Here is a 60948-nt window from a genome sequence, read left to right as displayed (position 1 = left end):
ATTCTCTACCATCTGTCTTCTGTGCTGGCCCGCTAGGAGAGCTGAAGAAAGATGTGGGAGCCACCACCCCTGCATCTTTCGAGTCTTTGATAGTGACACTGATTTTTGCAGTTCCTCCTGGGTGTGATTTTGGTTTTGGCTCACTATTTTCTGGCAGAGGCAACACCAGTGGCTTCCACTTGGCCTTTCCAACCCTACCAGCCTTCACTGCAGTGGTCAGGGACTAATGAGTAAATTTTGTCAGTTTCTAAGTACATCCCAAGCATACAGCTAGGAAATGACTACAGGATTCCAGGGAGCCACTGGACCTACTGTGAGACAGAATCCAGCCAAACTCCATTAATAATAACCTGACCCCCATAAGGCTTTGCTTTAACTGGGGAGTCACGATGTTGCTTGAGATCTCGCTGAACCAGTATCCAACAGACCCCAGTGTAGTTACCCTTAAAAAGGCCATAGGTCGAGTCGGGTGGTGGTGGCACACGCCTTTAATCCCAGCACTCGGGAAGCAGAGACGGGTGGATCTCTGTGAGTTCGAGGTCAGCCTGGTCTACAAGAGCTAGTTCCAGGACAGGAACTAAAAGCTACGGAGAAACCCTGTCTTGAAAAAAAAAAAAAAGGCCATAGGTCCTTCTGGGGAAGGACTGGAGAAAAGCTAACAGCAAAACTCTTAGGTATTTCAGCAAGAGGAACCTGGGCTTTCATTCAAGGGGTTCTCGGTCTGGGGTTTGAAAGTTGGCTTGTCTGGAAGTTGGCTCACAGGCCTGGATTCCCTCTTGCCACCATTCATCGATGTCATTTTAGTTTGTTTTGTTTGAGAATTTTCTGAGTGGCAACCCCAAGGTCTGGTACAAGGAAAAGGGAGACAACAAAGCTCTTCTAATGTGCCGGTGTCCCTCACCATTTTGTGCCTTATAAGATTTGTGAAGGGTGTGTCTTCTGGGCCTTGCCATTGTGGAGGATTAGGTTTTACAAGTACTCACTCTAGCATTGTGATACCTGAGCCTTGAAATCCCTTCATCAACACTAAGACAAGGAATAAAGGCATCTCCAGCTCCCTTTTTAGCGGGCCACCTTTGATAAATGTTTTAGCCAACCATTCATTCACGCAAGTTTTTACACTTTTTTTTTTTAAGGCAGTGTTTCTCTGTGTAGCTCTGGCTGGTCCTGGAACTCGCTCTGTAGATCCACCAGCCTTTGCCTCCCAAGAACTCCTCTAAGAGAGTGAGACAATGGCTAGGCCAGAGACCTAGTGTGTGTCTGCATTTCCATCTGTAAAGTGGAGTTCTAACTCTAACGTGTGCCCTGCATTGTGGGTGCAGACCAGAGAAAACTGCTTAAGACACATTCAGTCAGACCAGGAGTGTTAGAGCACTTCACATACAAGTCCCTGGTGCCTGCTGAGGGTCCTAAGAGGTATATATTTTTAGTTAGTTGTATCTAAGCATGTGTACCGTAAGTGTGCTTGTGGACATCAGAAGGATCAGACCCTCTAGAACTATAGTCACAGGGGTTGTAAGTTGGGTCCTGTGCAAGAGCAAGTGGTCTTTACCATGGAACCATTTCCCTGGTCCCTTAATTTTGAGCCAGGGTTTTACCACGTAGACCAGACTGAACTGCCTAATCAATCCTCCTGCCCCAGCTTCCCACATGCTGAAATTCTAGGCCTGCAAGACATTCAAGTATAGATTTCTGGGACTCATATACTATACCCCACTTTTTGTCCCCCAATTGAATGACACCACTCTTATCATTCCAAGAAATCTTAATTTCTTTATTGTTTGACTTTTTGACTCAACATTTTTTTAAACTTTTTGTTTTTTTCTGAAACGTTCTTATGAGCCTTTTGTTTTGTTCTCGTTAAATGCACTCGACCCAAAATTGGTTTGGCATATCGAAAAGGAGACCAAGGAAAGAAGGGACTAGGGTGTGGGAGCAGGGAGGCCCAAATGGACAGAGAAATTGAGAATGGGGGGGGGGGGACACACAGAGACAGCAAAAGGGACACAAAGAAAGAAGGTGGATAGTTAAGAAAAACCCAAAAGGAAAAAAAATGCAGAGAAAAAGAATGAGCAAGATTTAGGAACAAATGAATTCAGGAGCCCAAGGAAGGGAGGAGGAGGAGACCAAGACCCTTCTTTGTACCGTCCCCGCTGGGGTGGGGGCGTCAAGGCACCAGGTCTGGTTAGGGTAGGGGACACCTGGGCTCTCTGGGTGGCTTTGCGCTGGACTGCAGTGGAACCAGCCCCACTTGGGGGCCCGCCATGTAGCTGAGGCCTGGGGTTTACTCTGTGCTAGCGATGCCAGCTAGAGTAGGAACCAAAGGCCCTGCTGCACCACATCCTCTGCCGTCCATCGCCCACATCTGGAAAAGGACCGTGCAGGGAATGAGGGAGCAGGACTCCTGTGCCTCCAATCCCAGAGGACCTCTTCGCCCACCCTTTTCCCCAGATTTATTGATGTCTGATGGGCCTCAGGCCTGGGCTGAGTTAAGTCCTCTGCTTCCTGGGCCAGTCACTCCACAGAACCACAGCAAGCTCCAGGTCCAGCAGAAGTTAGGCGAGGGCCACAAGCCATCTCCTACTCTCCAGGCCTGCCTTGGCAAGACTACCCCCATCCTCTCTCCCCCATCTAGACTTCACCCTTGGTCTTCTGGCAAGATAGGCTAAAACACACTACCAGAAAAAACCAGAGATGGAATAAACCCTGCCTTTTCACATCTGTTCCCCTTCATGGGGCAAACCATTATCTTTGGTCTGGCCCCTTTCCCCCCACATTTATGGGGACAAGCCAGTCCCAGCTCCCCAAAAGGGAGAGGGCTTTCTAGCAGCAAAAAGGGTCCTCCTCGCCACGGATTCACCTCCTGCTCAGCGCCTTCCTAGAGCTCCTCCCTCATAACCCAAAGAAGTTCACAGCAGCAGCAAGCTGAGACCCGAGGATGCTTGAAAACTCATGGCACTTGTGAGGAAGGAGGCAGGGGAAAAAACAGAGTGAAGTCAGCAGAGGTGTGATTCCATCTCCGGAAGATGGCAGCAGAGTTAATGCTATCTCCCCAAAACTGGGGGAGGGCAGGCCAGGCTGAAGGGCCAGAGGTGCTAGGCAGACACCTTAAGCCTGGCAGAGGGCTTGGGATGAGGGGCAAGGGAAAGGGACCTCTCACCTTTGTTCCCCCTTTCCCTCAGAAAGACCTTACCACTGCCATCCCGCTCAGCCACAGGAACCATTCCCTGCCCTTCACTCCTTTCCCTTCTCAGGATTGGACGCCAGCCTCCCCCTGCCTGCCATGAGTCCTGAAGTGATATACAAGAAGCAGGAACTCAAAGGGGTAGTGCAGCCATCTCGGCAAAAGCATCTTTGGGTGTGAGGGTGTCTCCTGGCCAGCGGGGCAGGCAGTGAGGTACACGCCCCAGGAGGGCGGACTGATGCAGGACTGACAGAGCAGAGGTGACAGGACCCGGTGCCGGGAAGGACGGGTTCTTTGTTTCGCTGTTGCTCTCTGGAGTGTAAAAGCGGCTCTGGCGGCTGCCCGCCCTGGCTGGGATGTACAATACAGGAAGTCCTGGTTGCCAGGGCTGGCCGCTGCTCTGTTCCGGAGAAAGTCCGGGCTGGCCTGGGCTGCAGGTGCCCGGTGGCTTCAAGTGATGAGATTTTCTTTTCTTACTTTTTTTTTTGTCTTTTTTTTTCCTTTTCCGTTTTGTTGAAATATTTACAGCAATAGGGGAGGAAGAGAGAGGGGTAAGAGGACCCCCTAGGGAAAGATCCAAACCCAGGACCCACTCCTCAGGGAGCCCCAGACCCCAAATCTGCTCCCCAGATAGCCCAGCCCACAGGACTGGGAACTGCCCAGATATGGCCACCCCAGTGGGTTAGGGGCCCTGCGGGGAGTTGTGCTTCATCGGGAGTCACCCCAAGGGAGGGGGTCATTGGGTGCACTCTGAGGGTTGAAGGGCAGGCTTGCTTGGGAGACAAGGACCGATAGCAAGGGAGAAAGGAGCTTCAGAGAAAGTTCCTCGATAACCACCAGCCCCCACTGCCCATCTCCAGGCCTCGGCCTGCCTGTGGTGCAAGGCCCAGTCTCCAGGGCACAAGGAACCTGGCAGGGAGGATCCTGTCCATCTGTCCCGCTGCCCCACTGCTCCCCTCCGGTAGATGGGGAGGAGCAGCTGATAAACTGGATCCTGCAAGGCTTTGGCCACCTCAAAAGCGGCAACCCCCTAAAATCCTAGGGAAGCCTTATCCCTTGCTCTTCCTCCACAGGCAGGGAGAGTCAGAAGTTGGTCATACCTACCAGCTTCTCCCCTACTCCCAGGGCCCAAGTGCTTTTCCTCATTGCACTCCCCTAGAGAGGCTGGGGCCTGTGGCTGGTGGAAACCCTGTCTACTAACCCTGGCACCTGGGGCCCAGGTCAGAGCCCCCGAGGGGACTGTGGGGCCCACGGGCTGAGGGGCACCTGGAGAGAGTGGCCCACCAGCCACTGCCTCCGTCAGTCTCTGCTCCCACCAGAGCCCCTCCTGGGTTCCCTCCCTGGCCAGGCCCCCGGCCTCTGGTCCATGAGGCCCCTCAGAGACTGGTGACCAACTGCATCTGCCCATCCCCATCGGGCCCTGGCCCCTCGAGACTGGGGGCTGCCAGGTAGCCCTCATGGCTGGGCCGCCGCACCTGGTAGTAGCCCTGTAGGGGATTCCGAGCCACCAGGGCCGGCGGGCGGGAGGTGTAGTAGATTTCTGGGGGCCCAGGGGGGGCAGGAGGGGGTGGGGGCAGGGCCTCATTAGGCCCTTCGGGGCTGCTGTCCGGGTAGGAGGGCGAGTCCCGCAGGTTGGCCCCGCTGGCATAGAGGGAGTCCCGGCCGGGAGGTGAGGAAAGGGGCCGACTGGTGGCCCCATCCTCTGCCGTGCAGCTCTCCGACTCATCCAGATCACTCTGGTACAGCACCGACTGGGCCCGGGGCAGCAGCAGTGGCTCCTCCAGGGCCTTGTAGAGAAGTTCAATCTCTGCCCGGTCAGCACCCCCAGGCCCGCCGGCCTCGTCCTCACTGACCCCTGGCACGGGTGGCACAGGAGGCTCCGGCGGAGGCCCTTTGGCGCCCCCACTGGCCCCCCGCAGGTTGTTGTGCACCAGCTCTGAGATGATCATCTTCTCAAAGGCAGCGGCATCGGCCAGGTTCCGACCTCGGGGTGGCTCAGGACCCCCATCCCCTGGAGGGAAATCCCCGCTTCTCAAGGAGTAGCTGTTGTTGAAGTTGCCGTTAAGGGGCAGGGTGTCCATGCCACAGGCTTCCCGGCCTCCCAAGGGGTGCTCTGCAGGGCAGAGGGGGCAGTAAGGATGAGCCTGGTCACGTGGTAGACAAAGGGAGCACAGAGGTCTGTCCCAGAGCCTCAGGTCTCTCTTTCCTCTCTCTCTCCTGTTTGGGGGGGGGGTCTGCCGCCTAGCAGCCCATGAGGATGTATACGGGCCAGTTCACCCAGGGTTCCCTTGTAAGTGCCACAACTTCAGCAAGTGGAGGCCAGTGTAGCCAGGTACACCAACTAGGCTTGGACCCCCACTTTCATTCCCTACCTGAAAGTCCTCACCTGGCTGCCATGCCAGAGCCTGTAGAAAGGGACACCCTAAGTTTCCAGTCCCTATGAAGCTACAGAAGAAGGGTCTGCCTTTGTCCCCCTCCCCGCTATGGAAGTGCTTCCAGGAGACAGCGGTACTTACTGGGTTCCCTGTAGCTTCCTGTAGATGCCAGCCCGCAAGAGAAGACAAGACAAGAATGAGCTAAGCAGAGCCCCCTCAGGACCTGCCCTTGGGGCCTCCCGACCTGGGACTCTGCTCTTCCCTGGCATCCAGCCAGCCCAAGTGTCCTCACCTGGGGAGTTGAAGACTGGGGGCGAGGAAGGATTGAAGCCCACAGACTCTGCAATGAGTGTATTGTATGGGCTGGTGCCCCCACGGGGTTGTAGCACGGGGTTGGTCAGTAGATGATTCCCCATGGTACCTGCCCAAGGGAAGGATCAGAGGTTACAAGGCAGCCTAGAGACTTGGGACAAGGAGCTTCTGAGAGAGGACCCAGGGCTGGGGAGACCTCACCTCGGTTCAGGGTGGGGGTGCTGTTGACGTCACCTGCCATAAAGGAGGACTCTGTCTGTTTCCTCACGGTGTCGTTCCACATCCTCCGGATTCGGCTCTGAGGACACAGCCCAAACATGAGGGGATCTCTAACCACCCTGCCCTCCAGATCTTTCTGAGGCTCTGGCAGACACTCCTGCCTCTTGGCCACAGAGAAACATGCTGGATATGCCTTCCCTGCTTGGGTACCTGGGTCCCCGTGTAGTATCGGGTGTTACTTCGCATGGCTGAGGTCTTGAGGGAGCCGTGAGTACCCCCAGGTGGGGAGCGGATGCAGCAGTAGGAGTGACGCAGGCACTTGCTGTACTCCTTGTGCACCTGTGCAGGGAGGGACGGGGGGCAGCTGACGGTGGGGACCTGCACCTTCCCCATCAGTCATCCTCGGAGCTGGCAGGCCACAGAAACTCTGGTCATCTATGTCCCTGGTGGCCAGCTATTCAGGCTATCACTACGGCCCACTCTCTTTTCTTTACCACCATCGACTCCCTCAATCATTTATTTATTCCAGCGTTCTCAGACTCGACACATCTTTCAGGAACATGTACCGTGTGCCAGGCACAGGGAACATTATGACTGAGCTCCTGATACCCCTGCCCCTACCTCCCCGGTACTACAACTCTAGGCATGCATCCCCGTTCCCAATCCGTGATACTGGGGATGGGACAGACTTCATGTATGCTAGGCAAGCATTCTACCAACTCAGCCACATCCTCAGCCCTCGTGTGGTTTGCAAGAAAAAATTTTATGTGTATTGATGCTTTGCCTGCATGTATGTATGTGCTCTATGTGTGTGCAGTACACTCAAAGTCAGACAAGGGTTTCCCTGGAACCATTCCTTCTATCCTTACATGGTTATCCTTAGATGGTTATGGCAGAAGTCTTAATGCTGTGGCTACCAGCTGTCTGCCACTTAGGGCTGTACCTGCTCTGTGCTACGATGCCTTTGTGTCCTGCTTTATTTCTGGAATCTCTTTTACTCTTGGCTGAATCCCCCCAGCCCCACCAGACTCAGATGGTTCCACAGAAGGCAGGTGTCCAGGGGACACACTGAGGGCCAAGGTGCACCTGAGTCCTTTCATTCCGGGGTCCAGAATGTCCAAGGAGAGCTCTGCCACCCTCACCTTTTTCTGTAAGGCGCAGTGAAAGACAAAGATGAAGACCCCCTGGAAGGCGTTGAAGGTAGTGAAGAGATAGGCCATGACTACAGACTCCTTGTTGATGAAGAGGAGGCCGAAAGCCCAGGTGAGGCCCAGCAGGAAGAGCAGCGCAATGGCGCCCAGCGCCCAGGACCTGGTGACCAGGAGGACAGGCAATCACACTGCTCACCAGTGAAGACAGCCCAGCCCCAAGGCCTCCAGGTTGACACCGAGGGTTGGCTTCAGGTGACGGGTCATTCCCTGCCAACTTCATCACTTTGGCCAGACTTTCAGTCCACTCAGACTCCCTTTGTGACCCAGTTTTCAAGGTGCCCACACACAGACTCACACTAAACCTGCAGTGGCAGGCCTGAAAGCACAGGCTCCATGGACTGCTGCACTTTCTGACCCTGCTGAATAGGGCCCACACCATGCACAAACCCCACCGCATAGAACCAGCGGGGAACAAAGGGTTCTGGGAACCCTGAGGGCCCAGGGTGAGGGCTCACTTGATGTTGTCAAGGCGACTGGAGTCAGGCTTGAGCACTGATGAGCTCCGGATCATCTTGTGCAGGGTCACCATGAGGAACACCAGGTTCACCTGGGTAGAGTACAGGAAGGGCTCAGTCTCTGCTCCAACCCCTTCCTCAGGGCCTTCTCTGCCGATGGGGGCCCAAAGTGCCCACTACTCTCATCTGTTACTTGCTGTCATTGCTGTGAGGCCAAGGGTCATGGCTTGGCATGAAACCACAGCTGCTGGTGCACTGGCCTCAGTGTTGAAGACAATGGACTTTGTTGGCCTGGGCTTTTTAGCTACAGCTCAGGTGTGTGTGTGTTTATGTCTGTGTGGTTTTAGAATTAGAACCCAGGGCCTTTTGCATAGTGGGCAAGTGCTCACCACTGAGCCATGCCCTGGCCCATGTTTGGTTCTGACAGATTTTTACACCAATGCCGTTTTTGAAAAGCCAAGATTAGGGTCAAGACCAGCCTGGATGAAAGGAGCCCAGTACTTGGAGTGCCACTTACCACAATGACAAAGGAAACAGGCCCAATGAAGCTCCAGATGAAGTAGTTGTCAACTCTCAGCCAGCAGCTAAAATGAAAGACAACCAGAGTGGAGAGATGCCTGAAAGACTGGCCATCCCAGCCCCGGCCCAAGGAAAGCCAGCCACTCAAGAGCCAAACAGACGAAGACCACAGGGATAACAGAGACACTCACGCCTTCTCGGTGCCATAGCTTCGGTAGTCAATGGCAGCTGCGATGCCTACCACCAGGGCTGGGAAGCAGTAGCCGCCCAGGTAATAGTACTTGGTGCGTGAGTATTCGCTTTCAAACACTTCCACCAGCAGCAGGTAGAGGTGCACACCTTCCAGGCACAGCCAGGAAAACGCGGCCAGGAAAAAGTAGTGCAGCAGGCCTGCAAAGATGGGGCAGGCAACCTGGGAGAGCACACCAGTAAGAGGCCGCTCATCAGCTGCGGCCCCTCCCACCGCCCAGCCTCGGCCCCAGGTGCGGCTCACCTCATACTGAGTCTTGTCTATCCCAACCAGGAAGAGCAGCTCGGCAAGGAAGAGGTTGATGCACAGGTTCTTGTGGATGGTGTTGCGGTCGGTCTGCAGGCCTCGCAGGAAGCAGAAGGTGGAGATACAGATGGCCAGACAGACCAGGGAGATGACAATGCCCACCCAGGTGATGACCGACAGCAGCAGCTCATTGATCCGGCCCTGGTACTAGGGGACAGGAGTAGGGAGGCACTCAGGGCTTGGCCAGGTGACAGCTGCAGGTAAGGACCTCCAGCGCTACCCACCCAGCCACAGAGCGGCCCCCACCCCTGTGCAGGCGGTGCAGCTCTTTTCCTCATGCTCTGGAAGGCGCTTGGAGAGAAGACAATGTGACACCAACTGCCTTCCCCAGAGTGCCTCGGGGCCAGGGGAGCCAGATGCAAGGCCTCATGCCCTAGGCAAGTCTGGTGGTCCCCATGGCCATGAGCTGGCCTCGCAGGCATTGCCCATGCTGTGTGCTCTCTAGGGTGCCATGCAAAGCCAGGCCAGCAGCAAGCAGGCCCGCCCGGAGCAGCTGAGCGCCGGCCAGCTTACGATCTCTCGGTGAGCCATGAGCACTGCGAAGTTGGTGAGGTGGCTGCAGGCACATGTGGTATGGGTCTTATTGGACTCCACCAGGCGGCAGCCCTGGGTTGACCAGTAGCCCAGCATGGAGCGCTCTGAGTAGTTCCAGAAGGAGCAGTTTGCATTGAAGTGGTTCTTGGCCTGTTGTATGGTGGTGGACAGGGTGTCAAAACTGCAAGCCCTATTCCTGCCCTCAAAACCAGCTACGGGGACAGTGACAGGTGTGAAGGAAGTGCCTAGGACCCAAGGTGACCACCAGCTCTAGGGGACACATGGTCCAAGCTGAAGCAGGGGAGCTGAAACTTACTCTCAGGTGGGTCAACAATAGCGGGGGATACGTAGTCCAGGAACAGGGGATGCTGGGACCTCCAGCGAGGGAGGGGTACACCTGAGCTCACCTCCAAGTGAGCCACAGTAAAGATGACAGGGTCCATGAGGAAGACGCGGCTTGATTCCTTATTGATGGAAGCTGCGATGACCTGCGAGTTCACCACCAGGGAGGCACCGCCAGGGCCACCGGTCCCTGTCTCGCCTGCCAGCTTCACCGTGGCATTCTCCGTGGACAAGAACAGGCCCAAGTTGTTGTAGAGGATGAAGACAACCTTGACCACCCCTGAGGAAGATGGGCACAGGGCGATATAGTGGCCATCCTCAGCCATGCACTTCTATCTGGGCGGTGGCCCAGTTGAAGCAGCAGAAGTTCAGAAGCCATTTCCACAGGCCATTGTTCAGCAGTGGGAGATCAAACACAGAGGCCAGGACATACAGGCTGGCTCTCTGACCCTCCCTTACTTCGTGTGACCTTGGGCAGATCCCCTGGTCTCTCTGTGTCTCAGCCTCAAATGGCAAAACGTCTTCTAGAGCCTCTACAGGGCTTCGGGACATCCATACTCATGGCAGATAAACCGTGATTAAAACACATGACTGTTGTGTTCCAGAGAGTCAAGATCAAGGTACCAAGTGGGCAGTGTGCACGTGCTTGTGGACAAACCCCAAGGGACACTGACCATTGCGGCTATTCTGCTTGATGGTGTTGGCAGACAGCTGGATGGAGTTCTCGCTGGGATATTCCTGGGGAAACACCAACTCCTGCACTTGACCCTCTGTGTTCAGGACAGTCACCTCCAGGACTGTGAAAGCAAAGGCAGAAAGGATACGTTACCAGTGTCCATCCCCAAACAGGGTTCATGCTACCCCATGAACCTGCAGCGAAACCACAGGCCAGGAATTGGGAAACCAACACCCCTGCAGTTTGGGGTTGGCTCTGGGGTGGCTACAGTACTCACCCACATTCTGCTTGGCAGCTAAGAAGCGAGCGGGTTCCCTGACATTGTCGGCCAGCAGAAAGGCCCCCTCCTCCAGGACATCTAGGAGCATGGTGGCTGTATGCACCTGTTCCGTGGCATTCATGTCTTTCCAGGACTCAAGTGCCTCTGGCCGGAGCAGGTTGTCCACCGTCTCCACCACGGCCTGTGTGTAGCAGGGACAATACCATGAGTCCCCCACATTCTTAGCTCCTTGGGATAGTCTTAATATCCTCTTCTCTCTCTTCCCTTCATCCCCACAATCTGTACCACACGGAGCTCACCTTGATATAATCCTTGCAGGTTCTCTCTCGCTTGTGCATCTGGAGAAAGAGATGGAGGTAGTGATGGGTGGGGACTCCAGGCACTGCTCCTCAAGCTACAGTGCTCAGACTCTGGGGCCCTGAGACCTTCCTCAGGAACCCCACCTCTAGCACTGCTCAAGGCAGTGCGGCAGTGAATGCCAGCAGCCCCTGGGGTATTGTGTCCCTCACTGGTCACTGTGGGGTGGCAGAAGGTACAGATGCCTACCTTGTTGTAGTTCTTGCCAGCTGACTCACGCTCAATGGGCCGGAGGGCCTGGAGCTGGGCATCCAGGATGTCTAACAGTTGTTCCATCAGCTTCACCGATGAGGACACGTCCCCAGCGTAGATGGAGCCCCGCGTATGGCGGGCCAGCTCACTAGCAATGTTGGCTGCATTCTCTCCACTCTTAATCTGTGTGAGGAGGGGAGGAAGGGACCTCAGGTCTTCTGGGCACTGGCCTGCCCTGGTCCACATTCCCTCTTCACCTGCCCTCTTCTCCCTGCTAGCCTTTCCCACACACGGGTCAGGTAAAAGGATGCCCCTTGCCCTATATATCTCCCAAGCCATTTCCACTCCTGCTGACCCTGGGCTCTGGATTGCCTGCCTGCAAGGGGCAGCAGTTACTGGTACCTTCTGGGCTACTTGGTTGACCCAAGGGGAGGTGCAGTTACTGAGGTCAGGACCCCGAGGATTCCAGAGCCCCAGAGCAGGGAGACACTGGAACGAGGCAATTCCTGTAGAGATGGACAAGAAAGTCAAAGAGAAGGAAATGAAGAGAGGACAAGGAACAAGAGAGGAGACAGAGCAGAGGATGAGGAGAGGAACACTTGGGAAAAGGCACTAGGTAGCCCACCCTAGCCTCCTAGGCAAGATGGGCTGTGGAAAGTTTTCTCCACAAAGCCTCTCCCAAACTTTCTGAAACCTCAGAGCACCTGGGCTGCTTCTCTGTCCCACATTTGTCCTGAAACTGGCTTTGCTACTTTAGTCTGAGGCCGGTAGCCGGATTATTGGCAGCTCCCCAGGTGCTCAGCTGCAGGTGGCACCTGCATAGCTAAGCTGTGGGCCTCCCAGCCCTTCGCAGTCAGCTGTGGCCCCAGCACTCACCTCGCGTTCCCTTGGGGCAAGGCCTCTCCACCAGCATACCCTGTTGGGTGGCTGGCCACTGGACCCGCCGAACCTCTCGGGGTTCACAGAAGAGCTCAGGGGACACATGCAGATTGGGAGCTGGGGGCCGCCGGGTGCTGGGCGCTGGGGCTGTTGCTGGAGGCAGGTCAGGTCCCAGCTGGTTAATGGCACCCACTGGGTGTGTGGTGAGGGGTGCCCGACGGAGTGGAGTGGTGGCTGCAGGAGAGGCTGTGCTGGTGAGGGGTGTGGGCCGAGCTGTGGTGGTGGTACTGAGAGGTGGAGAAGTGGCTGGGCCTGGGAGGTAGAGAGGACAGGACTGGGTCACACCCATGCCCAAGGCCCACCAATGAGCCCAAGCACAAGGCCCCTTGGCATCGTGATGTCTTCTTACTCATTGGCGGGAAAAGCTGTCCTGGGTCCCCTGACCTCTCCTGTGCTCAGAGGTACCCTACACTCATGAGTCCATGAGAAGGTGAAAATGTTCTACTATGTACCACAAGGTGTCACTCCCAGAGCCGGGACTGGAGATGTGTGTCAAAAGTGCTGGCTACAACACCACTCATCTGTGACACAGCTGATTGGGGTCGGGAACCTGGCTACGTTTTCCTTCGGGGGTACCCAGTCCCCCTCTGCAAAGGTTGGCTAAGGCTCTCTAGAGCTCTGGAGTTGCTCTGGGTTAGTGATGGGAACACCAGCTGGAGGCAAAACAAGACTACAGCAAGCATCTGATCCTGCACCCCCTAAGCAACCCCACATGAATGTGCCTGGGCAGCACAGATCACTGGGTAGAGCCCAGAATCCTGGGGTTCAACCCTCAAGCTTCACAATCATCCCTCATCTGTAAAACAGTGCTTTGAAGACAGCAGGCACGTTGAAGCAGCAGCTGTGAGGGTGTGGACAGTGTTTGCCACAAACTGGATTTTTCTGTACCTCCTAATCCTCAAGAGCTTACAGTGGGCCCTACATTCCGGTACCGAGGACTAATGGATGCAAAGAGGCCTACACCCTCAGACCCCTCTCACCAGCACTAGGATCTGGGGGTCCGAACTCCAGGCTGTAGCGCACCACAAAGTAGTTATTCCACACATACAGCTGGTTGTCCCGGGGGTTGTAGTCAACAGAGGACACAAACTGGTAGGGGTTGGGGAAAGCGAGACTGACTGGCTCCTCTCGGTTGGCATTGGTGTTGAAGGCATAGTCCACACGGTTGCCCGCCGCCTCACTGTCGTCATCCACATACACGGAGCGCAGCACGTAGAGGACACCACATACCATGAAGGCATTGGAGGCCGAGCGCTTGTCGTAGCCCGTTTCCCAGGTGCCCTCAAAGCGCAGCGTGTAGGGGTTGAGCTGGCTCACCACCAGGCGCCCGTTGTTGCCCTCAGTGGCATAGATGACCCACAGCCCGTTCTCATCCACCGCCAGGTCAATGTCGGTCTTGCCTCCCCAACGGTAAGGCGAGGTGTCATGGTAGTTGGCTGTGTTGATGACTGTCTCTCCGCTCTTGATGCGAGTCCGCAGGTCATACTTGACGATGTTGCGCGTGCGCTCCTTGTTGTAGAAGACTGCGCCGTCGTAGACTACAAAGCCAGTGCCATCCACACGGTTGGGCAGTCGGTACGTGGTGGTGTGGCGTGCAGCCACATAGTCCTCCCACGAGGCATATTCAGTCAGTGTGTCCGTGCGGTAGGGGATCCAGGGCATGACGTAGATACGGTCACCTGCCTGCAGCGGGTCCTTGCACCAGGCACCAGACTGGTGCTCTGACTCATGTGTGGAGGTGGGCTCCAGTACCTTCTGCAGAGTCCCTGGGCACACGAAGACTGGGCCGGGTGGGTGGGTAGGCAGGGAGGAGGTGGGGAGGAGCAGAGGCAAGGAGAGAGGGGAGAGAGAGGCAAGTTGGTCACACGGTGGGGGGAGGAAACCATGCTGTCCCCTCCTGCTGCTGCAGTCATGGTTGCTTGGTCGGGCTGGTGATGGGAAGGGGGTTTGTGGGCCGGGAATCCCGCCCTGCCCAGCTGCCCCTCTCCCTGGAGCTGTGAACCCTGGAGACCATCAAGAGCAGGGTTAGTGTGGGGAGGTGGTGCCCTCTTCCCTTCCTTGGCTGCTAGAGACCCCACAGGCTGGGGACGAAGGATTTGGCCAGAGCTCCCCCAGACTGGGCACAAAGGGATGGGAGGCGGGGACTTCTGCTGCAGTGCCACCTAGCCTCAGGGTTCAGGTATCAGCACCCTGGCCTCCCTTCTCTGCCTCTGTGGAAGAACTAGGGGCTGGGATCTTGTCCTTCACCAACCATGCAGGGATGGACTTAAAAAAAATAAAAAAACAAAACAAAACAAAAAAACCACTTCACTTTCTTCCTCCAAAAGCTGAAAGGGAGAGTGATGTTTCCACACCCACTCTGGCAGGGAGGCTTAGGGCTGTCTATTCTCTCCTCGGGCCCCTGTTGCTGTCTGGGCTCCACTCAGCTGGTACCCGTAGCTGAGGAAAGGAGGGAGGGAAGCAGCTCCCAGGTTAGGCTAGGGAGAAGTCCAGTCCTGCCCCAGCCGGCAGGGTCTCTGGTGGGTCAGGCTCAGAAGCACACACTGACACTGGTGCACAAGGGTGGAGTGGGGACACTTGGGGTGAGGGAGCTGCGCAGAGGGAAGAGAGACAAGGTGTGTGTGTGTGTCCACAAATCCTGGCTCCAAGGGAGGCGTTCTGGAGACCACCTGGGAAGAGAAGGTTAGTGCTGGCGAGGAGAGAGGGGGTGAGCAGAGAATTCACTCCAACGCCCAGGCCCGAATGAGTGTCCCTTCCAGGGGCAGTCCCAGGTCCAGCTCGGAGGGGGCAAGGGAGGGAACCAGGTGCTAGGATAAAGCCCCAGCCCACCCCAGCCAGCCCCCCACCTCCCCTGCCCCGGACCCCGATTTACCTGTGACCATCCCCGGCTCAGGAGGAGGGACCAAGGCAGCGCTGATGTCAGAAAGGTGGGGGGCCCCGCCCCACCCCCCCATTCCCTGAAAAGAGGAAAACCTCGACTGCATCTCGTTGGCACCACTGGCCTGCCCACCCTCACCCCTCACAGCCCAGCACAACCTGTTCCTAGCCTACCCTAGTGGTCCAGCAGGTTACTGTGGCCAACCCCCTCTTCTTCCCTGAGTACCGGTGGGACAGATGCCCTTCCCTTCAGGAGGGCTGGCACCTCCCTCTCACTTCTCCATCACAGACCCCCACAGGCAGGCCAGGGCTGTAGGGTGTGTGCTTGTGGGTCTATGGTGAATTCTCTGCTCCTGCTTGGCCCATCACCAAAGCAGCTAGCCCCAGGGACACAGGGAGGGCTGGGATGACTTGGCACCAGCATGGTGGGCAGCTTCAGTAGTGAGGGACCCTTGGGTAGGAGCCAGGCCTAGTGCCTATTTCTAGCCTGGCTCATCAGCAGGCTGACTTGGTTGGGAGAGGGGAGCAATCCGTAGCCCCCATTACAGTACTAGGGCAGCTCGGCTCTAGGTTTCTAGGCCCAAGGCAGCCAGTAGCAAAGTCCCTTTAGCATAAGTTAACCCGGGGCGCTAAGCCCTGGCATTCCTACCAGCTATGTTTGTACCCTCTGACCAGACTATCTGGCACCTGCCCTTTTTTCCCTTCTCCAGGTATCCCATAAAACCCCCTGCCAGGGGTGTGTGTTCATGAAGAGGGCCTGAGCTGGTCAGAGGGTACCAGGGGAGGAAAAATACAGTTAGAGGTCATCCCAAGGAAGGGGAAGAGATGAAGAAGGGTCTGCCAGGGGTCTTGGGCAGCAAGAGCCCTACCTCAGCACCCAGCTCCCAACACTTCTTCCCTCCCCCAGCCCAACCCAGAGAGGAGATCCAGTGCCGTAGTTCCAAGCCTGCAAGAAGAGCGGCCAGTGCAGGGCTGACTCAGGAGAGCAAGGGAGGAACGGTGCCCAGGCCTCTGAGACGGTGCCCAGGCCTCTGAGACGGGCAAGGCGGGAAGGAGAGGGGAGGGGAGCAGCTCAGAGGGGCCCCGCCCACCTCCCTGGTAGGGGATCCTCCACAGACCACCTTAATTTCAAGGCAAAAGGGACCCTGCAGGGCCATCTCATTGTTTGTCCACTGCCTCCTGCCCTATTACTAGCAGGTCACCCTCTACTCCCTACATAGCCACACCTACCACCATGGGGCTCCCTGCAAGAAATTATGGGGCCTGTGGAAGTCCCCAGAGCAAGTCTGTGACCCCCACCACCCCTCCCTGGTCCTCTCCCACATCAGCCCGGAAGAAACCCTGACTGCAGCTTTGCAAGTGTGCCGAGACAGAACCCACTCCACCCTCTCCAGGAGGCCCGCCCCCGCCCCCCCGTCCCAGGGCTTTGGCAGGCTGCCCCCTCCCAGGGGCTTGGAATAGCTGACAACCCTCCCCAGGACTGGACCCGGCTGGTCAGAAGGGGTGGAAGGTGGAGGCTTGTTTCCCTGTGCTCCACAACAGCTCTGGGCCTTGAAAACGCCAAATCAGAAGAATTTAAGCCACCAGGAGCCAGAGAGAGATGAAAAATCTGGTCCCCCAAAGGAAAAAGTGTCCCCTCCATCCCACCACCCTCTACCAGAAACACTTTGCAAAGGGTACAAGGGAACAGGAGAGGAGAGAGAGGAGGGGAGAGAGAGTAAGAGGGAGGGAGGAAGGGAAGGAGAGACAGAGAGACCGAGGAAGGAAGAGAGACCTCTACCGGTGCCTGTGGAGGCTGGGGAGTCCCTCCCTCCCCACCCGCCTGGATGCTTACACATTTCTCCTAAGGGAGGCAAAAGAAATGAGAGATGAGGTCAGGTACCCTGCAGGGACCAGGGACCAGAAGAGGTACAGAGAGAGGTGAGAGGAGAGAGAGAGGTGAGAGAGAGAAGAGAGAGAGGGGGAGGGGAGGTGGGGAGAGGAGAGAGAGAGAGAGAGAGAGAGAGAGAGAGAGAGAGAGAGAGAGAGAGAGAGAGAGGTGTAGGAGTGGGGTGAGTATCTTGCCCAGGCTCAGAGAGGAGCTTCGGTGAGAATCTGGAAAGTGGAGAAGCCCACGACCTTGACCTTGGCCTTGGTGGTGCTGCAGCACCAGGGCCAGCCCAGCTGTGCTGGGAGGACACCCGGGGCAGGGAAATCACTGGACCAAGTGAGGGTGGGGGAGAAGAAGGGGTGGGAGGGAGGGTGGGCCACATGAGTATGGTACAGGTGGAACAAAGTGTGAGTTAGGGGTTAGCATTGGTAACAGTGCGTTTACCTTTCTGCTCCACTTCTACTTTAAGCATCGGAAGAGAGAGAGAAAACAAATTGAAAAAAAATGTGCAAGAAGAAAAAAGAGAAAAAAAGATTAAATTGCTTTCGTTTCTTTTCTGGCCACACGCCCCCTCTTCCTGTCTTTCCTCCTGCTTTCCCAACCCCTTCCGTTCTATCATTTCAGCCCCCACCCCCAAATTCCTCTTTCTGGGGTTGGATGGGTCGAGAGGGTGCTGAGGAGACAGTGAGAAGGGACAGGGGAGACACACAGAAGGGAAGAGACGAAAAGACTGGTATGGTACAGACAGGCAGGTGGAGGGCCCCGGCTGTAGAGAAGAGCCCCTGTTAGGAGCTAAACTCTAGCTAGGAGATACCAGGCAGTGGGGATATAGGAACCACAGGGCTCCTCCCCACCCTGTGTGCTAACCCCCTGCTAGACCCAGGGGCCGAGGGAAGGGGTTTAGTGTCTCTAGGGCCTGGGTACCCCTCCCAGCTGAAAGCACAAGCTGAGCCCCTTCCCCTTTGAGTAGGCCCCACCTGAGTCCAGCAGTATTCCCCTAAGCCCTCCAGACCCCCGAAACGCACAGAGAGGGCTGTAGAGCCAGACACAGAACAACAGAGGCAGGCAGGCAGGCGCCCCTGGCCTCGGACAGAGCCAGGGTGGGGGAGACGAGAGGCACAGAATTGGAGGGGACACAGACTGGGCTGAAGAGCATGTGGTAGACAGGCTCCTAAACTCCCGGGGGAGGGGGGCTCAAGGTTCAGCTGCTCTGCCCAGTCCACCAAGGGCCCAGGAGCCCTAGCTGCACCCTGCCCTGCCCACCGCCCTCGATGACGCACGGGTGGCACCTGGGAAGGAAGGGAGAGTTAGGCTGTGCTCAGCTGCAAAGCAAATCCAGTGTTAGTTCAATGTCTGGGGTTCCCACACTCTGGTGACCCCCAGCTGTGGGATCCCTGCCCCCAACCCTGCCCCACCTTGGCCAGCACTGGGGTCACCCCAGCCTCTGAAGCCCAGGGCCCTTTTGCTTGAGTTTTGCAGGGAGTCTGTTTGACTCCCCAGCGCCTTGCCCAGTACCTAGCCCTCAGGACATGCTCAGGGAAAGTCATGAAGTGTGTGTCTGGCTTCCTGAACCCCAACTCTAATTACCTGGGGGGCCGGGAGATAATTTAACTGGGCCTACTAGCTCTACCTGAACAAGAGCACCCATGGCTAGCCCTATCTATGACATCCATCTTCTAAGGCTCAGGTTTGTCTTCTCAGTCTAAAGCTGACATCTCCCGTCCTATGCCACCTTCAACCCCAAAGCCCATCTTCCTGGGTTATGTTCCTGGGCCACATGAAGGGACTTGGCTCTAAGTATCTAAGCTCCATCCCAGGACCTGTGGCCTCTTCTTTTTTTCTTGTATTTCGGTTTGATCTTTGGACCTGGACCAGGGGCTTTTTCCAGTCATGTGTCCTGTCTGCTCTAGAGAGTTGGGCTCATTCTATGTTGCTATTCTTGCTTTGATTACCATGGCAATAACAGTAAGGTTAGAAGGGAAGTGTGGCCACAGTGACAGCAACCAGTGCTCATGAGGGCGCGGGAACAGTGCAGGCCCTTGCAGCCAGGCCTTCCAGGACCCTGTCTACAGCTGGGGAAACTGAGGTTCAGAGAAGTGAAACCACACCGAAGAGGCCATGCAGCTGCTATTCTCTTAGAACCTATGGCCCGGGACACAAAGCAGCTTGGGTCCCATGCTGTCTCTATCCCTTGAAGCACTCAGGGCAGGCCTCTGACCCCCTCCCCCACTGCAGAGGCGTTAAGAGGCTCAGGTGGCGGGAAAGTGCATCCGTACCATCACTGAGCACATCTTGAACCAGGCTCGGGGCTGGGCGCTGGGGGGTGAAGTCGCAGCCTCTGCCTTCGGGGCTTTGCTCCTGGGAGCAGACTCTGGCCGCAGGGCCGAGCGCTTGTCACTCCCGATCTCCAGGACTCACGCCTCCGTCTGCAGCACCCAGAGAAATTTTTAAGTCATTTGCTGCAGGTTTCAGAGCCAGACAAGTCAGGAGCCACGGTTGAACCTCACGCCACCTGCCCAGCTCTCTGTCCTAGACACACGTCACTTCCCACCTCCCACCCTGCTGCCCCAGATGCGGATGGGCAGTGTCCCCAGTGCTGTGGGGAGGCTTCGGGGAGCAGATGGGCATCCCCCTCAGGCACTGAAAGGAAAGGGCGAAGACTAAAAGAAGAAAGTTACACAAGCGGTAAGTGATCCTGTTCACCCATCGTCCCGGCTTCACCTGCAAGGAGAAATCAGAGGTTGGAGGGGTAGGGATGGGGGAAGCTGGGTGGGAGGGGAGAGGAGGCAGAGTTATGAGGTCTCCTGCTCCCCTACCCCTCACTTTGACACCCCAATGGTCCTGCCTCCTCCCCTTGTGCCTAGAGGCCCTCCCTACCTCCAGGCTGGCCATGAGAAGCCAGGTGAGAGGACAGATGGGGCAATGGGAGGGAGGAGAGTGGGCAGGAAGACTGGTGATGCTGGGGTGTGGGGGCTGAGGATGAGCAACCCTGTCTGTATCTGCTCCCTCAGTCAGATGTATGATAGTCAGGCTCTTGGCTCCCCCAAACCATCTTCTTACAGGGTACTGTCATTCCAATATGGCAGTACTTCCTTTGCAGACAGGAAGTGTTCTCAGGGTAATAGATAAACCAACCAGTAGTCAGGAACCTTGGAAGATATCTTTGGCTTCCATGACGTGAAAGGGACAAGAGGGGGCGTGTAGAGGAGGATGAAAAAGATCAGGTGTGTCCACGGTCAGGAGGCGAAAGGCCAGGAAATAGGAGGGAGGCACAGCGTTCAGAAGGCCAGAGAGAGGCCAGCATGCTGTGGGAACGCAGCCTGGAAGGGCTTTAGCAACTAAGGACATGTGAAGAACCAGGGGTGGGCAGGGGACTAGAACTGAAGATGCCCCCACAGGAAGGATAGTCTGTGTGGCAAGTGTCTGAAAAGAACGTATCCAAGTGGGAGCAAGCCTGCTATCCTCTGGGCCCAGGCCCGTGGATGTGTGCACATGAGTGCTAGATCAAGGTGTTTCTTCCTTGCTCTGCAGGGGAAGGGCCCGAGACAGCATGAGGAACAAGATGACTCACTGTAAGGGACACAGTCGTACTGCACCTCCAGGTACTTGTAGGTTCCAGGACAGGGGTCAGGAAAGGCATCGGAGCCGGCCACCACCACACACTGGGTTCGGTTATTACACCTACAGAGAAAGGAAAAGGCGTTAAGGAAAATGATCAGGCCTGGAAGGCTCCGGGGTCAGGAGGCAAGTGTATGGCTCCAGTCGGGAAGGGGTGTGCGTGTGTGTGTGTGTGTGTGCGTGTGTGTGTGTGTGTGTGTGTGTTTGTGTATGGGGCCGCGAGGGCTTTATTGCTTCCCGTCTGTTTTCTTTACCACAGGCCTCCACAGCCATGAGGCAGGTTCTCTTAGCACTAGTACATCTTTGGCATTTTTCTTTCATTGAATTTAAAGCCCATGTGCCAGTCACTAAAACTCACACCACACCACATGTGGTGGGCACGTTTGCAGACACACTGTCCACAGGAGACTTAAGGGCCTGCTGCGCCTGCCTTGGCTCTTCCTATGTGACTGAGACCTGCAGTGGCACAGCAAAGAAGACTCTTGAATCTCCACAGGGGTCCCCGACCCCACTCCCTGCCAGCCACTCTGGTGTCTGGCTAGTATGGAAAAAGAGGACTACTTCACAGCTATTCTGGTCGCCTGCCTACCTGCTCCCGGTTTCTTCCCATTTGTTACTGCTGCCTGTGCCCAGTCAAGATGCCCGCAACGGTTCACCCTCACCGGGAGCTGGACTGGGTTCAGAACTGCCTCAGAGATTGGTTAGGTATGCTTCAAGGTGTGTCTGTGAGGGTCTTGCCAGAGGGGATTAACCCAGGCAAACAGATCCACCCCAAATGTGGCCACTCCATCCCATGGTCTGAGGGCCTAGACTAACGTAATAAAAATGAGGGGCAGGACGCAGCAGAATGTCCATGCTTGCTTCTCTGCTTCCTGCAGCCCCGATGTTATTAGCCACGGTGTGTGTGTGTGTGTGTGTGTCTGTCTGTCTGTCTGTCTGTCTCTCTCTCTCTCACACACACACACACCTCTGCTATGATGGACTGAACACTGAAACCAAGAGCCGAAAAGAACCCCTTCCTCCCTAAGTTGTTTCAGTTAGCTGTACAGTCAGGATCAGAGAGAAGACCCAGGTCCTTGGAGTAGGCAGGCAAGGCCTGTACAAGTGATAAGTGTACCTTGAATCTGCCTCCAGTTCTTCCTGGACGAGGAAGTACAGAGGGAAAGACAGCAGGAGGCTGAGGAGTAAATAGAGAAGGAGGCCTGGGAGGGTCTGGTTTTATCTACCCACCCCTTTTAAAACACAGCAGTGGCTGGGTGGGGTGGCACACATCTTTAGTCTCAGCACTTGGGAGTCAGAGACGTGTGGATCTCTGTGAGCTCAAGGCTGGACTGGTCTACAAAATGAGTTCCAGGACACCCAGGGCTATACAAAGAAACCCTATCTTAAAAACCAAAAAAAAAAAAAAAAAAAAAAAAAAAATCACCACTCCGCCCCCACAAACAGAGCAGTGGCTTCATACAACTAGCAATGTGCCCTATAGAATTTATAGCAAGTGTGAACAATTCCTGAACACACAATGTTCACGGCTGCATTGCCCACGTCCACCAACAGGGGGAAATAATCCAAAGGTCCAGCCATGAAGGACTGTTTGAGATGGTGGTTTCGCTGGTAAAATGTGGCCTGCCCACATATGGAATGCTATCAGGCTGGGAAAAGGCTGCGCAGGTCAGGCTGGTGAGCGTGGAGAGAGCCTAGGCAAACCTCTGGGCAGAGAGCACAGAGCAGGACGCTAGGAGATTGTGAAGCAACTCCATGGGCATGTATGAAGCTTTGCCACTAGGCTGAGCTGGTAAACGCACAAAATGTCACTAAAAGAATTCACTTTAGAGTGGTCAATCTCAGTGTGGTCCAGGGGCAGAATGCTCATCTAGAACGGGCGAGGCCTTGAGTGGCACCCCCAGAACCCCAGCTTTGCACCCCAGACTTCCCTGGAGCTGGCGAGAACTACAACTGGAGAGTGGGCGTGGCATCTTCTTTAAGGGGTGGGGCTTTAAGGAGGAGGAAACACTAAGGTCCAGGGAAGGTTTTGGCCAGCCATCCTGCGGTACCTGTCACAGCAGCTTAGCTGTGACCCTCACAGACACAAAGAGCTTCAAGAATGGCACCATTAGGAGAGGGAGCAAGGCCGAGGGCCCTCAAGCCCTTCACCACAAGGCTCTTGAGGTCTCGCCTCGTTCCCTGGACTAGTCACCACACACTCAGCCTTCTGTGTGGAGTGGGCGGACAGGACTGCTCTAGCTGTGCAGACTATAGAGAGGGACCTGTCTCAGCCAGGGAGCAGGCCTTGAACTCTGAGTCTCAGGCATCTGGGATTCAGTGACCGCCTGCTGCGGACCTAGCCACAGCCATAATGGTGAGGGACAAAGTTCTGTTGTCCCTGTAGGGCCAATGGGCTAGGGTTAGGGAGGTCACAGGATAAAATACTAAGCAAAGACAAAATACCTGATGGAAATGTGGATGGAAGGCAGGGTCCTGAAGGGGTCAGGAGCAGGGAAGGGGCCTGCAGTTTCAGAGGGTGTTTAAGTGTCTAGTTAGGTAGACAGCCTCAAGGAAGCACAGGAACAGCCACTTGGATCTCAGGGACAGCATTTACGGCAAAAGGACCATAGAAATATACTCATGCTTCTAGAAAAACCCAGAGGCTGGCTTTGCCACTTCCCACAGACCCTATCAGGATGTGGCAGAGCAGAGCAGAGCAGGAGGCTGGGAGTCTATGGGCTACAGGAATGCAGATTCCGATGCAGGGTCAAGTTTGTTTATATTGCGGAGCTGAGGACTGAACCTAAGCAGCACTCTACAGTGAGCTGCCTTGCACTGCTGGAACTCAGAGTATGTAGGAAAGGTGGGTCAGTGGTCAAGGAAGGTCACATAGGGCACGTTTAGCCTCAGGAAAGCTTTGGATTTTGCAGAGGAAGGTGGGAACTTGAGAATGTTCAGGCAGAGGGATAGGATCTGACTCAGGTGTCCACTGATGCCTGCCACGTAGGAAGAATGGACTATATCAGATAAGATAGTGGCAAGGAGAGCAGGCAGGAGCCTGGTCCCAGGGACGGTTGCTTGCAGAGAAACTAAAGGCTCAGGATGGACTGATTTATTCCAGCAGGTTGTACAGCCTGGGATACCTCCTTAGTCACACCATCCGCCCTCATTCACACTCACACCTGCTCAGAGACACAAACACAAACTTTATATTTGCACACACATATTCAAGACATAAAATCACTCTTTGTACAGTTATCGCCCCGCCACAAACACAAGGACAATTTGCACACCAAAGCACCCTGCCTCAGACACATATGCACACTTCTGTAAGTTAGGAGTAGCAATCTTTCTCTTTGGAGAGGAACACCTTTGCTTTTGATTCTGCGAGCTTCCACCTGCCACCAACAGGTCTTGGAATAAGCTTCTGGAGGTGGAAGGATGGATGAACACATCTATGGCCGTGGTTCTCAACCTGTGGGTCGTGACCCCACAAGGGGGCATGCATATCAGATATTTACATTACAATTTATAACAGCAAAAGTACAGCTATGAAGCAGCAACAAAATAATTTTATGGTTGGGGTCACCACATGCGGAGCTGTATTAAAGGGCAGCAGCATCAGGAAGGTTGAGAACCCCTGGTCTGCGGGGCTGAGTTGGGGAACACGGTGGAGAGCAGGCTCACCTCTGGGACATGATCTTGAAGGCGTCGGGCAGGTAGCACTGCACGTTCTCCATCTGGAAAGGGTCGGCGTCGCAGATCTTGTCATCTGTGCGCCCGTAGTTAGCGTTCTCCACCATGATGACGTCACTGCCTGGGCACCGCAGCTCGATGGGATAACCTTCGCATGCTAACTCCCGACGCATCAATCCAAACGGGAGCCCGGCCCGGCTCAGGCCTGCAGGACCGTTGGGGACGGTGTCACAGTCACCAGGGAAGAAAGAACCTGCTGCCTGAGCTGGGTTGGGAAGCTGGTTATAGGAATCTTAGGCTGGAAAGTGGCAGTGAGATTTAAACTTTTAGAGCAAGGGGTAACCTGGCCCAGAGAGCTGACCCTTCTTCACCCTGTCATAGATGCCTTGCCTGGTCAGTCAACACCATCCTGGACATTGTGGGCCAGTTACAACTGTGTGTCCCCAAATCCTTGCAAAACAACTTTTGACATTCGTGTATATATTTGAGGGTGGTGTGGAGGTCACGTTTACCTTTTACCAGTGGTACTGAGGACTGAACTCAGGCTTGGTGGCAAACACCTTAGCTCACCTGAGCTATCTATCGTACTAGTCCTGTCTCCCAAAATCTTATGCTGAATTGAAGAACTAAGCCCTCGGACCTGAGGAAGTAACTGTACTTGGAGATAGTGTTTTCTGAGCATTTTTCTCTCCTAACCCCCAACTAGGGCAGGGTCTCATGTGGCCTAGGTTAGCCTCGAACTTGCAACATAGCCTTGAACTATAGGCACATGCTACCACAATTAGCGTGTGCATGCGTGTGCACACACACAGATTTCTCCTTCTGAAGGTCTCAATGTAGCCTATACTGACGCTGAACACACTAGGTAGCTCAGGCTGGCCACAAGACTACAATGATCTTCCTCCCTGCCCTTGTCTCACAAACGCTGGGATGCCAGGTGTGCACCGCCACATCTGGCTTGGAGATGACTTTTTTTTTAAATAGTTGAGATCAATTTAAAATGGGGCTGTCAAAGAGGACCCCAATGCAGTCTCACGAGGGTTCTAACAAAAAGGAGGGTTTAGGTATATTTTATTGTTACTGTTGCAATACTAGTACTACAGCCACTCGCACCCCTCAGCAAGCATTCTGCCATGTCTTTTATTCTGGGATGGGACCTCACTGACCTCTTTAGACTGCCCTTGGAACTGTGGTCCTCCTACCTCCTGCACAGCTAGGACATGGGGCTGTGCTGTCACTCCGCACTGAGAGAGGCGATCTGACACACGCATCATCCAGGGAAGACTGTGTGCAGACACGGGGGAGGGGCACCACAGCAGGAGGAGACCTCAGCAGGAGCCGGTTGGGCTGAAGCCATGATGGTGGGTCTTTGTTCTCCTGACAAGTCCCTGATGACAGGACTTAGGGTGGGGCCTCTGGTGGGGCAGATGGCTGCCATGAAGGCATTGACCAAGTCTGTGGTAGGATTTCTACTGAGACTGGGACACCAGGACACACTGTCACAGCAGAACTGCTCGGAACTCTCCTCCTCCATGTCAAACCCCTTCACCAGACTGGGTTGAATCTGTCTTCGCAAAAAGCTGTCCCCCAGCACAGAAGCTCCTGTGGGTGCTGCTAGACCTCTGAGTAAATTTCCAAGTTAGCAGCAGTCACAAGAGAGAGTGACTGGGATCTTCTTATCTCCCCTCCCCACCACTCTCCTCCCACAGAGCTGTCTCTGCCTGCTTTGTTTGCTGATTTACTGGGAATAGGTTCAGCCTGGCTTGAAACTTCGGGTCCTTGTATATCAGCCTTCCCCAAATCCTGAAATTACAAGCATGCATCACCATGCCTAAGTTCAGATAGCCACTAGCAGTAGCTTCCTCAAGCAAGCTGTAAAATGGGCACCCACCCACAGGTAAGAACCAGACAGCAGGAATTTTAAACTAAAGAACTTTCCTTTGGTTTTTTAAACAGTCTCACACATAGCCAGGTGGCCTCAAAGTCTAAGTAGTCAAGGCTAGCCTTGAACTCCTGACCTCCTGCTCCATCCCCAGGGGTGGCAGCACACTCAGGGTTTTGGAGCGTGCTGGACCATGCCAGAGAGCTTCACATGAGGGGACAATCATAGCCACACAGTACAGCAGTAAGTCCAACTCTGCTGCCCCCTGGCCTGGCTGGCGGCTCTGAGGAACCTAACAGGTCCCTGGTCTGTCTGCTACCACAGAGGTTAATCTACAGTTAGTTAATGTGCTGAGAAGATGCTCATTCTTTTGTTATGGGTATTTCTCAGGATCCAGGGTTGACATGTGCCAGGCTGCCCTGGCAACCACCTTGGGATACTGGTTGCAGCCCAGACACACGGGGCGCAGGAAAGCAGAAACTGTAGATCGCTGGGGGAGGCACAGCTGGGGTGAACTAAGGGCTGTGAAAGGTGTTTGTACTATTGCGGCAGAGCCACGCTGGCCCCTCTTCAGAAACAGGGCCCACCTAACGTGGGCAGAGTCCCCAGGGGTGACAGCAGCCAGGCCCTTGGGTTTTGGGGGTGAGCAGAGCCCAGCTGAGAGAAGTTTCCCATGTGCTCCTCTCGTGCCATCTGCTTCCTCCTCTAATTTTAGCTTCTAGTCAGGGAGGGAGGCCGGGGGTGGAGGGCTGGCTCACATGGGGCTGGGGGTGGAGGCAGCCCCTCCTGGCCTAGCAGGGGTTGGGCCCAGAACTTGGGTACTAGGGAGACTGGGTCATTGGCCAGCAAGACACTGCCAAGGCTTCAGAACAAGGCTGACAATATCCCTCTGACTTTCCAGAGGACAGGGCTGGCAAGGTGGGGAAGGGGACCCTTTAGGAAGGGGTCAGGCCAACAGACCCCCTTCTTGGCTTCTGTTGCCCTGCACACAGCTTGTACCGAGCCCAGGGATGGTAACTAGGTAATGTCAACAGTGGGCAGCAGGCTTAGGGCACTAATTGTGGCATGTGCAGGATCCCAGGCCGAAGTCGGGTAATTAGTTGTTTTTAAATAAACGTCAGCAGGCATGCTTTAATTAAGCCATGGTCCCAGGGAGCCTTGAAGATGTGATGGCTGACGGGGGAGGGAGAGAGAGAGAAATAGCTGCCCCCTCCGGAAAGCCTGTCTTAGTCCTAGGGGTCTCCAAGCAGGACAGCACCTAGCGCCTGCTGGGGGTTCAACACCCTCAGTGGTGCCTGCCGAGGGTGGCATCACCCTGCTCCCTCTGGCCTGGTTCAGCTTCATCTGGGGTGGAGGCTGTGGTCCAGAGAATTTATGTTTCCCGCCATCCCACTTGGGTTTGGAGATCCGGCCCTTCCCCAGCCCCGACAGCACCTACCTTGGGTAGCAGAGGTGACGAGGACAGTGGTGACACAGAGACTCCAGAGTGCTGCAGCCAAGCGGGCCATGGCGAAGGCCAGGGGCGGGCGCAGGACTCTCAGCGGACTGTGGGGTGGGTCTTGCCCCGCATCACCAGGGTACCACAGCCTGGCCCACCAGCCTGAGGGAGGACAGTAGAGTGATACTGGGCAGGAGCTGCCCTCAGCAAGCCCAGTGGGAGTCTGTCTTATGCTAATGGTGAGGCCCTTCCTGGACTGGGGTGCACATGCCCTGTTCTGGGGTCACTCTCACCAGCCCTGGTCCCTCTTCTCCAACAGAACCTCCCTGGGGGCAGCTTGATAGGTCAAGCAGGGTTGCCAAGCAACCACCCACACCAAAGCTGCTTCAGCCTCATCCCTAACCCTGCCCTGCCCACTCCTCTCCACCACCAAGCATCCTCATCCCTCAAGGAGGGCAACCTCAGCTTTGGGCAGGAATCCAGCCCCGCCCCTAGCCTCTGCTTCCTGTCTCTCCGCTCGGGCAGCTAATTAGAATCAGCTGGCTGGCGCCACAGATAGGGGACCAGGGACACCCAAGTCCCCTCTTTCCTTTCTAGGGGACTCTCGGGGTGAGATGGAGACAGGCAGGCGGAGTGGGAGGAGTGCTGAGGAGAGGAAGCAGGGATCAGGGGTGTCATGAGCTCCTCCCCTACCCTCTGCTCCTGTGGTGTCCACACCCCAATTCTCAGGGCTGCTGCAGCCCAGAACATCAACCTCACCTGACAACAGAGGAAGCACCATGCTGTACCCCAAAAGCCCCTCCCCCCCATCACTTAGCCTGCCCAACCACTCCATTTCAGTATGTTCTAAATCTCTTCTTTCCTGTCTGGGATCCCTCAACACCGCCTCCCTATTCCTTCCTCCATCCATCCATTTTAAAGTCTTTGAGACTTCTTTTCCCAGTCTGTTCCACCTAGACCTGCCTGAGCACCTTTCCTGTGCCTTTCCCTTTGCATGCAGCGTCAGCTAACAGGTTAACCCACAGGGCTGCTGTCACTGGGCTTATATATAACTGTTAACTATAACTATATCTGGTTAGGAGACTGCCCATCTGGGGATCTAGACTGCTTTGTTTATGACCACCACACCCAACTTTTAGAGCAGGCCCTACATAATGAGAAATCGTATTTGTTGACTGAATCTCAGACCTATTGCCCCCTCCTAAGTCCCATGACAGGTCACCTCTGTGCGTAGGTCTCACTTTACGTGTCACCAACCAGACCTAAGGACCTGATGAGGCTCATTTCAAAGTTCAACTTCCCTCTACTCCTCAGGTGCCACCCTGCAGGCCTGTAACCCCTCATCTCCTCTTCTGCTCCCAGAAGCTCCCAGCCCCCAAGCACTGTCTGGGATGGTCTCCTGTGATTTTCAGGTACAGGCTCAAGCTGAGGATAACCCTCCCGGATCCTGTGCCATAAATTCACCAATAACATCTACTTCATTCTTAACTCCTGTTCCCAGCCACCCCTGATGTGACCGTCCCATGGTGACAGTCTGTCACTAAGCCCCAGAGGTCTGTCCTGTCTCTTCTGTGACCGCCATGGCTGTCTCTCTTCTTACCACCAAGCCCCTGACTATCTAGACACCTTCTTCCCTCATCTGCCAGACAAGGGCGGCCTGGGACATATGTGGACCACTTCCATACTGGAAACGAAACCTCCTGGGCACTCACCCACCTCTACTTCCCAGGCAGTCATGGCAGATGTCACCCGCCTCTTCCAGAGCTCTCTTTCCAGCATGCTAGCTTTGGAGGCAGGAGGATATGCAACTGCAAAAGGTTGCAAAGCCATAGGAGGCTCTAGAAGCCCCTGCCCCATATGGGTCTGAATCACCCTGAGAAAATCCAGGGCCAGGCCTCCACACCATCAGCTCCTCAGCCCTGCTCCCTCAGGGAGGCAAACTGTTATACTGTTGTAAGAGCAACCGTCTCACACGTACCCAGTGGGCTCAGACCCTTATCAGACAGGAAGTAATCATGAGGGGCTCTCCTCCCAAGGCTGCTTGATGCAGAGACCCCGGAGGAGTCCCCATACAGTTCATGACCTAAGGAGGCTACATGTGTCCTCTCCAGCAGAACCAGACCAATAGAAAGTCTGCCTATCCACCAGTGATAGTCGCCTTCCAGGTCCAAATCTCAGAAGGCCAGACCCTCGCTTGCTCTTCCTCGCCTGTCCCAGCTGGAGAGAGTCAGGGGTCTGTCTCCACTGTACTCTTTTGTCTAAACACTCTAGGCTTCCTGCAGGCAGAGGGATCGGTGTGTTTTTAAAAATTGCAACACAGGGACTGGAGAGATGGCTCAGCAGCCAAGAGCACCTTCCAAGTGGCACAGGGCCACTCAGTCCCCAACACTCACATGGTGGCTCACAGCCACCTGTAACTCCAATTCAGGAGACCCAATGCCCTCTTCCGACCCCCAAGGACACCAGGCGCACATGCACAAGTAAAAATCCATATATACATTAGAAATAAAATATGGCCTAATTTAAACTATTTAAAATATGGGGTTTCTTCTGGTGTGAAGATGGAATCTAAGGTTTCCTAAATGCTAAGTATTCATTCTACTGGTGACCCGCACCCCTAGCCCCCAAAACACCCAGGTGTTCAACAAGTGGAATTAATTACAGAGTCATTTTGAGTGTTTGGCTTGGTCTTTCAGTAGCCCAAACTGGCCTTCCATTCACAGCAGTCCCCCTGTTTCAGTCTCCTGAAAGCTGGGATTACAAGTGTGTGGTACTACACCTGGTTTCTATTACCTAGTGACAGAACTCTCTATTCTGAAGCCCAGGCTCAAGTGACACTCCTGCCTCTGCCTCCCCTCTATCTGGGACTCCAGACACTTGCTGGTGCATCAAGACTCCCCCAGTAGCTGCTGGCTCTGCAGTCCCAGGGTTGAGCTGGGTCTTGTGCACGTTAGGCAAGCATTCTTCCAAGGAACTACACCCAGCCTTTCTAGTTTTCTTTTTGTTTGTTTTTCAAGACAGGGTTTCCCTGTGTAGCTTTGGCTGTCCTGGAACTCACTTTGTAGACCAGGTTGGCCTCGAACTCAGAGATCTGCCTGCCTCTGTCTCCTGAGTGCTGGGATTAAAGGCGTGCACCACCAACACCTGGCTATTCTAGCTTTCTGAAGGCTGGCATTGTGTGCATGGGCCAGCTGGCATGATTCTTTTTCCTTTGAATGCTATAGATGGACCCAGGCTCGTAGTAAGCTAGAGCTGGGAAAGCCAGCTTCTTAAACCATAGGTTGTAGCCTCATGAATTGGCAACTTTTCATCAACTGTCTGAATGTGCAAAGACCAAAAACCAATTCAAATCAAACAGGAACCTGCGGCATGTCTGACAGTGCTAGCCTGGGCTACATTCTCTGACTTCACAGGACCCTTGGTGCTGAGTGCACAGCATTTGCAGCGTGTACCTTGTCTATCAGACAGATGCCATAGATGTGTGCTCTGCAGTGTTGCCTGGTCTTACAAAGTTTTCTGCATTTATGCAAACATAGTATTTAATTAAGGGAAAATAAGAACTTTGATTATTTCCCTACTATCTATTCCTAAGTATGTCTTTGGATTGTATCTCATGGTTTGATTTTTAGACTTGTTTGAGGAGCTGGGATGATGGCTTAGTGATTATAAGTGTGGACTGCTTCTGGGCATAGAGGTGCACACCTTTAATCCCAGCACTCAGGAGGCAGAGACAGGTGGGTCTCTGTGAGTTTGAGGCCAGCCTGGTCTATAAATCAAGTTCCAGGACAACAATGATACAGAGAAACTATCTTGACACCCACCCCCCCAAGGCTGTATTTTGCCATTGTGAGGGACTTAGTTGGGTTCCCAGCTCCCATGTCAGGCGGCTCACGATTACCTGCAATTCTATTCCGGGGACCTGAGGTCCCTTGGCCTCTGAGTACCTGGGTGGACATGTGCATACCCACACATACACACAATTTAAAAATAATAACAACCCTTTTTTAAATTGCTGCTTTCAGTTTCATGAAGCAAAAATTGAATCAATACTAGTTTAGGATTAGGACAGAATATCCAGCAAGTTCTGAACACTCCCAGACATGCTTCTGCCATTTTGAACCCTATTCGTGTGAAACTGGTTCTCAGGACAGATGTTGCTAAAGTAACTCTGAACAACACAAAGGATACTTTGTATCCTGCATTAGCAACAACTCAGCCAAGATTTCACTCCCGCTATATAAACTATCAAGCGCGCACGTCTCATTAGCATGCACACTTGATTTCATCTTTGGAAAATGGTGAAATTATGTGTACACCAAAGACATGTTTTGAAATTCCCTTACGGTTTATGGTTGGTCAGTGTTTATACTAGATTCGTGTGTCAGTTTCTCAGGTAAAAAGGGATTGTGAGTAAATTAGGAAGTCTTATGCTAGACAAACACTGAGTCACACTTCAAGATTTTTCCAGATATGCTGGCACACACCTTTAATCCCAGCACTCAGGAGGCAGAGGCAGGAGGATCTCTCTATGACTTTCAAGGCCAGCCTGTTCTACATAGTAAATTCTAGGACAGTCAGAGCTGCATAGTGAGACTTCGCTCTCTAAAAACAAAAGAAAACAAATGAAGAAACAGTTCTAGGATGGGCTGGACAGGGCCTTGTAATGCAGGGCTCCCTCACACACTGCCTCCAGCACTCAACTAAGGTAGCTGGGGCTCTGGGCATCTGCGAACTTACTTTCTCATTGCTGAGAGCCGGGCTTCCATCAAGAGACTACCGTCTCCCTGTCCTCACCCAGCCTTCCTGGTGTGTAGGAGAGAGGTCCCTGTGTACTTCATGTTCTTATAAGGACATCACTAGCCCCCCCCAAGGCCTGTGACAGGAGCTCATTTACCCTTAGCTGTCCCCTTAGAAGCTCCCCAAATCTCTCCAGCAAGGTGGTGGGTGCAGGAGGAGACAAGGGGATCTTGAACTGAAGGCCAATCTGAGCTACAGAGTTCAAGGTCAGCCTGGATAACTTAGAAATTATTTAAAAATAAAGCTTAAAAAAATAAAATAAAACTTATACTGGGTGCAGTGGCCTACACCCTTATAATCTCAGTACTTTGGAGGCAGAGATGGGCAAATCTCCGTGAGTTTGAGGCCAGTCAGGTCTACATAGCAAGTCCCAGGCCAGGGCTACATAGTGAGATGTTTTTAAAACATAACTTTAAGTTTTGTTTTAATTATGTGTGTATGTGTGTGGGGTATGGGTACATGAGTGCTGATGCCAAGGGAGCTCAGAGGCACTGATGGAAGTGCTGGGAACCAAACTTGCATCCCCTGGAAAAGCAGAACCCACGCCCCTAACAGGTGAACCATCCATCTCTCTTGCCTTTAAATGACGATTTTTTAAAAGGCCAGGCCATGACAGAATATAGTGTCTTCACACACTCTCCATCTTACGCTTTGAGGCGGGGTCTCTCACTGAACCTGGAACTCAACAGCTGTGTGGAGTGCCTGGCTAGCTCCCTGCCAGCTCTGTCACCCCAATCCTCCTGTCTTCACTGGGGTTATGGAGACACACTGCCACACCTGGGGTTCTACATAAGTTCTGGGGATTCAAACTCAGGCTGGCCTTGAGTTTGTGGCAATCCTTCTGCCTCGTCTCCAAAGTGCTGGGTGACGGGTGTGTGCTATCACAGCTGGCTGCCATGGATCTCATTTAGCCACAACAATGGAGTCAGGGGCTGCAGGACCCATTTTATGGAATCGGTACCTTCGTCGACTCTCCTGGACACCAGCTCTGCCCAACACAGTTCCCTCCTCCCTGAAGCTCGCCTGCCCTCACTCTCCACAGCCTGCCTCCCCCACACCCCACGGGTCAGAGGGTACTCATCAGCACCTGAACCATTCTGTCCCTCTTTTGCTCAGAATACCCCAGGGCTCCTACCTTAAAGCCTCACTGGGCTCCCACACGTGGTTCAGAGTAGAAAGTATCCTATCTATATGGCGACAAAGAAACCCCTCCCAGGCTCCAGCCGTGCTCCAGTGCTGAGCCAATGGGACACTATAGTGGCAGCTCCAGGAATCAGGTGTGCACACAGCTGCGCCCATCGCTTTCTCATACCATGTGACCCTGGGGAAGCAGGGCTGTCGACTCACCCTCAGTGGGAACCCGACCCTGGTGTGTCCCCCAGGGGGCCATATGCCTGCCTCCACATTTGTCTGAGTTCTGCCTTAAGCCTAGAGAGGCGCGTGCAGCAGGGTCTGTCCTCGAGTGCCCTAGGGTGGGGACAGGGAGTGTAACAGGAGGAGAAGCGGCTGCTGGAGGAGAGGGGGCGCCTGGAGCCTGCCCTAGCCTGCAGTTGCCACAGCAACCCTGTATGCTGGGTGAGTGGGAGTCTGAGTGTCTGAGGAGGGGTGGTGGGCTCCTCCTGGCCCCGCTTGCCCGTCTCTGGAGCAGACACCCCTTAGGCACCCTGTCCCCAGCTGTTGGCTGTGAGTTCACTTCCGCCTGCACTTCCACTGGTGGGCACGGTGGCCGGTAGCAGAGCCCGTCTGGAGTGGAGCTCTGGGCCTGGATCAGTAGATCAGACTCTTGGCCTTTGGGGCCCATCTCCTGGGCCCTGAAAGGGAACTAGCAAGGGTATCCTGTAGAGACGGCACAGGTGCCTGAGAGTGCCGGGCACAAGTCCTTCTCCAATAGGGTTTGGGGCGAGGACAGGGTACCTCAGACTCACCAGGCAGCAGCCTAGTCCTCCCAAATGCCCTGCCCCCCACACAGCTGAACTGGACCCCTGGCTCCCCACAGAGAGGCCAGAGCTAGCCAGCTTGCACCTGCATCATTTCTGTCTCTTTTCTGCCCAGAATACTTACTCCATGGCTGCCACCTTCCTCAGACCAAAAGCCCGCAGTGGGAACCCCAAACCATGCAACGCATCCGCATGGCCCTACCCCAGGACCTCTGCATAGATTGCCCCGCCCCCCCGCAGCGACCTTGTCCACTCCAGCATCACAGTGCCCTGCCCTGTGTCTTCCTTACACCAGGGAACCTCACATCTTCATTGCACGCTGCTCCTCTCTCCCACCAGACACTGCTCTGCAGGGCTGTGTATGAGTCTGTGTCCTGGAACCCAGCAGAGAAGGAAGCAGACACAGGAGTGTCACAAGTTCAATGCCAGCCTGGTCTACAAAGTGAAACCAAGCTGGCCAGGATTAGATAGGTGGTGATATTCTGTTTCAAAGTAAATAAATGACTTTTTAAAAATGTAAAGGCTGGGGTGTGGTTCAGTGACAGTGCCCCCCTTCTTGGTAAGGCATCCCCTTGCCAACACACACAAGGCCTAGGGATGGACCTAGCTGGCCATTGGGCACCCCTGTATTACAGAGAGGCTAGGGCTATCCCCGGATGCCTTTTCTCTTGTCTCCCTTCAGTCTACCCCCTCACCTATACCCAGTCTCTACCCTCAATCCAAAACGAAAACCCAGTTCTATCACTCCCTGCCTACAGGTCTTAGTGGGTCCCCACTGCCCCTGTGACCTAATACAGCATGCCAGGCTGTTCCTAGGGGCCCTACACAGAGCGTCCCCCCAACACCCCCTCATACATGCAGCTCCAGTACCCGACACCAGACCCTGTCTCCATCCTAAGGTCCCATCTGCAAGGACTGCTGGTAACCCGTCCTCTTTCCCACACTGCTTCTCTGAGATCTGCTCCCTGAACTGGACTCAGGCCCAGATGGCCTCAGAGAAGGTCCTATCCTCAACTACCACACAGCCAGCCCTGAGCTCGGAGTAGGTGCTTATTAGACAAAACAGGTGTAAAGAGAAAGGCGTATGTGTGAGTGGCAGTCAGGGGCGTGCCAAGGTCCTGAGGCTGCAGAGGGTAGACAGCAGATGACGGGGAGACTGGAACGAGGTTGGGTGGCACTCGCTACAGGCCATGCAGGCCCTCGTGGGCCTCTGGGATGACCCTGGCCTTTTCTGTGCCTGAGGTAGAAGCATTTCTAAGCAAAGGGTGAAAGAGACATCTCGTAAATGCTCACCTCTGCTGCAGAGGCCTTTGCCGGAGAGAAGACTGTATGTAGATGGTGGTCACATCAGCCCATCCCCTCTTCTTCTCCTGTCCCCACCAAACCTAAGGTAAAGACTCATTCTTCCCATCTGCTCCCTTCCCTGCCTATCAACCCTGTCCTTGGCTCTGTCTCGAGGTCACCGCGCCACCTTATCCCCAAGTCTCGAGGCCACCACTCCAACTCATCCCCAAGTCTTAAGGCCACCGTGTCACCTCATCCCCATGACTCAAGGTCACCATGCCACCGATTCACCGTGTCTCAAGGCCAGGAAAAGCTAGCTGCTTCTGGTCCCCACTTTGATGCCTTTGGATACGAAGGTTTTTTCCCCTAGTGCTCCAATTCCTCCCATAGAGGACCTGACCTGGGGCCAGGCCCATTCCAGGAATCCTCCCAGACCTGGGAAGCTCACCTCTTCAGCTCTGCCAGAAGTGGATCTCATATGCTGAGCTTCTTGACCCTCCACAGGTGAACCCCAGATCTCCCCCAACCCAGCTGACAACACTGAGGTCCAGCCAGCTTCCTACCCACAGCCACAAAACACCTTTTCTTTTCTTACCTGAGACCTCGGGGAGGACCTTCTTCTCAGGCTCTCTAGCCAGGTCTCCTCCAGGCCACAGCTGGGGAGCCCCCTCCTCTAAGAAGCACTGATCTACACGCCTGCCTGCTTTGCTCTCTGCTATGGTAAGCTAGGACCAGGGCAGCAGGGGGGTTGTGTCCACCTCCCAGCGTTCCTGTCCACCCAAGCTTCACCTCCCATGCCAAGGCAGAGCTGAAATCTGTGCCAGAAGTCAGGACCCCAGGGCGGACAGGATGCTCCTGCCCCCTGATGAATGCATGCTTCAGGGCGGGAGTGCAAGGTCCAGAGAGGGAGATTTCAGGATTCTTTTTTTTTTTTTTTTTTTATTTTTGAGACAGGGTTTCTCCCTAGCTTTTTTGGTTCTTGTCCTGGAACTAGCTCTTGTAGACCAGGCTGGCCTCGAACTCACAGAGATCCGCCTGCCTCTGCCTCCCGAGTGCTGGGATTAAAGGCGTGTGCCACCACCGCCCGGCTTCAGAGGATTCTTAATAGGGTAGAGAGACAAAGCACAGGATAGCATCCTCGGGTCCAAGGTTCAAATCCTGCCTCTCAGCAGGGCACAGTACGGTTTTAAGGCTCAGAAGTAACATCTGGTTTGGGGCTACAGGATCTCATAGTGGAGCACTTGCCTAACCTATGGGAAGTCCTGGGTCCTGTCTCCACCACCTAAAGTAAACAGACAAATAAGCAGTCTTTCCGCCTGCTCTCCTGGGCATATACCATGTGTCAGCTGGTGACAGGGGAGACAGTGGTAATGAGGTAGATTTGATCGAGTACTAGTGCAGCAGAAGAAAATGGTAGAAGAGGAGCTGGGGCGGGAGACTTACATTTTCAATTACTTTTACATTATACGTATGGGTGTTTTGCCTGCATGTATGTCTAGGTACCATGTAAGTGTGGTGGCCACAGAAGCCAGAGAAGACCCCGTCACTAGACTGCCATCAGTGGTCACATGGGTGCTAGGAACTGAATCCAGGTCCTCTGCAAGAGCAATCAGTGCCCTTAACCACTAAGCCATCTATCTCTCCGGTGATCAAGGTAACCAGCATGCTCACCTGGAGAGGACACTTCAGCTAAGTCATGCAGAAATCCATGGAAGGAAAAGGCCATGGGTGGTTTGTGTAAAGGTTTACAGAACAGGTCCAGAGAAAATGAAGAAATAGCAACAGGGGGGAGGCAGCCAGATTATGCCTGGTGCCTGGGTCCCGAAGCACTCAAGTGTTCCCCAAATGGGAGTGCCCTTCGGTTGGGATGTTCTGGGGCCATTCTTGCCTGCAGTGAGCTAAGAAGTGCTTCTTACACCTTTAGGGTAAAGAAATGATGAACTTGCAAAGAGTCAGTCCACAAAAGCTCACAGAAATTCCCATCTTGCTTTCGGGGCAGGGGGGGTAACCAAACCTGGACTTAAAACCATAGACTATACTTCCCAACTGAGCAATTCTGCCTTGGGGGTTTGTTTGGAGAGGTCACCGAGCACAGCATAGCGCGGGGGGGGGGGGGGGGTCTGTGCGGGGATATTGTTGACATTTGGTAGGTGTAGCCCTTAGGTGTTATTAGGCACCCCATAGATCGCAGGGTCGTCTCATAAAGAACACCAAGAAGAGTCTTGGGTTCCCATGCCTGTCATCCCACTACTCAGGAGGCTGAGACAAGAGAGTGGAAGTTATGTGTCCAATCTGGGATACACAGGGAGGAGAGGGCACACAAGAACCCAACACACACACCAGGACCCAACATGGGGGGTACCACTGGGCCACCAGGAGCTCACAGTTCACCTGGGACTTTTAAGCTATTTTTTAAGCCTTTATGTGTGTGTGTGTTGTTTATTTTTAGCTCTGGGGGGGGGCGCAAAACTATTTTTAGTCTCCAGTTTATTGACTGAATTGTTATCTGCCCCCCCCCTTTGGAGGGGGAGGTGAACAAGATGCAGAATTCTGGTTACTAGCTCCCCAAGGCCTAGAGAAACCTAAATCAGGTGGAGGGTCCCATCCCAAGGAGAAGTGGGGTCAGTGCCCAAGGGACGTTGGGACCAACTGCTTGGACTTTGACTCAAGGGCTCTCAGCCCCCTGGTGAGGGTAAGTGTTCCTCAAACTCCCCCTCCAGGACCTAAACCCTATAGCACACAGTCATCTGAAGTCACGTTCCCAAGAAGACACCCTCATACACGAAGGTACGTGTAAGTTTCATGAGACTGTCCCCAGGTGGGCAAAGGCAAGCAGAAGAATGTAGCATAGCCCATTCAATGTAACCCAGCCCAGGCCTTGCTTCTTTCTTTACTCACCCAGCCTGTACCTCTACTAAAGCCCCGCCAGCCACAAGCTCCCCGTTTGCTAGCCTTTATTAAGAGGTCCCACATTCTCATGGGACTCCTGCCAAATCAGACAAGTCCCCTAAATATAGCAGGAAGGCCTTGCTTCTTAAAAGGGGGCCAGGTCAAAGAGTAACCACACAGGGATCCTCTCCAACTCTAAGGAGAGCCCCCCCCCCCCATTTAGTCAAGTGTGCTAGCCTGGCCCTCACTCTCCCTTTCCTTCCTTTGTTTAAAAACATTAGCTTTAGCCAGACAGTGGTGGTGCAAGTCTTTAATCCCAGCACTTGGGAGGCAGAGGCAGAGGCAGGTGGATCTCTGTGAGTTTGAGGCCAGCCTGGTCTAGAAGAGCTAGTTCCAGGACAGGGTCCAAAAGCTACAGAAAACCCCGTCTCAAAAAACAAAACAAAAAAATTATTATTTGTAATCATATTTATAAAGTGTGGGGGAGGAGGTACAGCATGAGCACGGGTGTTCATGGATGGAGAGATGTCAGGTCCCTTGGAGCAGGAGTTACAGGCAGTTATGAGCTGACAATGTGGGGTGCTGAAAACTGAGTTCTGGTCCTCTGCAAGAGCAGTACACACTTTTAATCCCCGAGCCCCCCCCTTTAATTATTAAGGTGTCTTCCTCTGTAGCCTAGCATGGCCTCAAACTCATGCTCAGCCCTCCGAGTGTTGGAATGGCAGGCCGGCACTACCACATGCAGCTCAGCTAAAAGGGTCCCTGAGCTCCCAAAGCAAACCTAGCAACAAGATCCCTGAACTTCTGAATCTTACTCAGGCAGACAGACAGTAAACAGACAGGCACAATAAATCAGGAAATTACAGAGGTGTGAAAGCCACAGGCTCACAGAGAGCCAGGGGAGCTGTGGGAGCTACAGTCTGAAGCAGAGCGCTCGGGCCATGTCCTGGACAGAAGCACCTTTGAAAAGGTGGGATCTCCAAGAGCATGGGAGGACCGTGAAGGAGTGGGATGAAGGAGAGAAGGTGACAATGTGCTCCACACCCTAAGGTTGCAACCTGAGGGGCAGAGGATCTCTCTTCACAGTATAGCGCTGCCCTCCCTAGAACACACGCATGCATGCACACGCACACACACACACACATACCACACCACACCTCTCTTCTGTCAGACTGTGAGCCAAGGGAATAGAAGGGGTCACTATCCCCGTGGCACCTCATTGCCTGGCACCCAGCAGAAAAAGCACCTGTGTTTGCAGTTTGCTTGGAGAGGAGTGCTAACCCTGCTTGCTCCAGGCAGTTCTAGGACACACAGCTGAGCTCACACTAGTAGGTGTGGGCAAGGGAAAGCCCTCCTGTCCTGTGCACACAGACAGCTGCCCAAGAGTCAACCCTCAGTGAAACTCACCAAGGAAAGCACCGTTTGGACCCGGAGGGGCAAGTAGCTACACACACGGGAATTAAGCCAGTCACTAGCTTAGGCCTGAGCCACAGAATGCACAAGAGGCACACACAGATACAAACAGAAGTGGAAGCCGGCTGGAGTCAGTGACCAGGTCTCCTAGCTGTGGAGAGCCCCCACCCTAACCCCAGGATCCCATTTTCTTGTATTTAGTAGCAGCCATTTGGTTCCATCCCAGGCAGAGAGCTCTGCATGCCTTCTTGCTGGGCACCTCCAGCTCACCAGGGAACCCCACCTTGGTCAGCCCCTCCTCCAGTGTTCCCACAGAGGGGCTGGAGGAGGGGAAGTGTCTGGCAACGGGAAATCTGATCCCTGACAGCAGCCCACACAGAAACCAGAGCTTTCAGTGTCCTTGGCCACGTCTGGGTGGAGAACCCGCGGAGGGCGGGAACGGAGACCAGAGACTCCCCATCTGCGGTGGGAGGCGGCTTCCACTCCTACTATACTTCTTTAGGGGTGCAAGCTCCAGGGGTTCTCAGCTGCCTGACTCTCTTCACTCTCCTGTTAGATACTCAGGCCAAGGCTGAAGCACCATAGGGTCTCCAGCCAGCTTGGGGGAACAGCCGACACATAGACACAAGAGACACAGGCGGCAGACAGTCAGTCCCATGTGCGGGTGGAAACCGGAGGGCCTGATGCAAACACACTCCGCCGGCTGGGCCCAGCGACCGCAGGCTCCTCCCCCCTTGTGGGGCTTCCAGAGCGCCCTCTAGGAGAAGGGGGTTCCCCAGGGCAGGCTGGGAATAGAAGTCTAGCTCTGTGTCTCTGGTCTTCCACCTCCTCCTAGGCTCAGTGGCCCAGGTGCACTAGTCCCCAGCTCCCCACCCTCCCCAACTCTGGGGGTTATCTCCAAGCCTAAGGGTGTCCAGCAGCACAGGTGACAGCGGAGTATGCCGGTCCCCACACAGAAGTGTCAAGAGAGCACGTCAGAAGGCAGAAGCAACAGGGTGGCCCGAGCCAGAGAAGGAAGATGGTGGTAGGCCAGCAGGAGGGCCAGTACCCATTCACGTACATGGTTGTGGCTGGTGCAAAGGTGCCACGCCGCCAGCCATGGAATTAGTTCCCCTTTCCGCCTTCCAGATGATTTTTCATCTCTGTAATTAATGGGCAAGTCATATCTGAACGGCGTGGCAGGCAAATTGCTAGTTAGGAAAATCACAGATAATTTTCTCGATATGATAATGAAGGCTGTATTCTGTCTCTTATTCTCCCTGTTTCCATCCTACTTTTAAGTAATAAATTCGGCATTAATGGGCAGGGTGTGGAGAGGAAGTCACCTGTCCCCAAAGCTGGGACCTGTCCTGGCCGACCTCCCGCAGCACACACACACCAAGGTCCCAAGCGCCTGACTGTGGGCAGAATGGAGAACAGAAAGCTAGGGGTGCTGGTGGGGACATTCATGGAACACCCTGACATTCCATGATTGATGGGCTAGTGCTGGGGTCTGGGGAGCAGGTGGAGCGCAGGGAGCCATCAGGCTGTGGGCCAGAATGGAGTTGGGCTTGAGGTTGTATTACCAACTCTCTTCTGCCCTTGGGGTGCAGGAAAGAGAAACAGGTACCGATGGCCTCTCTCTCAGCAGCACTGGAGGTCAACAGGCCCAGAAGAGACATCCACCCTCAGGTGTCCTCCACACCTGTCCTCACACCATCTAACACCCTCTCCACTGTGACCCCTCACTCTGTCGGAGGCATGAGGGTAAGCAGAGAGAGGGGGAGACAGACAGAGATAAAGAGGCTGCCAGCCATCTTGGCGGCCATCTTGAACCCCTCCCCCAACTCCCCCTAACGCACCACATGTTTGGATATGGGAAGACAAACCCGGGCTCTGGGTCCCTCAGAGGTTGGGAAAGAAGGGGGATCTGGTTCGTACTGGGACAGGAGGGACACCCATGAAGATGCCAAGGCTGAGGAGAAGGCGGGGTGAGAGAACCAGGAAGGTCCAGGATATAAGATGCTGGGCAAGGATAGGGCTGGGAGCTGACCTAGAGAAGTGTACGGGCTGGGATGTGAGAGCTTAGGGGCTGTTTGCTGGCGGGGCGCCGTCTTCACATGGGTGCCTGGGGTGCACTGAACTGATGCCATTTGGGGGCATTTTCTCGCCACTGCTGGAGTATACACGACCCTCCCAACACACACACACACACACACACACACACACACACACACACACACACACACGAACTGGACTTTCATCCCAGGACCCTCACACGGGACGATGACAGCTGAACCACACAGCTCTAGTTCAGGAACCTGGAAGAAGGGAGAGCTCGTTCCGGTTGATCCAACCTGACGGGCTCCATCGGTGCTTAACCGGGTACCTCACGCCTGCACCCGGTCCTGCCCACGGCGCCCCTCCGGGTTGAAACCCGTTCGACACCCAGACAAACCTCTCCCCATCCTACCGCGCCGTGCCTCCCAGAGAAAAACAACCCTAAAGCCAGCAGCATTCTGCGGTGCCAGCCCCCCGACATGGCTCCTCCGGGGAGCCGGGGCCCGCGCGCCGCGCGCACACGCACCCTCTCCACTCACACCCAGACACCTACACAAACAGGGCGCCAAGCACCCGCGCGCACACGCACCGGGGACACGCAGGCACCGCCGCGCCGCTTCCCCACAAAGGCCGGCGCGCGCGCGGGCACACGCAGCCACGCGCGGGCACACTCGCGGTCCCCTCCCCCTGCAGGGCACCCTGCGGCCGCCCATCCGCACCCCCACCGAGCCCCCGGCGGGCGGGGGTAGGGTGCTTCCCCCGCCCCTCTCGCCGCGCACACCTGGCCCAGGTGCGGCGTGGCCTGAGACTCCCGCACACTCACCTGTCCAGCGGCGCTTCGGGGTCGGCCGTGCGCGCTCCTCCGGCGGCTCCGCGAAGCCGGGCCCCCCGCCCGGCACATCTCCCGGAGCCCGGCCCAGGGGGAAGCGGGGAGGGGGTGTCTGAGCAAGGGCGGCCTCCGTGTCCCTTCCTTCCTCGGGCCCAGCACTGCCGCCACCGACCAAAATTTAAAAGGGGGGGAAAATAAAAAAAATAAAGAAAGGAAAGAAAAGGCGGATCGCGTCGCTCCGGAGGCGGCCCCGGCCCCGGGCGCGCGGGTCTGCGCCCCTCACGGGGAGCGAGGCGTGGAGGCGGAGGGGCGGGGGCGGCGTCAGAGCTCGGGGGGCTGGGGCGAGGCGGAGCCCCCCGAGGCGGCGCCGGCTGCCCGCATCTCCCCCGCAGCTCCGCGGCCCCGACGGAGGCGGCACGTGTGTGCCCAGGCGACTTCCCAGCGTCCCCGGACGGCAGCGGGCGAAGGGTTAACGCGGCAGCCCGGGCGGCCCCGCAGGCCCCCGCCGCCCGGCGGCGCCGCTCCCGGGCCCGCACGGCCCCATCCGCCGGGGCGTCTCCGGCAGACGGCGGGGCGGGGGCGCCGCAGCGCTGACTGCTCCCGCGCCGACCGCTCGCGCTGCCCGCGGGGGGCCGGGGCTACGCGGCTGGAGGCAGGAGCGGCGGCGTGGCGCCCCCGGGGTGGCCGGAGCAGGAGGCGCGGGGCCGGGCCTGTGGGCACCGCAGGACGCGCGGAGCGAGCGGGCGCGGGGCACCAGCAATGACAAGCCGCCTGCTCTCGGCGCTCCCGGGCCCGCCGGCTCCGGGAGGGGGGGGGCGAGCAAGCACAAAACCTGGCCTGGATTAGCCGCCCAGGACTGGCCTCCGCAGCCCTCCCGTGTGCCCCAGCGACGGGCCCGGAAACCCGGCCTGGAGTTCCACTCGCCTCCCCCAAGGAAAAGTGGGCAGAGGGAGGCGACGCGCTAGATCCCCTAGTTGGGCCAGGGGGTGGTGGGGTGCGACGGGTAGCAGGAAGAACCGGAACGGACTCTGCAGCCGTGCTGTGCAGAAAGCGCCTAGCTGGTGAGGGGTAAATGGGGAGCTGTGTGAGGACTGCGCAAAACCTGGCCCAGATTAGGCGGAGCGGGCAAGGACGGCGGCGCGCGGGGTGGGGGTGGGGGGCTTGTGGGAGCTGCGACAGGGCCAGATGCACCCGAAGCACGCAAATTTCAGGCCGGATTCTTCCCGGGGAGACGGAGTAATGCGTCAAGCCTGTGCAGTGGTAGCAAACAAGACCTGGACCAGAATTTTTCTGGCCCGGGTTTGCAGGAGGGTCGGAGGGGGTGCTGCTTAGTGACTGACAACAGCGTAGGCTGTCCCCCATCATCCTGACAGCGACGTGCGATAGGGAGGGGCAAAATGAGGGCTGGACTGAGGTATGGAGGGATCCCGCGCGCTGGCTGCAACGGAGCTTGCAGGTAAAAGCGGTTTCTGGATCCTAGGTGATGCTACAGGAAAGGGATGTGGTGTGGATCCCGCTACCCTGGGAGACCAGACCTACAATAAAAAATGAGGGAGGGACGCAAAGCCAGGACTGGAGTTTAGGCGAGGTGGGATGAGACACCCCTCCACCCCTCAACCCCAGCAAAAGAGAACATTGGCAACCGGACAGGGGCCTGGAGCTGACCAGGCTTCAGAAGCAGAGGAGAGGTTAGTATCTATAAACGCCTCAAGCGTCAGGCTTTGGAGGGGGTGGGTAGAGAAAAAAAAATTGAATTTTAGGTTGCCAGTGGGAGCAAAAGCCCGGTGCAGATTTTCATAACCTAAGAACCACATTACAGCTGATGGACTCCAAGAAGTAGGGCAGCGGACCGGGCTTGGATTCCTAGGCATCGGACTTAGTGAGTGAGACCAGGGGCTGCGTTCAGGCCCCGGTTGCAGATAAGCCTCGGATTCCCTCTCAGGATGGGGAAGGCCGTCGACCTGGCCCAAATCCCTGAAGCCAAAGTGATCATTGCCAAGACCCACAGTGGGGGCTATAAAACCGGGACTCGTGCCAAAAACCGGCACTTCGGCAGTATAGACAACTCAGTGCAGGGTGGGGGCTAGCTGGGGAAGGGAGAGTCCTGAGAGCTAAGAGCGAAGCTTGGAAGCTGCCGCGCTGCAAATCCGTTTTACGAAAGATAGGTGCAACTCTTAAGATTGATGGCTGGGGAGGAGCAAAACGCGGGCTTGGATTATTTGGGAATGGAGTCCACCCAAATGTAGCCTAAGTATCGAATCAGAAGTCCGGCTTAATTTTAACACCCTGGAAGCCTTAGGAGGGCAGATAAACTCTGATGTGGATTTTTAGAGAAAGGGACGTGTTGGGGTTAGGGGAGGGGTTAAAAGTCCATCTCTGTGTCCAGGGAAGGCGACGCATTGCTGACCAGGCTCTCTGCTGAGTGGGTGAAAGTCAGAAAGGCTTTGAGAGTAGACAGAATTGAAGCAGTCACTATACAGAACTTGGGTGGGTCTTGAGTAGGAACAAAGATTATCTACGAAAGCTTGGGTGCATATGGATAGGCCTTTAACCTGGCTCCCAAGAATCTCTTCTAGGTAGCACATACTGGTGGTAGAATTGGGTTGGAGCCACCAGGGTAATTCTTGTCCCTACTTCCTTAAAAAACACACCTTTTCTCCAGGATTGGGAGTTCTTGGCTCTCCCAAACCTAAAATCTGTGGTCCCCAAACTTCGGGAAGGAGTACTCATGTGAGGTGCTGTATCCACACCCTCCCCCACTCCATGTTTCAAGAGCATCAGCCATGAACCTAAGTGACCAGGCCCTGGCAACTGAATCCAGGAAACCAAAGATGCATCTTAAGTGAAGAAAGGTGTGACTTCCTGATGGTTACGGTTGGAGAGGAGGGTCCCATCTTTCTCTATGCCTCAGTTTCTCACTTTGACATACCAACGAACCCCTGACAAGCTTTGCTCCTATCACATCCGTGTGTGTGTGTGTGTGTGTGTGTGTGTGTGTGTGTGTGTAGCACTGGGGCTAGTGTTCAGTGGCCTGGCTCTGGTGGCCTAGTATGTTTAAGCCCCTGGGTTCCACCTCCAGGGGAAGAGGAATCCTTTAGCTATTAGCTTCCCTTTTCTCCCAACAACCCACCCATCTCTACTGCAAAAGCAATCCAGGAGGTAGTATGAACTGGCACTTTCCGTTATGAGGAAAAGTCGTGGCATATTTTTTAAGGACCAAGGCTCAGTTTGGAAAAATCCTGGCAGGATATTCCCCTCCCCCCTCCCGCTTTCCCGACCCCCCCCCATGCTGGTGATCAGTGGTGCGCCCCTGGTGGCGGTCGGAGTGCTTTGCCAGCCTCCTTTCTATGCGTGACTCTTGGGTTCTTGGGCAGAGGGCTCACAAGGCAAAGGATGCAAGGAGGCTGTGAACGCGAAGAGTCACCCCCACACCCCGACTCTCTGCCTGCGCAGTCGCAGTGAATGCTCAGAGAACCAAGGCTTATGCGCGCGCGCAGACTCGCCCCTGCGGGCACCACTAACCCCCAACTCCTTAGTGGTACCCGAGGCCCTGACACAGCGCACTTCTCTTCTGATGTCCTGCCTTTCGCTTCGGGACTCTATGCAGAGTGACCATGTGGTTAGTTCCTTGACACAACATTCTGTACATCTCGGCCCATTGGATCCTTATGCACAGGCTGTCCCGTGTCTTGGGTACCTCTGAGTCTATAGGCACGACGCTTCATTAGCACCATGTTCTAAAGGACACCTATGCCTAGAGTATCTCAGCACGAAGGTATCCTATGTTCCCCAGTATCTCTTTGGGATCCCATATTCTGAACGTCTAGCAAGTTAGACACCTCAGTCCTAGGCATAATGGTACCCTCCTTGGGCCCTCAGTGTGTGGCGCCTACAGGTTCAGGCTCAGTGAACTCTTGTCCCCAGTGCTCAGGGCCACCACCTTCCGGGGTTGGGGATGAGGTTGCTACACCTGCAAGGGTGAGTGAACCTGTCATGAGAGTTGGGTGTGTTCCTGCGGTCCGTGGGAGCTCCTTATACAGGATCCCTTGAGCAGTTTCTGAGTTCCACCCAGTACCACACTCAGTAGCCACTCAGGTGAATAGCACGATGAAGAGCTCAGAGTGCTGGGCAATTGTCGCACATCTTTGACCCCAGACTCGGGTAGTTCAACGGCAGTGAACAAAGTGTCTGTCCTCCGGGACTGACATTCGAATTGGTGAAACAAACGCAAGATCCTACAAACGCATAAAAGATAAACGATGCAAGAATTCGAGCTCCCCGAGGAAAGGAAGGAAAACGGGCACGGGTGTGGGGGCGGGTTTTGAGGTGTAGGAGTGGGACCTAAGGCTTCGTCCATGTTAGACAAACACTCTCCCACATCCTCAGCGCTACAATCTTTAGGGGGGGGGGAGTCCTTGAAGGTCTCTCTGAGAAGAGGAGGAAGACCTGAGAAGAGGGAGGAGCCAAAGGGTTGGGGCGGGAATATGAGGAAAGTCGCTCCAGGGACCTGAGTCAGGGGATTTGAGCAGATTAGTGAAGGTTTCTCAGAGGAAAAGGAGGAGGGAAGGGTAAAAGGGAAGAGGTAAAGGGTACTTGCTTAGTGGACTCTGCGCTGGGAACCATGGGAAGTTGCTGAGAGAGGAAGGAAGAGTGACAACTGACTGAGGCGTTCACAGGTCCTTCTGGCCACCGTGGGGGGAAGGGTATGGGGTCAAGAGCCGATGCCAGAGACTGCACAGACGACTCTGATAGAATAGTCTAGGCTCCATGCTCATGCCTCCTAACAGGGGCAATGGAGACGGTGAGGAAGAATTGAGGGGCTGGGATGTGGCTCTTGAGTAGCGCACCTAAAACCCCTCCGTGAGGGGCTAGGAATGTGAGTCGTTATTAGAGCACTGGTTTAGACTCTCCAGGAAGGGGCTGGGTAGGGCTCTTGCCATGGCCCCATCTGTTGAAGCGGTTCCATCCCCAGCACACCAAGGAAATGGAGCAGATGACTTGGAGTGAGGACAAGGCAGTTTGGGGTGTGGCTGAGCATCGGGAAGGACAGTGAAGGTGCACAAGGGTCACGTGGAGGTTAGACTCAAAATTTACATTTGATCTACCATCTAGCAAGCAGCAATGGCAAGTTAGTCCTGGGGCACACCGCAGGTGAGCTACACCTTATGACAAGACCGAGGACTCTTTCCCCACCTCACAGAAGGGGCAGCGGAGGCTCCAGAGCTGAAAGCAATTACAGGATCAGAGTCAAAGCTGGGTGAGGTGGCACATATCTGTAACCTCAGCACTCCAGAGGCTGAGGCAGGAGAAATGCTATGAGCTCGAAGCCATGTAGTATTCTAACATATGATTCCGTTGGTGCGAAATGTCCAAAAACATGACAGAACACAGCTGGGTGGTGGCCTGAGACCGGGGAAGGGAGAGACAGTGGGAGTTAATAGGCAGGGTTTTCATTTGAGGGGAGACTGGTAGAAACATAGCGGACCTAGGCACATGGACCAAACCCTGGGTTGTCCGTTCTGGAGTGGTTAGCATTTAATTTTACATAGGATATGTTAGCTTCAATTTTAAACAATTATAGTAGTGAGACAGCAAGATGGCTCAGCAAGTAAAGGCACCTGCTACCAAGCACGATGGCCTGAGTTCGATTCTTGGGACCCACAGGGTAGAAGGAGAGAATCAACTCCACACGTTGTCCTCTGAACTACACACACACGCAAACACATACACACATACTAAATACAAATTCAAAAAATTATAGGTGTGGCTTGAGAGAGAGAGGACTGGGAAGGTGGTCATCAGGTGAGAGGTTGGTAAGCGAGGCTGGCATAGCATGTAAGGGGAGGGGGGTAGGGTTTAGGACATGTTGTAGAGACAGGGTCAGTGGTACCTCTTAACCTTTGTTCCTCCAAGGTACCTAGCATGCCATCCTTCTCGTTCCTGAGCCCTTCTCCATAACATTCCCCCCCTTAGAGTGTTCTTGTCTGTTGCATGTCCTCCACAGGCACCTGTGTTAAGTCTTGGTCTCCAGCTTGGTGCCGTTGGTGGTGGTGGGGGGGGGGGAATGCATACATTCCTAGGAGCTGGAGCTTTGTTAGAGGTCTTTGAGTCACAAAGTGTCTTTGTTACTTTTCTACTACTGTAACAAGATGCCATGTCCAAGGCAACTTACAAAATAAAGAGTTTATTTGGGGCTTACAGCTTCGGAGGGTTAGAGACTATGACCACCATGCAGGGAGCAAGGCAGCAGGCGGGCACGGTGCTGGAGCGGTAGCTGAGCGTGCACATCTGAGACACAAGGTGACTGGGAATGGTGTGGACTTTGCCCCAGTGACACTCCTCTCCCAACAAGGCCACACTTCCTAACCCTTCCCAAAGGGTTCGACCAACTGTTTAAGATCAAGTGTTCAAACATATAAGCTTCTGGGGGCCATTCCCCTTCCAACGGCCACACCAAGGATGCCATTTGTAGTTGGACTTTCTTTGGGGCTGCCGGCTCGCAAGTAACAACATGGAGGCTTATAATTAATTATGAAAGCTCAGTTATAGCTTGGGCTTGTTCCCAACTAGTTCTTATAACTCATACTAACCCATTTATATTAATCTTTGTTCTATCATGTGGTGTTACCGCTCTTCCATCTTGCGCCTCCTGTTTCCTCTCTGTGTCTCCTGGCTTCTCCTCTGTACCTCAATTATCTCCTACTTCCTCTCTCTACCTGGAAGTCCCACCTCTACCTCCTGCCTAGATATTCTTTGTTAAAACAGTCATGGCAATATATCTTCACACGGTGTACAAATACCCCGCAACAGACCTTGAAGGGAACTGTGACGTTCTCTTTCTGTCTCCTCTTTCACCTCCTGTCCAGGAAGTGAGTGGTGTCTCCCCCGCCCCCAACTGCTCCTGCCAGGAAAGATGTGCTACCTCGCCACAGACCACATGGTTATAGGGGGGACCTCCAAAACTATGTGCCAAAAGACACGTCTCTGGAGCTGACATGAGCCCCGCTGGGTGTGTTTTATCTCCATCACCACAAACACAAACAAGTGAATAGTCTTTCCTCTTTATAATCTGGTTTATTCCAGGATTTCAGTTGCAGACAATTATTTTTGGTGTCATTGTTGCTTGAGTCAACAACTTTATTATCAGTTTGCTTCACAGATAAAAAGGTGCAAAGAATGGGCTAGGGATTGTACAACAAGAGTCCAGGGTTGTACACATCCTCTGTTTACACGTGGTTGCAGGGCTCTGTCCCCAGCAGGTGCGCCCCTGCAGATGCAGGTCTCTGAGCAGCAGGTGCAGCAGGTTTTCTTACGGTGGGTGCATATGAACTCTGCAACAGCAGGCCCAGGCGCAATTGGGGTCTGTGGTGAGTCAAAGCCACCCCACGGCTGGAGTCTGAAGATAGACGCTCACAGCCATGCCTGGAGGAAACCTTCATTTCTTTTCTGTCTGATGCGGTCTTGCACAGCCCAGACTGGCCCTTGGCTGTGTTGCTTAGGATGACCTTGAACTCCTGTCTCTAACCTCAAAGTGGGAGCGCTGGGATTTCAGGTAGTTCTCATCACACAGGTCTTATACGAGGCTGGGGGTTGGACCTAGGCCTACTGTATGTTGTGTGGCTTTCCCTTAACTGAGTCTTGTCTGCAGCCCCTTTGCGTTTTTCTTTCCTTTGATTTATGTCTTCTGATGGATACCAGGAGGCGGGGCATGTTTGGTCCACAGTCCAGAACTGTTCCAGGCAAGAAGCAGGTGTTTATAAGGAGGTAATGGAGTAAGCTAGAGTCCAGGAGGCTGCTGAGCTGGCTCCAGTCTGAGCAGTAGGTAGGTGGGCAGATGGAGTTAAAGGAGATAGGTTGAGACAAGTGCTTAATAGGAACCCAGTTGGACCGCGCTTCCTTCCCCGGCCACTAGGGGCCGCTGCCCTACTGCTCTGCGGCCCCAGGTGAGTCGGCCACCCTTCTCCCCAGGTGTGCACAGGGCCTGGAAAAGGGACAAGCTGAGTTCTGGAGGGGGGTGTGTGTGAAGAGGTCCGAGTGAAAGAGACTGCAGTGCTCGTCTGAGGTGGGACCTGCGGAAAAAGGAAAGTGTGTCGGGAGGGTAGGAGCTGAGAAGGGAGAAAGGCCCCTCAGTGTTGCAGAGGCTGGGGGTGGGGCGGGATGGGGGCGGGGAGAGTAGCCAGGAGCCTGGAGGATGGCACCAGGTCATACTTCAGAGTAGGGATCAAGAGACAGGGGAACAGGAGGTACTAGAGGGGTGGCCTTGAATGCTTTTACTGGGGATGATTTGGGTGGGGTCTGAGATGGATGATAGTGGTGGGGGCTGTAGGTTGGTGATCAGCCACAGGGAAGGCGATGGGGATAGACTATCCAAAAGTGTGTGTGTGCATGTGTGCGTTGACTGGTGACAGAAAACATTAGTGAGCCACAGGGAGCTAAGGCAAAGGCAGAAGTCAGGTAGAGGCTTGGGGAGGACACTGGGGCCCCCCACCACCAGAGGGTTCCAAGGTTATCTTAGGTTAGGGTAGTGATGGGATGGATGGGGGCTGAAGATGGAAAATCCATCTGGTTTTGGAAGAGAGGTGTGAGGGTGTTGCCAAGGTAAGCACAGGCAGACCCAGGCTGCAGCAGGGCTGGGGAGTAGGGGGTCTGAGGCAGTATGGAAGGGCACTGTGTGTGAGGAAGAGAGATGAGGATGGTGGGAGGTTGGGAAAGGACACAAAAGGACATGGGTGACTTCCAGGGAGGTGGAGGCTGTAATTTCAGAGGATAGGTGGTTCCTAATCACGCCCAGGCCCGTTGAAGGGGTTACAAAGCCAGTACTGACCCAGGAATGAAACTGCAGCGTTGGGTCAGGATGGAGGCAGTGGGGCGGGAGGGCAGCAGCTTGGAGAACGGACGTCACACCTCCCTTTGAGGCTCAGTCACTACAGCTACAGCCGGACGGTAGGATGGGCACCGCTCTGTTGAAAGAATGGACTTTGCAAAAGAGCCCAGAAATCAGCGCGGCCGTGTATGCTTTCTTCTTGTTGCCATAGTTTATGTAGGTCCTGGTCTGTGACCTATTAGCCGTGTTGCTTTTTTTTTTTTTTTTTTGGTTTTTTCGAGACAGGGTTTCTCTGTGGTTTTGGAGCCTGTCCTGGAACTAGCTCTTGTAGACCAGGCTGGTCTCGAACTCACAGAGATCCGCCTGCCTCTGCCTCCCGAGTGCTGGGATTAAAGGCGTGCGCCACCACCGCCCGGCAGCCGTGTTGCTTTTGGGCAAAGCAGTGGGGCACATGATAGTACAAAGCCAATCATGGCAGGGCAGAGACCTGTCCTCCTGCATATCACCAGCTGAACTCATGCCTAGAGTCTGCTAGAGGTGTGGGACATGGCTGAGTGGTGGAAAGACAGTTTAGAGTCTACCATGAGGGCCTGGGGCATGGCTGGGTGAAGACAGTCTAGAGTCTACTACTAAGGGCCTGGGGGCATGCTGGGTGGCAGAGCTCTGGTCTAGAATTCTTCAGAGAGCAGCTGCAGCAAGGTACTTGCCTAAGGTCTTTGGCCCCAGGTTCCATTGCCATAAAAGGGGACTCAGAACCAATGTCCCTCTGCCTTGGGCTGACAGCTGTGACTCCATCAGTCACAGAACACTTGCCCATCATTGTGTGGTCTTGGGTTCCATGCCCAGCATCAGAAACACAAAAACAGGAACCCAAAATGCACGAGGCTCAGAACACAAGAGTCAGCCTGCCACAGAGCTGACCTCTCTACGTCAGCAGATTCAAGCCTGAGCTACCCAGCTAGCCCCAGTTGGTCGGTTGTCCTTTCTTCCCTCCCAGCCAGCTTGAGCTAGCCTCTGACCCTCGGCCACTATCTTTCCAAGGCTAACAGGTCTGGCTGAGAGGGGGTGCTCCCTGGAACCAAAAGCATTTTTTTTTCTTTTTTGACTCCAGTTTGCCTCAGCCCTCCTGTGACGGGAGGTATGGAGTGGCCTTTCTTCTTTTAATTTTCCTTTCTTTTTGGTTTGCTTGGGTTTTGTTGTTGTTGTTGTTTTTTTTTTTTTTTTTTCAAGACAGGGTTTCTCTGTGTAGTCCTGGCTGTCCTAGAAGTCACTCTGCAGACTAAGCTGGCCTCAAATTCACAGAAATCCACCTGCCTCTGCCTCCCAGGAGATGAGATTAAAGGTGTGTGCCACCACCGCCCAGATCCTTTTATTATTATTTATTTTTATTTTATGTGCTTTGATGTTTTGCCTGCCTATATGTCTGTGTGAATATGTCGGATCCCTTGGGACTGGAGCTATGAACTGCCATGTGGGTGCTGAGAATTGAACCCGGTCCTCTGGAAGAGCAGTCAGTGCTCTTAACCACTGAGCCACCTCTCCAGCCCCCTTTTATTATTTTATATTCATTCAATCCTGACTTTTATTGTCACATTTTCATCAGCACATACTTTGATCACGATCACCTCTCAAGTCTGGCCATGGCAGCACAGCTGCAGCCTCAGCACTTAGGACGCCAGAAGCTGAAGGGATCCACAGTCCCATAGTGAGTTCAAAGCCTGGGACACAGGACACTCTACGTCTCCAAAATAATGTCCCCGTCACCACCTCCCTCCCACTGTTCCTCTTCTTCCTGCCAAAGAGTTCTGGACATACAGGGACACACACAAGGGAGACTAACAGGAAAAGGGAAAAATTAAAACAAGATTGAAAAGGCATCAAATCAGGCAGCACCGGAGGCCCTGGGCGTGTGGCTGTGAGCAGGAGGACAGGGTCACAAGTCCCATAGGCTCCACCAGGTCACCTTTTCAGACTCGCCACCCTTGCACGGCTCGGAGTGGATTAGGAGTGGATCTGTGGCTGACAGCCATTCCTCACTCTGAGCCTGAAAAGTGGGAGAGAGGGGAGGAGGAGTTTCCATCTGTTCTTCCTGTGAGGAAACGAGGGTTTCACTGCTCACACCCACCTTTCCTCCCATCTCTTCTGGGCCAAGGGGACAAATAGCATAGATCCAGCAGATGACTTTGCTGGCTGCTCACCAGGGTGTGTCAGTAAAGGCTCTGTTTATGCCCTGGGGAGGGGAAATATTCCATGGAGATATTGGGGATAGGGGCTTATTCAGTGTGTGTGTGTGTGTGTGTGTGTGTGTGTGTGTGTGTGTGAGAGAGAGAGAGAGAGAGAGAGAGAGAGAGAGAGAGAGAGAGAGAGAGAGAGAGAGAGAGAGAGTGGGGGGGGGGATACTGTGTGTTTACACAATGTCCCTCTCACCCCAAAGAACATTCCAGAACATCCTATTGGGATCCCAACTGACCTTTTCTTTCATTTATTTATGTGTTTGTTTATTTTTAATTTAGAATGACTTTCTTCCTTTCGTGGGCAGGCGAGTGTACCACAGCATCCGCACGGCAGTTGGAGAACTCAGCCTGAAAGTGGCTCTCTCCTCTGCGCATGCGAGTTCCACCTTCTGAGCCGCGGATTCTGGGGGCGGAACCCGGAACGTAGGAGGTCAGGACTGGCAGCAAGTGTCAATGGGCAATGAGCTCAACCATTTTGTTGACTCTAATTTTGTTGTTGTTGTTGTTTTTTAATCTTATTTTAAACAGGGTCTAACCATGTAACCCTAACTATGTTGTAACTTGCTATGTAGACCAGGCTGGTCTTAAACTCACAGAGATCCACCTGCCTCTGCCTCCAGAGTGATGAGATTTAAAGATATGTCCCACTACACCTCTCCCCTCCCTCCTTTTTTGGTAAGAGGAAACCTATTTGTTTTTGATACAGGGCCTTGTGTGGTCCAGACTGGCTTCCAATTCACTATGTAGCTGAAGATGACCATGAACTTCTGGTCCTCCTGCCTCCGCTTCTCGAATGCTAGAATCCCAGGCATGTATCCTGGTTCTGGAGAATCCAACCCAGGGCTTAATGCATGCTAGGCAAGCACTCTACCAACGAAGCCCCAGCCCCTCCAGGCGACCTTTTTATTTAAGTATTGCTGCTTAGAGACCCAAGGAACCCATTCCAACCCAGAATGAAGGGACTTCTGCTGGAAAACATCTGAGTGCGTGTAGTGAGCACGAAACATAGTGCCTGACGAGGCACAAGCAACACAGCCTCCCAAAGCTTTGCCTTCCCTGCTGCATAATCTAGAAACGGAAGATGGTGATGTTGGCTTGTGCTGGGGGTGATAAGCAGCCCTGCAATCCTAGTACTGGGGACCGGGGCTGCATCATATGGGCTACTAACTGGATCCTGGCTCTAAATGAACCAATAAATAAATGCTTCATCAGAGGAGACAGCCCAGTAAAGTGTGTGTTGTGTCAGTATAAGGAGCCTGAGCTTGGATCCCCCAGCACTGACATGAAAGTCAGGCCTGGTGGCATGTGTCTCTAACACCAGCCCTGGGTGGGCGGAGACAGGAGGGCCCCTAGAACTAGCCGACAGCCGTCTAACCCAATCAGAGAACTTCAGGTTCAGTGACAGACCCTGTCCCCAAAAGCAAGGTGTGGGGCTGGTGATGTGGTTCCCAGGGCAAAGTCATCTGCTGTCAACCTTGACAGTTGGGGTTCAATCTCTGAGGCCCCACAGTGGAGAGAACTGACTTCACAAAACTGTACTCTGATCTCCAGTCTCACATCATAGTACATGTGTCCACATGAGGCACACACGCATGCACACACACAGAGAACTGACTTCACAAAACTGTACTCTGATCTCCAGTCTCACATCATAGTACATGTGTCCACATGAGGCACACACGCATGCACACACGCATGCACACACACAGAGAACTGACTTCACAAAACTGTACTCTGATCTCCAGTCTCACATCATAGTACATGTGTCCACATGAGGCACACACGCATGCACACACACATGCACACACACACACACAGAACTGACTCCACAAATTTACTCTGCCTCCATTCTCACATTATGGTGCATGTGTCCACATGAGGTATGCACGTGCACGCACACACGCATCCGCGCGTGCACACACACAAATATACAAACAAACCTAAAGAAAAACAAATAAGGTGAAATATTGAGGTAGACCTCTGCACACATATACACACACACATCCATACATGAACACATATGCACACACATGCATACAGGAACATACGGAAACATACATACATGCACATGTGAGCACACATGCACACAGGAACATACGGAAACATACATACATGCACATGTGAGCACACATAGGCATACATGAGCACATGTACACAAGAACACATCACACACCAAAAGCAGTTTAAAAATAAGGACCAGTGTTGCAGCTCACTAGTGAGCCCTTGCCTAGCATGTCCAAGGTCTTGGCTTGCATCACCAGCTCTGCCCATGATGATGAGGATGATACACTAGACAAAGATGACTAAACTAAGCAAGTTGGTGGTGGGCCACTCCTTTAATCCCAGAGCTCAGGAGACAGAGGCAGGCTGATCTCTGAATCTGAGGCCAGCCTGATCTCCAGAGTGAGTTCCAGGACAGCCAGAGCTACACAGAGAAACCCTGTCTTGGAAAAGAAAGAAGGAAAAAAAAGCCTGCTGAACTGGGCTGGTGAGATGGATCAGCGGGTGAAAGACTCCTGGCTTATGACCTGAGTTCCTGGAACTCACGATAGAAAGGGAGAAGTCACCCTTGGAAGCTGTCATCTGATCTCCACATGAAGGACTGTGGCATGCCTGCACCCCCATACGATTACAATACATAAATAAATAATATTTAAAGTCTATCAAACTATGTCTTTCTAATTGGGGAGTGTATTCTGGAAGTGTGGGATGCCCTGGGGTGTAATCCCAGCATTCTGGAGGTGGAGGCAGAAGGATTAGGAGTTCAAGGTCATCCTTAGCTATGCGGAGTTCCCAGCCAGCTTGAGCTGTGTGAGACCCTGTCTCTCCTGCCTCAAATAAGTGAAATCCCAGGATATCGCCAGTCAGCTGTTTCTTCATGGCAGACATTATTGTTTTCAAGTGTGAAGTCTGAACGTCTAAGTTCATGGTGCCAGCCTGTTCTTACAGAGACTAGAGGAGTCTTTGCTCTGTTCCCACATGTCCTAGGACTCTGCCTCCTACATAAAGTCAGAGTCCTGCTCAGGAGGTCCCTAAATGTCCTCACCTCCCACCTTATAATACCATGACTTTGGTGGGTGAGGGTTCAACTCGGAAAGTTAGAGGAAAGCAGACCAATTCTGAAAACAGGTACGTCCCACCTCCCCAACCCTGCCATCTCCCTTGCCCCCTGCAGCAGCTTAAACATCAGCATTCCTTCAAGACAGTCTCATATCTTAGAACCAGAGCATGTGAACATTTGGGGGAAAATGAGATCTTTGAAGGCATAATTGAGAATCTCCACGTGATATCATGATGGTTTGAGGTGTGCCCCATCCACTGACAAATGTCCCTGTGGGAGAAGAGGAAGGGACAGAAGCCCAGAGACAAGGACAAAGGGGAGCTTGCAGTTCCAGCTTGACTGGCTGGGCCCCTGCAACCCTCCTGTTTCCCACACCGCACAGTGCTGGGTTACAGACCCAAGCTGCTGTACCCAGCCTGGGGATCCCAACCTTCCCCGCGGGCTGTGCAGCACCTTTCCCACCTAGCCATCACCCCAGTCCTTGATTTGAGCCCCCACAGTTTAGAGTTTGCTGTAGCTGCTGCACTGAACTAATACATTGCTCTTATTGTTTGAGTCCAGAATGTCCTCACAGACTCATGTTCCAACCCTGGTTCCCTATCTGGTGGCAGTATTTTAGGCGGCAATAGACTCTGTAGAAGGTGGGGCATAGAAGTAGATCTGTAAATGGAGGCAGAGATTCTCTTTTGTCCCAACTGCCAGGTCACAAATAAACACACAAAAGCTTATATTAATTACAGAATGCTTGCCCTATAGCTCCGGCTAATTACTAACTAGCTCTTATAACTTAAATTAACCCATTTCTATTAATCTATATTTTGCCACATGGTTCTTGGCCTTACCTGTTCTCTAGTACTTTTTGTTCCTCTTGCAGCTGACTCACATCTCCCCTGACTCTGCCCTTCGTCCTCTCTGTATCTTCAGTTTGGTTTTTCCACCTCGCCTTACTCTGCCTTGATATAGGCCAAATAGATTGATAAGGGAGTTGGCTTTTGAAGGCCAAACCTTGTTCCTGGTTCTGGTGCCTTTCTGTCTTGTGGCGTACATTCCCACCAGCTCAGATGATGCCCTCGCTGTAGCCTTGCCTGTTGGAAGATTGTGAGCCAATATAACAGTGTAAGGCACCTGGCGGTGGTGGCACGCACCTTTAGTCCCAGCACTTGGATGGCAGAGGCAGGCAGATCTCTGAGTTTGAGGCTAACCTGGTCTATAGAGAGACACAGAGAAATCCTATCTCGCAAGAAAAAAAAAATAAGCTAGGGTCTCCTTGTAGCCCAGACTGGCCTCAATCTCACATCACCAGGTAGCAGATGACCTTGAGTTTCTGACCTCCTGCTCACACAGGCTAAATGCTGGGATTTCAGGTAAGTACCACCATGGCCAGCAAATGCAGTGCTGGGGAACCCAGGGCTTGAACATCCTGGGCAAGCACTTTGCCAACCAAATCACATGTCCAGCCTCCAGAAGTAACCCTTGAAGTTATTTCTCTCAGACATTCTGTCCCAGAAATGCAAAGGCGACCAGTAAGGGTTGGCAAGATGGCTCAGCATATAAAGGCATCGGCTGCCAAGCCCCAGAACCTTGAGTTTGATCCCTGGATCTCACATGGTAGAAGGAGAAAACTGACACCGGCAAGCTGTCCTCTGAACACACACACTCAAGCACACACACACACACACACACACACACACACACACACACACACACACGCATGGTTGCCTGAATGCAGACACAAAATAAACAGGCATCATAATTTTTTTAAAAAAATATTTATTTATTTATTTGTTTGTTTGTTTGTTATGTATACAGTAGTCTATCTGTATGTATGCCTGCAGGCCAGAAGAGGGCACCAGACCCCATTACAGATGGTTGTGAGCCACCATGTGGTTGCTGGGAATTGAACTCAGGACCTTTGGAAGAGCAGACAACGCTCTTAACCACTGAGCCATCTCTCCAGCCCGATCATCATAATTTTTTTAAGTGACCAGTACAACCTCCTCGTCCAGCAGAGTCCTAGAGAGTCACAGTGGTCTCGAACTACCCTCTCATCCTTCCTCTGCCATACTCCTCCACCAAACTCTGTCCCCCTAAGCCACCACGAAGGATCCACTTTGCTTAACCAGACGGCAGTTTCTTAGCTGACTCTCGTAGAAATACTGGTAGGAAAGGAGAACGGGCTGTGAGACTCTCTGATTTCCGGTTTCTGTTGCTGTGAGCAAGTCCCATGACCACAGTCACTTGGGGAGGAGAGGGTTTTTGTATTACAGTTCTCAGGTAGCAGTTCATCACTGAGGGATGTCAGAGCAGGCACTTGGGGGCAGGAGCTGATGCAGGGACCATGGAGGGTGCTGCTTACTGATTTGTTCCCCGTAACTTGCTCAGTCTGTTTTAAGAGCACCCAGGACCACCAGCACAGGTGTGGCACTGCTACAGTAAGCGGTGTCCTCCCACGTCAATCATCCACCAAGGAAAAGCCCCACAGGCATTTCCACCGGCAAATTTGGTGGGGACATTTTCTCCATTGGGGCTCCCTCCCCCAAAATAACTCTGGCTTGTGCCAAGTTGCCAGCACAGTCTCCCAGATGCCTGTGTGTCAAAGGTCAGACTCTCAGGGTTTACAGATGGGTCCTCTACAAGGGACGAGCCAGTTATCCTGCCTGACCAAGGTCTTACCGGCCACTGGCACATCTAGGACAACGTTTGGATCTTCTCTCATGATGAGAATGGGGTCCCTGTCATTGACTCACAGCCTGTTTGTGTTGATGTATGCTAGCAAGGAGAAGGAACTCTCTAGAAGTTTGGCAGCCCCTATACAAGCACTTCCCCCTTGAGTGTGGCTAGAACTCTGTGGTCTGCCAAGAGAGCATGGCAAAAGTGGTGGGATGCCACTGCTGGAGGTAGGTTATAAAAGGAGATTCTCTCTTCTCTCTCTCTCTCTCTCTCTCTCTCTCTCTCTCTCTCTCTCTCTCTCTCTCTCTCCCCACAAAACACACACACACACACACACACACACACACACACACACACACACACACACACACATATCCTCTCTCAATCTTGTTCTTTTACTCTTTCTCAGGATCTCACTACATAGCCCAGGTCAGCCTCAAACCCATGGTAAACCTCCTGCCTCCACTTCCAGAGTACTGTCTCCACTTCCAGAGGTTTTAATCCAGCACCACCCACACCTGGCTGTATTTCTGTTTTCATTGTAATGTGTCTATTGGCTATTTGGACTTTCATTCAATTTTTGTTTTATTTATTTGTTTTAAAGATTTATTTATTTCATTATATGTGTTGAGTGTTTTGCATGCATATGCACTAGGTGCATGCCTGGTGCCTGCAGAGGTAAGAAGAGGACATCAAACCCTTGGAACCGGAGTTACAGACGATTGTGAGCTGCTGTGTGGGTGCAGGGAATTGAGCCTGGGTCCACTTCAAGGACAATAGGAGCTATTAGCTGCTGAGCCATCTCTCCAGCCCTTGTTTAGTTTTAAATTCACAAATGAAAACTACTTGTGTATTTATAGTGTGCCCGTGCGGTTTGGGGACATGTGTGCCCATGGGGTGTGGGGACATGTGTACTGTGGACAATCTAAATGGAGCTACCTACCATGATCTTTCAACTTTGCCTCAGAGCAAAGGCGACACGAGGGCAATAGAAACTGCCGTGTGGCATTTGAGATTTTTCTCTTTTCCAGCCTAGGGACATGTGGTCTCCTGCTCCTTCTCAGTGCTGTGCGGTGTAGGACGGCAGACACCCCAGGCTGCGGCAGGAGGTGACGAGAGCACAGATATCTCCGGGCACTGTGTTGCTGAGCCAGGATGTTGGGTGGCTAGGTGTATCAAACACATCTAATGATCGTTAAACTCAGGGCTGGGAAGGCGTTCATAAAGAGCTTGTTTTGCAGGTGTGAGGACCCAAGTTTGATCACTAGAACCCACATTAAAAAAAAGTCAGGAGTGTTGGCCTGCTTGAAGCCCTAGTGGGGAAGTGGGGACAGGGGGTCTCTGGGGCTGACCAGCAGCTAGTCTCCGGAATTGGAATTGGGGTGAACTCCAGGAGCAGTGAGGAACACCGTCGCAAAAACCCTGGTGAGAAGATGAGGAAGGAGCCAGAGTGTGA

General features: G+C 53.9%; 1 protein-coding gene across 9 annotated transcripts; it reads right to left on the bottom strand.

The window, feature by feature from the left end:
- Positions 1-1753: 1753 nt before the first annotated feature.
- Adgrl1 (adhesion G protein-coupled receptor L1) lies at positions 1754-43495 on the bottom strand. 9 transcript variants are annotated; one of them, XM_075976633.1, is made up of 24 exons: positions 42698-43495; positions 27515-27676; positions 24186-24399; positions 20470-20579; positions 17343-17360; positions 13132-13932; positions 12089-12403; positions 11615-11718; positions 11210-11395; positions 10963-11001; positions 10661-10844; positions 10382-10504; positions 9773-9987; positions 9345-9515; positions 8769-8978; positions 8467-8687; positions 8274-8340; positions 7757-7848; positions 7233-7401; positions 6301-6429; positions 6106-6169; positions 5852-5980; positions 5701-5718; positions 1754-5339 (listed from the first exon to the last, which is right to left on the bottom strand). In XM_075976633.1, exons 2-24 carry the CDS (start codon positions 27582-27584, stop codon positions 4561-4563), a joined length of 4428 nt encoding a protein of 1475 aa, XP_075832748.1. In that variant the 5' UTR covers positions 27585-27676; positions 42698-43495; the 3' UTR covers positions 1754-4560. The 9 variants fall into 9 exon arrangements, with proteins under 9 accessions (XP_075832748.1, XP_075832746.1, XP_075832752.1 ...); XM_075976631.1 differs by having other exon boundaries at positions 6073-6169; positions 42698-43493; XM_075976637.1 differs by having other exon boundaries at positions 1754-5297; positions 42698-43493.
- Positions 43496-60948: the final 17453 nt, after the last annotated feature.

Source organism: Microtus pennsylvanicus, chromosome 6, assembly GCF_037038515.1.
Source record: "Microtus pennsylvanicus isolate mMicPen1 chromosome 6, mMicPen1.hap1, whole genome shotgun sequence".
Taxonomy (NCBI): domain Eukaryota; kingdom Metazoa; phylum Chordata; class Mammalia; order Rodentia; family Cricetidae; genus Microtus; species Microtus pennsylvanicus.
Note: the sequence above shows the minus strand (reverse complement) of the source record. Positions and strands in the feature narration are given on the sequence as shown.

What these genes read in the sequence shown, in the direction of transcription:
- Adgrl1 (XM_075976631.1), bottom strand. Translation starts at nt 27,584, where the DNA reads ATGGCCCGCTTGGCTGCAGCACTCTGGAGTCTCTGTGTCACCACTGTC. An exon ending in CGTCACCTCTGCTACCCAAG is followed by an intron (nt 24,400 to 27,514) that starts GTAGGTGCTGTC and finishes ACGGTCCTGCAG; the next exon opens with GCCTGAGCCGGGCCGGGCTC. An exon ending in TTACTGTGGCTCACTTGGAG is followed by an intron (nt 9,516 to 9,772) that starts GTGAGCTCAGGT and finishes ACCATACAACAG; the next exon opens with GCCAAGAACCACTTCAATGC.